General features: G+C 36.1%; 3 protein-coding genes and 1 long non-coding RNA gene across 9 annotated transcripts; 2 read left to right on the top strand and 2 right to left on the bottom strand.

The window, feature by feature from the left end:
• The first annotated feature begins 3,298 nt into the window (after nt 1–3,298).
• TM9SF3 (transmembrane 9 superfamily protein member 3) lies at nt 3,299–9,533 on the top strand. The gene is made up of 8 exons (XM_067789584.1): nt 3,299–3,688; nt 3,787–3,982; nt 4,061–4,422; nt 7,469–7,600; nt 7,675–7,841; nt 7,913–8,347; nt 8,509–8,739; nt 8,814–9,533. The coding sequence occupies exons 1-8, from the start codon at nt 3,605–3,607 to the stop codon at nt 8,956–8,958; spliced, it is 1,752 nt and encodes a 583-aa protein (XP_067645685.1). The 5' UTR covers nt 3,299–3,604; the 3' UTR covers nt 8,959–9,533.
• Nucleotides 9,534–34,630: 25,097 nt separating this feature from the next.
• LOC137253141 (uncharacterized) lies at nt 34,631–41,974 on the bottom strand. 6 transcript variants are annotated; one of them, XR_010953740.1, is made up of 5 exons: nt 41,647–41,974; nt 41,078–41,488; nt 40,775–41,005; nt 35,524–35,704; nt 34,631–35,453 (listed from the first exon to the last, which is right to left on the bottom strand). It is a non-coding gene; the product is annotated as an uncharacterized lncRNA (long non-coding RNA). The 6 variants fall into 6 exon arrangements; XR_010953744.1 differs by having other exon boundaries at nt 41,078–41,247; nt 41,647–41,970; XR_010953741.1 differs by having other exon boundaries at nt 41,078–41,251; nt 41,647–41,969.
• A 2,126-nt stretch (nt 41,975–44,100) lies between these two features.
• LOC137234007 (WD repeat domain phosphoinositide-interacting protein 1-like) lies at nt 44,101–45,179 on the bottom strand. Its single transcript, XM_067757640.1, has 3 exons — nt 44,952–45,179; nt 44,414–44,817; nt 44,101–44,354 (listed from the first exon to the last, which is right to left on the bottom strand). The coding sequence occupies exons 2-3, from the start codon at nt 44,676–44,678 to the stop codon at nt 44,188–44,190; spliced, it is 432 nt and encodes a 143-aa protein (XP_067613741.1). The 5' UTR covers nt 44,679–44,817; nt 44,952–45,179; the 3' UTR covers nt 44,101–44,187.
• Nucleotides 45,180–48,916: 3,737 nt separating this feature from the next.
• Nucleotides 48,917–60,175, top strand: l(3)psg2 (lethal (3) persistent salivary gland 2). Its single transcript, XM_067789582.1, has 4 exons — nt 48,917–49,584; nt 52,421–52,883; nt 52,958–56,656; nt 58,660–60,175. Exons 1-4 carry the CDS (start codon nt 49,200–49,202, stop codon nt 59,972–59,974), a joined length of 5,862 nt encoding a protein of 1,953 aa, XP_067645683.1. The 5' UTR covers nt 48,917–49,199; the 3' UTR covers nt 59,975–60,175.
• The last annotated feature ends 11,914 nt before the right edge of the window (nt 60,176–72,089 follow it).

Below are 72,089 nucleotides of genomic sequence, written 5' to 3'. Positions count from 1 at the left end.
AATTATATTTAAAAAATTCGACGAATTTTCATAAAAAATTTTAATTTTTTTCTGAATTTTTAGAATTTTTTAGAGTATTGAGATGTGTATTCCATTCAATTTAAGTACAATAAAGTATTATTCTTAAGTCCTTTAAATTTTTTTGGATCTATGTCACTTATTCACATGAGTTACTGTATATGAAATAAGCAAATGTATGCATATGAAGTAAAATTTTGGAAAAAAATAAAAAAAGAACATATGGCTGAAAAAAATGACGTAGTTGTAATAAATGACTGCATATGAAACGGAAAATCTCATAAAATAATTTTGTTCAGCTAGCTTGTTCTACACGAAACACTGTGCGTCGATGGCACTACGCTACCGACTGTCCTACACCCCAAAATCTTGGGTGTGACGTTTGATCAGGATCTACATTTTGGCGAGCGCGCAGCCGCAATTGTTCCGAGAATTCAGAGCCGTAACAAAATCCTCAAATCCCTCGCTGGCAGTACCTGGGGAAAAGATAAAGAAACTCTCATGACTACATACAAAGCAAGTAGCCAGCCGATTACGTGCTACGCGTCACCCATATGGTCGCCAAGCCTAAAAATTACCCACTGGAAGAAGCTGCAGGCCTGCCAAAATACTGCTCTCAGAATTGCCACGGGCTGTCTTCTTATGTCCCCAGAACACCATCTGCATAATGAGGCGAGAATACTCCCCATCAGGGAAATAAATGAGATGCTGACCAAACAGTTCCTGTTGAATACCCATAAACTTGAGCATTCCAACAGACATCTGATTGATGAACCAGCACCGCCTAGGGGCTTAAGGAGTCATCTCCGTAAGCATTTTGAGGCAATACAGCACCTGAGAACCCAGCCGTATGAAGCGAAAAAACACAAGCAGGTCCTTGGTGAACTCCGTAAACAGGCGTCGGACCTTTATGCCGGGAATTGCCCGGTGAATCCAGTACTCAAAGAAAAGTATCCAAAACTCGCGGAAGAGGAACGCATACTCCCCAGGGAAACGCGTGTCACTCTTGCTCAACTTCGTTCTGGATACTGTAACAGGTTAAACTCTTACCTATCCAGAATCAACCACGACATACAAAATGTCCATTAACACATGTTCCACTAGAAAACAAAGACGCCGAACCTCTAACACCAAATCATATTTTGCTAGGGTGCGCAAATGAAATACAAACTCCTGCACTCTCATACGAAAAATGTATGCGCAAACAATGGCATATAGCGCAGCAACTAAAGCAAACCTTCTGGAAGAGGTGGATACTTGAGTATCTTCCCACTTTGACACGTCGTACTAAATGGTATAAGAGAGTAAAGCCGATAGCGGTAGGTGACGTTGTTATAATCTGCGACGACAACGAAAGCCGAGGGCACTGGAAAAGGGGCATCGTCACAGAGGCAAAGCCAGCTCCAGATGGTCAAGTCAGATCCGTTTTAGTTAAGACATCAACCGGAGTCATACGAAGGCCAGCATCCAAAATTGCAATACTTGACGTTGGTAGTGATTCTCTTACCAGTGACGTGAATCACGGGGGGGAGGATGTTACAGTTTAAACCATAGAATGCTCGGAAATATTCCTTAAGAACGTTACAGTATTTTAAATCTTATTTAAATGAAACTGCTTGTCAATCACTTCGAAACTGAATTTGAATTATCTTATTATTTATACAAAAAATTGCAACTTATCTGTATTGATACTCAAAAATGCAACCGTGCCAAAAATGTAAGCGCGTTTGAATTAACCGAAACGTTCCTTCGAGGAGTTTAGTTTGCTACGAGAATTCAGACGCGTACGAGGCACGAAAAGATATAAAAACCAAACGAAACCAAACAAAACCGCCACTAAGCTGAGCTGTGTTGAAACGATTTACCAATTTAACTAATTTAAACAATTTCTTTATAACTATTAGTAAAGCGCAAAAGTGCGCCATATATTGCATTTAACTATTCATTTTAAACTAAACAATATTCACACGTTACAAATAATAAAAGCGAATTCTGTAAAACTCAGTAAAGCCTGTTCTTTATACTTTCGAAAGCCTCGTAAATTAAGCCAAAAGTTGTTTAGTCGCAACAGGGCAGGAGTGGCCGTAAAATGCATTGATTAATTTGCAAAATTCTTGTTGAATATTAAGATTCATATTTCTTTTAAGTGAACACTTTTACATAATTTTTTTGGTGGATTCTAAGCTCGAAGGTAAGTAAAATTTTTTAATAGTAATTCTTTCACAATTAGAGTATTTTCAATATATTTAACATTCCGTTATTAAGAAGAAAAGGTATTTTTCCCCTATATTTTTAACTTTAGGGACAAAAAAGTTACATACATCCGCGGACATCCGGGTTTAATTTTACATATGTTATAGTCGCAAGTATTCTCTAATAGTCGAAAGAAAAAACCATTGCGAATTCTTTGCACATCTATTTTTAAACAACATACAAAATGTATGCCCCGCTTGCAATGTGTCCCCACATGACACCAACCATCTCTTTAATTGTAATGTGGAACCATCGCCTCAAACACCCCTTTCCTTATGGTCCACCCCTGTTGAAACAGCAAGTTTCCTTGGACTGCCGTTAGAGGATATTGATGACAATTTATGATCGGTCGCGGCTGTTAGGTGGCGAGAAGCATTGCTACAACAACAACAACATTCGAAGTTGGATCAAAAGAGATTGGAACACAGAATACCAAAATTGCCAAATCGAAAAAATTCCAATCCAAGTCGAAATCATGGTTCAATTATGTACAGGTTGGCTCATCTCATCAGCTGATTTTATTTATGTCATTGCATGGTCGAAGGGATTGTCAAAAGGAGATGGCAAACTTAAAATGAAACCAACACATTGGCAACATTTTACTTACACATACAAAAACTGCTAAGTTTTATGTTTCCATTCCATACCATTCGCACCAACACCAATACACAGATTTTGACAATTTGAGCAGACATATTTTGTTGCTTTACAGATGAGCCAACCTGTATATAGTTGAACCATGGTCGAAATGCAGAATATGGCTGTTTTATTTATGTTTGTAGGTATGTCACCATGCTGCCACCTTGTATAGTTCCGCCATGGGTTTTCACGCAGCAAATTCAATTTCGGTTGCTCTCATACAAGTTGTATGTGCATAAGACATTTTTGACAGAAAATGACTTGCGTGCGTTTATATTAGGTTGACTTCTAATGACTTGAAATTTTGGTGGCCGTTGTTTGTTGGGTAGTAGATATTTTTAAAAGCCCTGACAACTCTGTTCGATTATTTTATTATCTTTCCTCTGGCCGGACGATAGGAAAAAAGATAAATATCGGTTAGTTGTATTTGCGTTGATTTTTCAATACGTGTATTGTGGTATATATGTTACGAAAAAATTAAGTTTATTATTAATAATTAGTACGTAGCAATTTGAAATGCATGCTATTTAAATATTACAAAGGAAGGGAAGTGCTGCTAAACAAATGCTACGTATATGGGTTCGTAATAAATCCAGTACTTGAGTTGTTGACACATTGAAAGTTGGTGCATGCAAAGTTTCTGAAATATTGAAAAATTTATAATTCGCTACGTTATAGCAACAAATAAATTAACATGTGGCAAAAACAAATGACCACATTTTGTTTAATTTTCTTATTAAATTATTGCTGCATATTTGCAGATGAGCATAATCATAAGGTAAGCAAAAATAAATATATAATGCATACGTATAAATGTGTACTCATGTTTGTGTAAATTTGTATTTGGTTTTATATTAATCTATTATATCTTCTCAGTATAATGACCGTGAAGAAGTTGTGCTTTGGATGAATACAGTTGGACCATACCACAACCGACAAGAGACCTATGCCTATTTTTCATTACCATTTTGTAGTGGTGCCAAACAAAGTATTTCCCATTATCATGAGACACTCAGTGAGGCGCTTCAAGGTGTCGAATTGGAATTTAGTGGATACGAAATTGAATTCAAAGGTATATACATAATAATAACAATATTTTCATTCTGAATGTTAAGTAACTTTGAACTAATGACTTTTTTAATTACTACAGTGGACGTGTCGCCGACAGTTATATGCATGATTGATTTAACTATTGATAAAGTTAAAGCATTCACTTATGCTGTGAAAAACCAATATTGGTTTCAAATGTATATAGATGGTTTACCTATATGGGGGGAAGTTGGGAAGAAAGATGAACATGAAGACAAGTATTATATTTATACTCATAAACGATTTGAGATCGGTTATAACGGACAACAAATTGTCGATGTAACCTTGCACAATGAAAAAAAGGAGTTATTAACACCAGGCGGCAAAATAAAGTTTTCTTATGAAGTTAACTGGAAACCCAATCCGATAGCATTTAAAAATCGTTTCGACAAATATTTGGATCCTAAATTCTTCCAACATAGAGTGAGTAGGAATTATAGCGTTTATATACTGTGGGTTTAACGTAATCTTATTAATTCCACGCTACAAAAATCGAGATTATCCGTATTTACTGGCCCTTACAAACCGTATAAAGGCTCAAGAAGTACTTCTGACGAAGGACAGTTAAGCTTAAGTCGAGAGTATGATTTTCCCTAACCAAAACTAGGTGGGTGAAGTCATGTCCTCACATGACACCAACCATCTCTTTATTTGCAATGAGGAACTAATGCTTCTAACACCCTTCTCCCTCTGGTCCGCCCCTGTTGAAACTGCAAGTTTCTTTGAGCACCCGTTAGATGATATTGATGACAATTTGTGAGTGGTCGCACCTATTGGATGGGCCAAGACACTACAACAACAACATGTTGTCACCTCGGTCTTGTTGACCACTTAACAGCTCCATTAGAAGATGTTGTATCTGAGAATAATTTGGGACAGAGCTTGAAGCCATTACTTGAGCTAATTAAATCTGAATTTCAGTCCTTAAGAATGTTCGGCTGTGTGGTTATATTCTTTCATTCAGATATCAACAAAACATACCAGAATAAAACAACAAATTTGTATAGTGATAACCGTTATTTAAAGCGCGTATACGTAAATTTCCGCTGCTGTTTTCTTCTTGTTTATCTATCTGTTAAACCCCTTGTCAACTTTATGCTCTCTTTCCTAAATGAATTTAACACATTACAGTGCTATAACAACACTTATTCTCCAATATCTGCCCTTAACCCTCGTCCATGCGTTTATCCGCAATCCAACTCCAAAATAATCAAATAAATCCGAGACTTAACCATACAGAACCATACACGAATTCATGAAACATGAAACTCCCGATAATGCCTCCAGATTAGCATTCATCCAACCGAACTCTATGGGTTATAGCTAAGACAAGAACTACTTGCAAGCGACTATAGAACGACAACTTCTAGCAAAAGGGAAACAGAATTGGCTTTTGTATACACATTTGTCAATAGAAACCTCACGGCCACACGACATCCTAACACCTCTTGAAAGGCGAAGGGCAATCCACATGCCAGCTTTGTGGTGACATCCTATATTTTTAAAACATCGTTTCTTAAACTGCTCTTCTTTGGAATAAGTCACCAACCAAATACCAACCGGATCAATCTCTTCAAGAAACTGAAGCGACATTTTTTAACCTTCAAATAAGTGCAAACGATTGTCTTACTGTCTTACTCCCTAAAATACTGGGTATGACGTTTGATCAGGATCTACATTTTGGCGAGCATGCAACCGCACTTGTACCTAAAATCCAGAGCCGTAATAAAATAATCAAATCTCTTGCCGGCAGGACTTGGGATGAAGAAAAAAAGAAAGAAAAGAAATGATATGCTGAACAGTTTCTGTTGAATACCAATTTGGGCATCCCAACAGACATCTAATTGAAGAAGTCACACCTCCCAGGGGCTTAATAAGTCATCCCCGCAAGCATTATGAGGAAATACGGCACCTAAGGACACAACCGTATAAAGTAGAAAAACACAATCAAGGCCTCAGTGTTATCCACAAACAGACCTTGGTGAGTGTTATCGATGTTGATGGTTCTTTGCAGGATACAGATCCGGTACGTTCCGGTAACAAGCAACATTAAAGGACTAGTCCGACCATCTCGGGAACGATTTGGTATGACCACATGAAACCTTCTAGGCCATCCCGCCCTTCCATCCCCTAGATACATGAGGGATTCGGGGTCACCAGAGCCTCGGCTGATAAAGAAATAGGATTCGCAAAGGGTAGGTGAGGTTGACAATTGGGTTGGAGAAGCTATATAGTGCGCTGGAAACCCCTTGAAAGGGTCGAATCAATTAGTCGCCTCTTACGAAAGGCATACCTGCCGCGGGTATATTGTAAGCCCTCTAGCCTGCTGGGAACACACCAACCATCTCTTTAATTATAATGTGGAACCAAAGCCTCTTAACACCCCTCCCACCCTGGTCCACCCCTTTTGAAACTGCAAGTTTCCTTGGACTCCCGTTAGACGATATTTGTAGGGATTTACTACACGTTGTTATGAAATACTTGTTATTGTTAAAAACTTAAATTTTTCTTTAAAAATCGAGTTTCAAGTTTTTATATTTCATGTTATTTTTTGATGTGAAAAATATATATATGGTTTTTGAATTGATTATTGAACGAATATAATTATTAAAAATATATCGTGATTTTTTAATTATAAAAACTTATTGAACAAATATAGATGAATTGAATATCCATAATATATTCATAAAATTTGGCGATCCTACCAGGAGCCGAAGAGCGTAATCCTGCTGAAATTTTACTCAGCGGAAATTTTACTCAAAGCGGAATATCAGATATATACAACAAACGGCCAGCAATTCATACAATCAATATTTCTAAACGTAATCCTTGCGCATTTAAGCTGAAATTTTTACTCAAAACGGAATATTAGATATATACAACAAACGGCCAGCAATCCATACAATCAATATTTCTAGAAGGCTTCTCGGTGTTACTTTATCTTCAGACCAATCACATGAAATCGTAAAGTTTTGGCAGAAACCAAAGTATTCGAGCAGCACAACAAACATTTTACCGACTGCGCCAATGCATCTTCACTCTCTTCAGCTGCTTGATATTAACAAATTGCTAGTGTAGGGATTTACTACACGTTGTTATGAAATACTTGTTATTGTTAAAAACTTTAATTTTTCTTTAAAAATCGAGTTTCAAGTTTTTATATTTCATGTTATTTTTGATGTGAAAATTTGTATATTGGTTTTTGAATTTATATTGAACAAATATAATTGAATTGAAATATATGAATAGTGCGTGTTCATTATATCTGGAATTTCATAAAATTTGGCGATCCTGTGATCGGGCGCTCCAATTGGATGGGGCGAACCACTGCTAAAAAACGACAGCAACAACCAGGAAAAATCTATGTTAGTGGTACTGTTAAGGGCTATTTACTGAAAGCGGTCATATTAAAAAACAACTTGTCTTTCCATTTTTCAAATTTAATAAAATAGTATTTTATTTTATACAGATTCATTGGTTCAGCATATTTAACAGTTTTATGATGGTGATATTTTTAGTGGGACTAGTTTCAATGATTCTTATGCGTACTTTGCGTAAAGATTATGCACGATACAGCAAAGATGAAGAAATGGATGATATGGTAAGTTTGATGATAATTCAAATAATTGTAAACTAAGTTGACATTGTGTGGTCTTATTATGTATTTGTACTTAGGAACGTGACTTGGGTGATGAATATGGCTGGAAACAGGTGCATGGAGACGTGTTTCGCACACCTACACATGCTCTTTTATTTTCTAGTATGATAGGAGCTGGTTGTCAATTAATATCTGTTGTGCTATGTGTCATCTTATTTGCCATTGTTGGGGAATTATATACGGAGTAAGTGTAAACAATTTCTTTGATAAATTCTCATTGTCTCATGGAACGTTTTCATCTTCCTTACTTTATAGACGTGGCTCAATGCTCTCCACAGCCATATTTGTTTATGCGGCAACATCACCCGTTAACGGCTATTTCGGTGGTTCTCTATATGCTCGACTTGGCGGTCGAATGTGGATTCGACAAATGCTAGTGTCTGCATTTATGATCCCAGTTTTTGTGTGTGGTACAGCTTTTCTTATTAATTTCATTGCTATTGGTTATCATGCATCGCGCGCTATACCCTTTGGTACAATGATTGCCGTTACCTGTATTTGTATATTTGTGGTACTGCCGTTGACGCTGGCAGGAACTGTGGTTGGACGCAATTTAGATGGTCAACCGGATCATCCATGTCGCGTAAATGCTGTACCCCGTCCCATACCTGAAAAGAAGTGGTTTATGGAACCAGCGATTATAATACTACTTGGCGGTGTATTACCATTTGGCTCAATATTTATTGAAATGTAAGTATTATCTATTGTTTCTTGTAATGTCACATCACGCAATGATTCGTACCCGGAAAGTAAAGAAATCTTACTGTCGCCGATTTGTTACCCAATACAACCAACTAATCGTGTAATATTGATTTTTTTTTTAAATATTCTTTGTCGTTTTAATTTTTCAGGTACTTTATTTTTACATCATTTTGGGCTTATAAAATATATTACGTCTACGGTTTTATGCTGTTAGTATTTACCATACTAATGATTGTAACTGTTTGTGTAACAATTGTGTGCACCTATTTCCTATTGAATGCAGAGGATTACCGATGGCAGTGGACAAGTTTTATGTCAGCTGCTTCAACTTCCATTTACGTTTACACATATTCATTTTACTATTTCTTCTTTAAAACAAAGTAAGTTAGATTTGCATAATTAAAAAAATTCTTCACATATATTATGAAAATGCATTTCATTTTTTGTTTTCCAGAATGTACGGCCTTTTCCAAACTGCATTCTATTTTGGCTATATGGCATTGTTTAGCGGTGCCCTAGGAATTATATGTGGAACAATTGGCTATTTGGGTACAAGCTTATTTGTTCGAAAAATCTATTCGAATGTTAAAATAGACTAGATTAAAAATATATTTGAATCTTCATCAACTCTCAGATTCTCTACAGTAGTTCTTAAAGTCTTAACACTGTTTTTGATTAAAAAGAATTACTTGTAAATTTGTTATTTCTTAAGTACCAAACCTAAAATGATTGACTAAAATTTAACAACAGTAGATCTGATGTCACGATATGAAGTTAGAAAGCAGCATTTACGGGCGTTATTATTAAGAAAATTCTTATATTATTTTCTTGTGATTTATATATGATCTTAAGATATTCAACTCTAACACGATTATCGATCCTTCATTCAAGTTACTGTCTTCAACCTTTGTAGACTACACCTTAAACAGTCGTTTTGTGCACTAGCAGCTCAAATGCCTTCATGGCAGCATTAGCGAGCTTGACATTCACCCAAGTGAACAATTGGTGGTCATGGTTCAATTACTGATTGACTCATGATTGATGGTGAGCTATCGTTAAACCTCTTCATGACTTGATATTAGCTATAATTTCAGCGAATTATTTAAATTATTTATTGTAAATTTTCAGTAAGATATGATAATAAAGAAGATTTCGAAAATATACATAAAATAAATTTTTTGTGCTAAATACATACATAAATATCTATATAAATTAACATTATTGTTCATCGACTTTCAAGTGATGAGTAGTGGGAAATACATTTTTGTTTTTTTTTTTATTTAAAAAGAAACCGAGCTAAGATCCCTTACCGATAGATTTTGTTCTCGGAAGCTCTCCAGCACGTTAGAATTTTTGTTATATCAGATGTAATTAGCAATACAAACAAATTTTTGCCAACCCCAACGTTGGGTAAGGCAATTTTTTTTTGATTTCGTGGCTTGGTTGGCTGTATTGCCGCATAGGGGGACGGCGAGAGGTCGATGACGAAGAACTGCCAACCTAAAAACGGGCTTTCGAAACTGTTAATAGATTGAAACTGTTGGACGTTATGTTTAAAATTGGCATCAGGGGCAAGGCCCTGGAATACTTCCGAAGTTATTTGAGTGAAAGAAAGCAGAGGACAATAATCGGAAAAGCAGTTTCATCTGTTGTGGACGTAAATATTGGATTGCCACAAGGTTCGGTACTTGCACCGATATTATTTACATTATATATGATATTAAAGGATGTTTAAAATATTGTAAAATACGCTTGTTTGCAGATGATGCTTTGATCATCATCAGCGATAAGTATGTGGAAAATACAAGTAGATCTTGACTCCTTATACAAATGGTTGTGCCTTAGAAAATTCAAGTTAAATGTAGATAAGACCAAGTTCATGATATTTAGCAAAAATCGGAACATCATACGCCACAACGATTTAAACAATATAACTTTGAAGGCAAAAAGCAGTGAAATTCAAAGAGTAAAAGAAATGAAGTATTTAGGAGTTTTGATTGACGATAACTTAAATTTTGGCGAACATATAAACTATATTGAAAGAAAAATTGCTCAGAAAATAGGATTCATGTACAGAACATGCAAACATATTAGCCAACGTCACAAAATTTCGGTGTATTGTTCAATTATTGAACCACATTTTATCTATTGCCCTACAATTCTTCTGTTAGCGACCGAAACGCAAATTAAAAAACTGCAAATACAACAAAACAAAGCAAGGCGATTAATTCTACGATGCGCTCCTAGAACAACAAAAATTATAATGCTGAATAGGCTAAATTGGCTCAGTATAAAACAGTCAATTACTTATTTTACATTGAAGTTTATACACCATGCAAGATTGGGAATGTTACCGAGCTACCTTAGTAATAAAATAAAATACAATCACGAAATCCATAACTATGGAACTAGGCACTGCAAACATATAACACTGCCTAGAGTAAGAACTGAGTTCGCAAAAAAGGCCCTAGAATACATAGGGTATAAAATGTACAATGAATTACCTACTATAAAAGATTGTGAAAATATTAACAAGTTTAAAGAAAAATTATTTATATACATATTGTAAAACACTTAGCATGTAATGAAACAAATTTTTATTAATTCTAAACTAGGTCTTAAAGACCGTAATAAACAAACAAAAAAAAAAAACGGGCAGGGTAATTTTTTATAAGCGCGGCCGAAGGCCCCCACGCCAAGAGATATTCTGCGCAAAAATACTATGGATCCCACCCTCCGTTCGTGAGGGACCCGTGGTAATTTTTAGGTTTTTCGTTAATATTTTTTTAACGAGTTAAAATTTTGATGTATGTATATTGGAACGATTTTCCGTCATACCTTGTCAAATTTGGTTTCGATACAAACCGGTTTCGGCGTTGTGCCATTATCAGTTCGATTTTCGAAAATCGATGGCACAACGCCGAAACCGGTTTGTCTCGAAACCAAATTTGACAAAGGATGACGTAAAATCGTTCCAATATACATCATTTATCCACCCTGTCGGAAAATCAACAAAAAAAAAAAAAAATAAGTTAAAATTTTTATTTCCGCCCTCGGATTATTGTTGTCGAGGTCAATACGTTTTTTGACAGCTGTCGATATTTTTGAACGCGTAATAGCAGTCGACCCCTGTTCTAGACTTTTACCCAATATTATTATTAAATCTTTTTATATTTGCGAAAAGCTTTTGTTTCATGTATTGGTCGTATACTGCATCACCATTGTAAAAGTCGACTTTTATTTAAAAGTCCAAAGTAGATGTGCAGAATATCTGCATGCAGTGCCGCTAGTTCTAGTCATAGTTTAGGTTTACCTTTACAATGAGTTCTAGTAGCCGAGCCACACTGTTTTTTTATTTAAATGCTTTCATCGCAATTATATGCATGCCATTAACATCGCCAGAATCACACAAGAAGCAGCCCATTCTAAACATTCCCGCGGAAAAATTCCTCCAATTCTTTTCTCCAAGGGAGAACAATAATTGGCGAATAGGAATTTCGAATTTTCGAAGTCAGCTGTTTTGTCAATTGAAATTTCGTTACGTATTTCTTATTTTGTTTAAAAAATTGAAAAGTTCATTTCATGTGGTATTCACTGAAATGAGTAATGAATTGGTGCCACAGCAACATCAACAAAGGAGCATAAGACGAAGAAGACTGCGCGATAACACAAATCCGCTTGAGTTGTCTGCTCCATTCAGCAAAACAATATTCTAGCGGCTAAGCCGAGTTGAATTCGTCTGTCGTCATATGCCAAAATCTATTTTGGCCTTCCTGAAAAATCCTTGCGCAATTTCTTAATGGCTGCATCAAATATACCAAGAGCTCTTCCGTTGCTTATGATATACTTTTCGACTTAAAATAAAGAATATTGTGAAAGAATGTACATATTTTAGCACAAATTTGTACAAATAAGTGTTCTTTCTTAAAAGAACCAATTTCCTTAAACTATTTTGATGTATTCCCTTCAATTTAACAAGTGGAAAAACTCATAAGAAATGGCAGAGAAATCTCCCTCGCACTCACATTCATAATACTTACTTTTCTCCCATAACCGGTGATTTGATTTCTGTGGTAGGGATTCTAAGATCCTCATAAACCAGGTTATATTCCGAAAATATTAAGGTAATTGATTGTTGAGTTTTCAACAGCTGTGATTATGATTATACACGCCAACGACATGTGTGATGTTGCCATTGTTTTCTTTTTGTTGTTAAACGAGTCCAAATTCAATTGGATACCAATTTTGTCATTTTTGTATGAGTTTTTAAAAGCATTTGATGTGGTCATTTGTTAAAAGTCAAACCAAGCAAATTGGTTTTATGTATTGAGAGTTTTTTATTTTCCTTTTTTCTCCATTGCAGTTGGATATTATTGTTTAAAAATACTACGTAGCAGCAACGTAATTTGATTTTGCAAATATGAGTGGATTGCATAGGCTTGGGCTTAGTGGTTTAGGTTTGATACACATAACATAAAAATTTGATACGTTGACAATAAAATATTTTTATGATTTTTTTTTTCCCCCATTAAAATTTCACGTTGGCGTTTTGTAGAAAATTAGATAGTTGAGTAATTTTGGCTATATTATTATCTTTGAAAATTTCTTCAAAGGTATTGTGATTTAGAAACAAAGAGAAATTGTTGGGAGTATTTATGAGCCCTCTACAGTGAAAGGTTTGATGCACATAATCATCAATTTGACCGCACATACAGCGGTTTGTATTATAAGCTTTTATTTTGTAAAGATACGCTTTATCATACTATGCCCAGTTAAAATCCTATTTAATCTTTTAATATTAGCAGGTGGCAGTGGGGGTTTTTTGAACCAGGTGTTATTTCTACGGTATGGAAATATTAAGGCATATAAGTTGGGATGATTATTAGAATAGATACGAAATTCATTATACCATTTGTCATTAATGTAATTTTTAATTTGTCGGACGGCTTCATTGAGAGTGAGTTTGCAGCTCATGCTGATGGAATTTACAGTACCTTTTTTAGCAATTTCATCAGCTTTTTCATTACTGGGAACACCTTTATGGCTAGGAGTCCAAATTATGTCAACAACAATGTTCCTATTAACCACCTATTTCCTGATTCTGTTTACAATGCTATTGGTTGTGCCATTTTTTTTTTAAAAGGTTGCAGGCTCCTAGGCTGTCAGTAAAAATTGCTACTTTTCTATAGTCCTTAGTTGTTGCAATTTCAATTGCTTCCTCAATGGCAAGGAGTTCAGCAAAAACAGAGGAAGATTTGAAAGGAATGCGGAATGAGTGTTCAGTTTTATCGGATAAATTGTAAATGCCACATCCAGTATTTTGGTCAGAAGTGAAGTATCTGTGTACAAACTATGAAAGTAGTCCCAGAGATAATTTTCCAGAAGAGCTGCATAATGACTTTTCACAGCTTCCTGCGCTATTGACTCTTTGTTCCCAGGTGTAGTTTTTCCAATGACTTTTATGCTGGTAGTGTTGGGAAAATGGTCAATCGTATCAAGACAGTCAAAAATTTCCTGGAATTGTCTGTATATTTTTGGGTAGTTTGAATTTTCATTTGTATTTGAAGTTATAGATGCAGTAAAGGGATCGTTGTTAGCAAACATTTTGATAAGCTCTTTGGCAGTGAGCCATATGGCTCGCTCTTGTGGGGGTAATTCGTTTGCAAGGGCATACATAGTTGGAATAGGCGTAGAGGGGGTCAAGCCAAGACATCTTCTGAGAATTTTATTTTGTAATACCGAAACTTTATTGAATGTAGTTTTAGATGTGTTTGCAGTAATGGTATAGGCATATTCAATTTTAGATCTAACTAGAGATTTGTAAATATTTAGAGCCTTATGAGGCTGAAAACCTGCTTTAATATTAGTAAGGTATTTAAAAAAATTCAAATTTGAGGAAGTATTTTGGATCGTATAATTATAGTGATCTTTGCTATTTAGTTTACTATTTAGGATTAATCCAAGAACTTTCATTCCTGAAACTTGATTTAATTTGATATTATTTATGAAAATATCAACAGTTTTCCTTGTACCATTTTTAATGTGCATTATTTGAGTTTTGGTGGGATTGAAGTTTAAGTTAAGTTGGTTGCATTTCGAAATAAAGAGATTAAGTTTGGATTGCATATTGGAGGTTGCCTCCTCAAGATTGCATCCAGCAGAAAGAAATAGAAAGTCGTCAGCAAACTGGTAAATATATGTATTGAGATCACTCAATTCATGAAGTTTGGAAGTGTAAATGTTAACCCTTTCAATACGACTTTTGGCCAGTGAAGATATTTCTGTATAATTGAACTAAATGGGCTGTAAATAAGTAAAGGAACATATTTACATAATTTCAGATTTTTAGAAAATATAGTTTTTGAAAAAAATGTCTTGGGACACATATATCCCAGCAGTAGTTTAGTTATGGGATAAATATATCCCAGCAGTAAATAATCAGAACACAAATTTAGGTATTCAAGAGTAAAAAATATTTATTTTTATCGAAACTGTTACATTATGTATGGAATGGTGTAAAACAATCAATACATAAAGCTACTTGACATTGTTGGCAAATGATTTTAGTCCGTTTTTCAATTTTCCTAGAGTGGCATCTCACTCATCTTCTTCGGCCGCCTTTTTCAACTGGAAGATGATCTCCAACATTTTCGAAAACTTTGACATTCTTTGAAATCCTACCCTGTCTTCTGGTTCGTTTGTACAAAGGTTCTGATCGTCCTTGACTAATCAACTGTTCAGCTAAATTTACTATGAAATCGATAAATGGAATTTTTTTGCGAGTGACTTCTTGATACAAAATATACTGTAACGAATTTGTTTGTAAATCCTCTTATTTACAATCCTCTGCTAAGTTCGAATCACTAAACTGTTGAATAAATAACTCCAATTTGTAATAATGCAAAATGGCCTTTATTAAAGTACTTCACAATAACAAACTGTGCAACGAATAGCTTAATAACCAAACTGATATCTTAAAGGAAACTGACTTTCAAAATAATAGTGCTATTGCTCGCTAGATATCGTCTTACTCGTAACTGCTTGACAATTCAAATCAAACTGAATTACTTCTTACTCGCCTGCATCGCTTTTATAGTTTACGCTGCATACTTCTAGGCTCTTCGATTTCCAGAAGTTACTAGTTGTTTCGGCTACAAAATCGCCAGCCACAACTACGTGCACAAATTATTGCTCTCTCTTGTGACAACTCAGATAAGGTATAAGCATGTGTTTGTAGTTTACAGTCTCCCGCACACACATAAGCGTATAAGTAAATTCATCGGTGTGTGACATCTCATCTCTCGCTGCCTTGTATGTAAATGTTGCTCGTCGGAATGTGTACATATGTGTAGACGCAATTATTGATTCGTTTATGTAGATACATAATGATTGAATTATTGATGTGCATTCACGTCACTGCTTAGATCGGCTTAGAGCTGGCAGCACTCCTTAGTTTTGCTAATATTCGTAACACTGCCCTCCACCTAAGTCTGATCGTCCCGATCAGACAAATCTCTCGATCTAAACGCTGCTAATCTCTCCAAATGAACCACTTTCATTTTGGTTCGTGGTTTGGTAGTGGTTTGTATGCGGTACACTACATCGTTGATCCGTTTTACAACTTTGTATGGGCCTTCCCAGTTACACTGCAATTTCGGGGACAAACCTTTTTTTCGTTGTGGGTTGTATAGCAGCACCAAATCTCCTTCCTGAAACCCTTCCGAATTAATTGCTTTATCGTACCTCGCTTTCATCTTGTCACTCATAATCTTTGCTCGTTGCCTTACCAGATCGTGTATCTCTCTCAGCTCTTCTTCTAAGACATCAGTGGATTTCTTGACATTCCTCTCTGCATCGGCATCTATCCCATACTTCAAATCAGCTGGCAGTCGAAGGTCATTGCCAAAAATTACCTTTGCGGGAGTTTGGCCCGTTGTGTCATGTACTGCCGATCGGTAGGCCATCAAGAATAATGATATGTGTGTATCCCAGTCCTTATGGTACTTGTCGACTACTTTCCTTAAATGCTCCTCCAATGTTCTATTGAAACGTTCCACCATACCATCGGACTGAGGATGCAATGCAGTTGTCCGTGTTTTCCGAATGCCCAGCTTCTTGCACATTTCTTGGAACACAGCTGATTCAAAATTCCTGCCTTGGTCAGAATGTAACTCCATTGGTACACCATACCTTGCAACCCATTCGTTTTTAACCACTTCTGCTACTGTTTCTGCTTCTTGGTTTGGGATTGGGTATACCTCTGGCCATTTACTGAAATAATCCATAACCACCAGTACGTATTTGTTTCCGCGGTTGCTAGTAGGAAATGGACCTGCGACATCCATGGCGATCCTTTCAAATGGCGCACCTGAGTTATATTGCTTCATCTGGCCATGACTTCGTGTTCTGGGCCCTTTCGCTCTGCTGCAAACCTCGCAGTTCGCAATCCACTCAGTGACCGACTGACGGCAACCAACCCAATAGAATCTCTGTTTAATCTTCTCGAGCGTCTTCGTGATTCCAAGATGACCTCCGCTTGGAACATTATGCAGCTCGCTGAGCACGTCAGGAATCCTCTTTCTGGGAACAACTATCAGTTTATTCTTGTATTTACCATCCTCACTCTCCCATACTCGATGAAGGCAACCGGATATCAATTCTAAACTGTTCCACTGTGCCCAATATGACTTCGCAATAGGACTCTCTGCTGACATCTCTTCTCTGTTTGGTCTTTCATTTCGTTCGAGCCCTTGCATAACACGTGACAGATCTGCATCTTCTAGCTGGCACTTCCTTAGCTGTTCCTTGTCCCATTCATCTGTACATGTTATATTCATTAGCCGGACATCTATAATGTCTTCTTTAGCCTCGGCTTTTGAACAGTGCTTGCATTCCAAACTACATGGTCTTCGTGACATTGCATCAGCATTTCCATGGGTACTACCTTTTCGATGCTCAATGGAAAAGTCGTAGCTTTGTAGTCGCTCGATCCACCGTGCCAATTGTCCTTCCGGATTACGGAACTGCAGAAGCCATTTCAACGCTGCGTGATCTGTCCTGACACGGAATCGCTGGCCGTAGAGGTATTTGTGAAAATGTTTAATGCAGTCTACCAATGCCAACAGCTCTCTCCGCGTAACACAGTAGTTCCTCTCTGGTTTTCCAATCGAACGGCTGTAATATGCAACTACCTTCTCCTGTCCATTGACCAGTTGTGATAAAACGCCTCCTATAGCATATCCACTCGCATCTGTATCCAGAATAAATGTTGCTCCTGGAATCGGATATGCTAACATTGGGGCAGTGCACAAACGCTCCTTCAATGTTTGGAAAGCCACTTCTTGCTCCTTCTTCCATTCAAAAGCTTTGTTTTTTCTTGTAAGCTCATGGAGGCTATGGGCTACGCTGGAAAAATTTGGTACAAATCGGCGGTAATATGTGCACAGCCCAAGAAAACTTCTCAATTCATGTAGGTTCTGTGGTCTTGGCCAATCCTTTACAGCCTCTATTTTTTCGTTCGCAGTGCAGATGCCCTCTGTCGTTACCTTGTGACCCAAATAATTGACTTCCTTTTTAAACAGCGCACACTTTTTGGGACTTAACTTCAGACCAGCGCCAGCTATTCTCTGGAAAACTTCCTCCAAGTTCTTAAGATGTTCATCAAAGTTCTTGCCCAATACGATGATGTCGTCCAGGTACACCAAGCATGTTTTCCAATGTAGTCCTTTCAGTACCTGGTCCATGAGTCTCTCAAAAGTAGCTGGTGCATTACAAAGTCCAAAAGGCATCACTGTAAATTGCCAAAGACCATCACCGACACTGAAGGCTGTTTTCTCTTTATCTTCCTCCTTCACCTCCACTTGCCAGTAGCCGCTTTTCAAGTCCAGCGTGGAAAACCATTTCGTACCAGATAGCGAGTCCAGAGCGTCGTCAATTCTTGGCAATGGGTAGCTATCCTTTTTCGTTACGTCATTCAACTTCCGGTAGTCCACGCAAAACCTCATTTTTCCATCCTTCTTTTTTACAAGTACTACCGGTGAGCTCCATGGACTAGCTGATGGTTCGATGACGCCGCTGTCGCTCATTTCTTGAATGATTTGACTCACAACTTCCCGCTTCGCCAGTGGAACACTACGTGGAGCTTGACGGATCGGCCTCGCATCTCCAGTGTCAATTTGATGTTTCACAACGTTGGTGCGGCCTGGTTTAGAATCATCCTGGTCAAATATGTTCGCGTACTTTAGGAGCAGTTGTTTTGCCTGACTCTGATATGCTTCCTCTAGCCCCTGCATCCATGCCGTGATGTCATTTGAAAGATCAGTATTACTAGCCGAAACGTGTTCCTGGAGTTGTTCACAGTTAATAACTACTTCAGCCTCTTGGCATCTTCCCAAAATAGCTCCTTTAGTCAGTTTGAGTGGTGACTTGAACTCATTGAGTACTCTTACCAGAATACGTCCATCTTGTTTTGTCATAGCCAGGGTTTTTCCTACAAGTATGTTTAGTGCTGATTTGTTTGCTGCTTCGACAACCCACAATTTGTTTGTCCCACAATCTCCATCAACCTTTGCCCAGATGACTGCTTCGGATTTTGGTGGTATTTGCTGACTCTCTTCCACCAGCACTCGTTTACTGCTGTAGCTTCTCTCGTAGCCGAAATTAAGTGGTACATCCATGTTTTTATATCGCATCGTCTTGCTTTGCATGTCGATCTTGATGCCCTGGTCGATTAAGAAGTCCACTCCAATTATGATTTCATCAACAATTTCTGCCACTATAAAATTGTGTACTACCGTGACGTTCCCAATTGCGACTTCACATTCTACTTCTCCAAATACCTGGGTGTCCTCTCCCGTGGCTGTACGTAATCTTGCTCCAAGCAGTGGTCTTATCTTTTTGTTGACTAAATCCGCTCGAATGATGGAATGAGATGCACCCGTATCTACAGTCAGTAACCGTTCCTTTCCGTCCACATGTCCTCCAACAGTAAGATTGCTCGATCTTCTTCCAATCTGCGAGATAGAGATTATGGGGCATTCAATTGCGGGAGCCAGCTGTCGCCCCTTGCTGCTGACTCGCTTTAGTTTAACGATTGATTTGTCTTGGAGATTTGCTCATCTCCTTCTGCTCTGCGTTTACGACCACCCACATTGTTGGAACTGTTAGGGTAGGTGTTGCAATAATGCGCAATATGCCCTGGCTTTCCACACTTAAAGCATTTGACTGCATCATTATTCTTCTGCTGCGTACCCTTCAATGCTTCCAAAATTGCGTCTACCCAGTCTGGCTTTTCCACTTCCACGCGATGAGCTTTGTACGCTGGCTTACTCAAAAGTGAGGCTGTTTCCTGAGTCAGTGCATGCGATACCGTTTCAGCAAACGTTAGTTTTGGATTCGCATATGTAGCCCGCTTCGTTTCCACATCTCGTATGCTATTTATGAAGCTCTGGATTTTTACCCTTTCAGTGTATTCCACGGGTGCGTCTGCATTTGCAAGATGAGCCAATCTTTCAATATCTGAAGTAAACTCCTGCAATGTCTCATTTGCTTTTTGGTAGCGGTTTTGCAACTCAATTTGGAATATCTGTTTCCTATGCTCGCTTCCATAACGTCTCTCTAAAGCGCTCATCAATGTTTCGTAGTGGTTCCGCTCGTACTCTGGGATGGTCTGTAAGATTTCCGCGGCAGGCCCTTTCAGTGCCACGAACAGAGCTGCAACTTTATCTTCAGCATTCCATTGGTTCACTGCTGTGGTCTTCTCAAACTGTAGCTTAAAGACCTGAAAAGGAACAGAACCGTCAAAGGATGGTGTCTTTACCTTTGGATTACTCGCTGAAACAGCTGGGCGGTTTAGTTGTAACTGATCCATACGACCTTTTAACGCTTCTATTTCGGCATCAATTTTGTCCTCGAGTTGTAAAATTTTTGCATCCTGTTCTTCCAGTTTCACAAAGAGCTGTGATGATACCTGTTCCGAAATTTGTGCCGACATTTCAGATATACGTGCCTCTTGCGCTTCCAGTTGAGATGCCAAATGTGTCTTCTGTTCTTGCAATTGTGATGTTATACGGGTTTCCTGCGATTCCAGTTGGGATACCAGACACGTCTTCTGTTCTTCTAGTTGAGATGACATATACTTTTTCTGTTCTTCTAGTTGAGATGCCAGTTGCGACGACATTGATGCTACTGTCGATGTTTGTGCAGATATTGCAGCCAATATCATGTTCAAGTCTGTGCTCGTAACTGTCTGCGATGTTTCGTTTTTCTCTTCAATTTTTGTTGTTGTTTCGTCCCCATCAGGATAAAAGACAAACTCGTCCACATCAATTCCTTGCGACTCCATTACCTCTCGTAGCCGTGCTTGAAGTTCGATCTTATTGCCGGTTGTATTTAATCCACGGTTCTCCAACTCCTTTTTCAGTTGCTGGATCTTCAATTCACTGAACTTTGCCATGTCCAAGTTGTATTCCCAATCTTCGGAATTTATTCAACAATTCCTCTTCTGACACCAATTGTAACGAATTTGCTTGTAAATCCTCTTATTTTCAATCCTCTGCTAAGTTCGAATCACTAAACTGTTGAATAAATAACTCCAATTTGTAATAATGCAAAATGGCCTTTATTAAAGTACTTCACAATAACAAACTGTGCAACGAATAGCTTAATAACCAAACTGATATCTTAAAGGAAACTGACTTTCAAAATAATAGTGCTATTGCTCGCTAGATATCGTCTTACTCGTAACTGCTTGACAATTCAAATCAAACTGAATTACTTCTTACTCGCCTGCATTGCTTTTATAGTTTACGCTGCATACTTCTAGGCTCTTCGATTTCCAGAAGTTACTAGTTGTTTCGGCTACAAAATCGCCAGCCACAATTACGTGCACAAATTATTGCTCTCTCTTGTGACAACTCAGATAAGGTATAAGCATGTGTTTGTAGTTTACAGTCTCCCGCACACACATAAGCGTATAAGTAAATTCATCGGTGTGTGACATCTCATCTCTCGCTGCCTTGTATGTAAATGTTGCTCGTCGGAATGTGTACATATGTGTAGACGCAATTATTGATTCGTTTATGTAGATACATAATGATTGAATTATTGATGTGCATTCACGTCACTGCTTAGATCGGCTTAGAGCTGGCAGCACTCCTTAGTTTTGCTAATATTCGTAACAATACGAATTATAAACACTGGTCACTAGCAATCTAAAAAATACTTTCTTCCACCATTTCGCACTTATTCTATCTAAATCGTATAAAGTAATCATTTGATCTGCATGATCTACGCCACCCATATATTTTTTGTAGAAAATCATAGCTTCATAGCATATTCCTTCATCACATACTGCTATTTCACATTCACCTCTTTCTTTTAGTTTTGTTTGAAACTTAGGTGTATTTTTACGGTTTGATATAAACGTTCCTACAGCAGGAAATTTTATAGTATCAAGTAGACGTGTTGAAGTGAAAAAACGGCCGAAACACAAAGCAACGTTTGAACTCGTAATGGTTTCTGCCAATTTTAGAACCACACGCTCTCCCAAGGTTCCATCAGTAACTTCATTTTCCCGTCCACTATATATGTTTACGTCATAAACATACCCGGTTTCTGCATTGCATCTTGTCCAAAGTTTGTTTCCTCTTTTGACAGGTTTTAGAGGGAGATACTGTTTCATACTGGACCTCCCTTTGAATTTCGTCATTGACTCATCAATGGATTGAAATGTGCTATCAGTTCTCGCTTTCAAAAATGTATATTTCAAGCAGGATAAAACTTCTTCAATGTAATACGTTTTTGATGCATCTGGAGGTTTTTCGGGGTCACAGAAATACAATTTTGATAGCAGTAGCATAAAACGATCTCGGGAAATGTATTCTGATATTGCTGCGTTCCGGAGGGATTTGTTTCGGGACCAATACTGATGTATTCGTGGTACGCGATTATATGACATTATCAATGAACAGCCCAGAATAATTTTTATTTCTCCTGGTGATGTCATCTTTGCATTATTGAGCTTCTGTAGGCGCATATTTGTATAATGACTTATCTGCATTATGAGACTCTTTGGAAAAAGTTTATAAAAACAATCAAGATTGGTGGAACCTCTGGTCGGGTTAACCATCATAATTGGCCTGTCCTCTTGCGGCAGTGACATTTTTGGGGAAAAATTATAAATACCGCCGTGCCAAATAAACTTACTATTGCTTGTTGATTGTACAGGAGATGTATCAGTTAAATTTGCACCTTCAGAGTTGTTATCACTATCTTCATTTACCGTTTGTACATTTTCAAGCATCTGGATATCTTCATCATCTGAGGAATCCATGCTATCTACTTCAGAAGATATGGAGGCATCAGAGACTTTATAATCTGTGTCACGGCTATCGTCACTGTCGTGGAAAGGATCCACCTCCATATCAGTCAGTGGTCGATTCATCCTAAAATTATTTCAATAACAAAAACTAAATTCGTTTCATAGAAAACTGATGGGGCAATTACATACCGCACTGTAGGGATGTATATGTCCCAACGCAGCAAAACAAGGTATATATGCATACAGATCAATTTATTCTTATATGTAAATGTGACATGCAATTTACGTTTTACTTTTGTAATGATAAACAGAAAAATTTTTCACTAAAACACTTAGAAAAAACTTAAAATATTGCTTACACGTGTATGCACCAAGAACACTTGTTACGGTCTGCTGCTACGGTCTACGGCTACGTTCCACTTGGGAGCGTATTCGCGCGAACACACCTAGTGATGGGGCGAAAGTGGCGATAAAAAGTATCGAAAAATAAGAAAAAAAAAAAACAGACGGGCTATCACTGGCGAAAATTGCCATGAGTTTCCGGCAAAAAGAAAAAGAGAAAAGGTGAAAAATTGCGAGAGCGATTTTTTGCGACCCTACAATTATACAAACGGGATATATAACATCTAGGGGCATAACTTCAGCAGCAAAGGCGTCAAGTTCCGCTAATATACTGCTTTAGTAACCTTATTGCTCACTTCGCATCCCCAACGATACTCAACTATACTGCTTTGGTAACCTTATTGCTCACTGCGCATCCCCAACGATACTCAACTAATCACAAAACATCCTCTCCGGATGTGCGCGTAAACAGGTGATTGTCCCGAAACTAGGAAAGAGTCGATAGCGCAAAGCACCGAAACCGTTCTTTCCGACAAATCTCGTTTCTACGCGTCTATTTTGAGTGGTAATAAACCTTGCACCGGTTGTGTTGCGTGGACACAAGATCCAGTTGAAGTAGGTCGGCGTTCGCAGTCACACCTAGTGAGATAAACCCCTTCCTCTACGTTTACGAAGAACCCTACCATCTGCGGAAAAGCGTCCGACACCACCTCTGCCTCCAGGGCCAGCAGTACGCTGCCGCGTAATACAATCAACGTCAAGAGCCAAGTCATCCGGCTCGTAAAGGGTAGCACGAAGCTTTATCGCCATCCGGTTACCTCGACCCAAAGCGCCAACCACCACCAACGGCACCTACTATTATCACGGGCACCACCGACAACAGTACTAGCCGCAACCTTATCAGCTACGACCATAACGGCTACAGCAATACTAGCCGGATCCTTATCAGCTACGACTATACCGGCTATAACAATGCTAGCGCAACCGTATCAGCTACGACCGCACGGACTACAACAATACCAGCTACAATAACAACCACAGGGCAGCGAACACAGGCCTGCGGCCATCCCAATTGCGACAACGAATATCAGCGGTTGAAGCGGTGAGTTCGTTCCAATACTGAACTAAATATACGTATTTGTAGTCTCAACCTTGTTCTTAAATTTTTTTTTTGACTCTGCAACATATATTGTTAATATACAGACATATTCAAATTTAAGGCTATCACCCTAGTATAGAATCTTAACACGTAAATTATTTCATTTAATCTGTTTTTTATGCAAGTGTTAATGATTTTAAGTATGACCGAAATCAATGAAATCGGCCGAAAATTTTGATAAAGATTTAAGTCTTTGTCCTTTTTGGGGATCGGAATGATTTTAATTATTCTCCAGTGTTGAGGAATTTGGTTGGTTAGAAAAACATCATTGATGGCCGTTTTAAAAGAGTTCAAAGTTTGATCTGAAAGAGCTTTAATCATACTGTAGGTTTTGCCATGATACAAAAAATGGAGGTAGTTCCATTTAGTGTGACGTTAGCCACTTGACTTTTGCGGGGACAATGACAATTTCACAAAAACAAGCTACCAGATTGAAAAATGTTACGAATTTTTTTAATTTTGATGAATTTCATATTAACGAATACGACTATATTACTTTCATAGTTATTTTAAATAAAAAAGAAAAAAAAAATTAGCCCAAGGTCTTGGAAATATTTTATTACGAAATATCGGACTAGAAAGAAGGTTTTTAATAAGTTTTTCGAGCTCCCGAAAATAGTTTTGGTGGAAAAAACATGGATCGAAGTATGCAAAGCAAGGGAATATAGCCTTCTTAAGTGTCCATACGTTTGCTCAGAACATTTTGACAAAACATATACGTTTGCCAATTGATTGCTCAAAGGAGGTCCGTATAAACCGGCACCGCTAATTTTTTTATTTATTGTATAATTCAAGCGTTGCGCTTTAGGAGGGAATTGTCAAACCATTTTTTAGGGAGAACATTACCCTGGTAGGTCTGCAGGTTAGCCACTTGTTATGAGTGTTTTTGCCCGTTGTACCAGGGGCCACCTTGGGGCAGCCCCGCCTATACATATTCTGTGCCCTTTTAACATTGACATAGATGTGCATACTTTGGAGGTACACTTTTTCTCAACGTGGCCTTGAGAAATATCCACTGTAGCGGCATGATAATAGGACCATGCTAGAACAACATGATTTTTCGTGTATTTTTTTTTTTTTTCTGTCTCAAGCTGCCATGAAGATATGAGTAATTAACCAATGTATGAGTTCTTATCCACTATTTTTCAATAAAATTACGTATTTTACTGTATTCTCAATCGATATATATGCACATAAATCGTGCTAAAGCATATTATTATTATCTCAGATGACCATTACGTTTTCATCCTAAAGGAAATTTCCATCTCGAAAAACCACAATTTCGGCTTAAGCAGTAACGGCATGGCAACGCTTCTGGCAAAGCAACAAACATTATGAAACTTCAAAAATCCCCAAATACGTCAAAAAAATTTTAGTGGAACTACCTTCTTTTTTGTAGCATGGGTTATGCCATCAGCATGACCGAAATCAATGAAATCGGCTGAAAATTTTGATAAAGATTTAAGTCTTTGTCCTTTTTGGGGATCGGAATGATTTTAATTATTCTCCAGTGTTGAGGAATTTGGTTGGTTAGAAAAACATCATTGATGGCCGTTTTAAAAGAGTTCAAAGTTTGATCTGAAAGAGCTTTAATCATACTATAGGTTATGCCATCAGCACCAGCAGCACTGTCTTTTTTTTTTCCTTAAAACTTCTTGTATTTCCTCATATGATATTGCAAGATTATTGTTTGGTTCAGTAGATACATTAGTTTCATAATTTATGGGTTGCGCAGAAACCTGCTCCTTGAGCATGTTTATGTATAAATTATTGTTATCTTCATTCCAAAAATTTGCATGGTCCTGACTGTGATCACCCCTCAACGCCTTAACGAACTTCCATGATCTTTTACCCAAACCTTGATTCACTTCACCAATTTTATTATTAAAATTGACTTGCCAATTGCCAGTTTAACTGCACTTTTCCATTGTTTTTGTTGTAGGATAACGTTGTCAAAATTAGCAGTATTTGGATATTGTCTTGCCTTTTTGTGAGCGATTGGAAGGAATCTATAAGCTTTGGAGAGGTCATCGTTCCACCATGATTTTGGAATTCTATTATTTTTTATGATGTATGAAGAGCTAATTATTTCTTCTTGTATTTTGTTCTCAATTGCGTGTAAGTTTGGTTCACATTCTATTTCCTTTAAGGAACTGAGAAGTTTTTTCTTGGAAGTGATGTTTACAGTTATTGAGTTGGTTTCAATGGTTATGGGGAAGTGATGACTGCCTCCAATTCTAGTGAAATCAACAGAAAAGTTGCAATTTATAGGCGAATTCGTAAAGGCAAGGTCTAAGACCGATCCATTAGCAGATCTCAAATCCTTTTTATACGTGACGCTGCCATCATTGATACAATGAAAAGCTGGGTTTTGAATGATATTAAACAAATGCTTGCCACGGTTCGAGTCTATGCTGTCACCCCACGCAAGAGCCCTAGCATTGAAATTACCAACAAGAAACACATTATTGAAGAGATCTAAAAAGTTTAGAAGCCTCGTTACTTCAGAATAGAAATCGCTTATAGAGATATTTGGTGGAAAGTAAGTATTGCAGATAATGATGTTGTGACTCAAATTTTTAGTTTCTATGATTAAAATGCCCCGATTCTAGTGTGGTAACAAAATTCTTCACCACGGTAACGAAATCATGTGGCAACTTTTACACCCTTTTGGTATTCTATCTGCGAAAGTAGCTGGATAGTTTTTTTACCTACAAAAGTAGGTGGTTACATCGAAATAACCACACAACAGCTGTTGTTCAGAAAAGGGCAAAACAGAAAAATAAAGAATTGTAAGCTCAAATAAGTAAAGATAATAGTAAAAAAGTGTTGCCTCTTGCTATACATATTTGTTTATATTATGTACTTTCACAGAATAAATTACAATATACCTATGTAGAAACCTAGCATGCATAATATGCATATACACATCGTCCCGTTTATTCGTTAACCTCGTATCTACAAGTTAGACATTTTCGGTAAAGCGAACACGGTTGCCACACCATGTTTTCATTTGGGATCAAAATTCATCGAAAAAAAGAACCAAATTTTTGTTTTATTTTATTAGTATAAAATACAAAATTTTAGGATGTTTCTATATAAAATTTGACTAAACATAGTGAAGACTTTCCTTTAATTCAAGCTGAACAAACAAATATATGGGTATGCAACCCAAAATGATACTATATTTTGACATAGGATAAGCCTATGTCTTCCACAAACCAAACGTTGTGAACCTAGTTTTGGTGACAAAGCTCTTGGTTCCAGCATTATGTTGTTGATTGCAATGAAATAAAATGTATGGTGCAGTTAGGTTTTAGTAAGAAACGGTTCAAAATTTGCGTTCTGGTGTTGCCGAACTATGTATGTGGAAAACTCAGTAAATCATAAATGAAACTAGGCAATTTTGTTAGTGCTATTTATATAGATGCTTACCTTTTCTCTTAGCGTTTAGACTTAATATCAGAGCCTAGATTCAGCAAGTGTGAGTTTTGATCCCAGGACTCAGGGATTCTGCTAGCACCTACGGGAATAATTTTATACAAAACATTTCTTCTGAAATCAAATCTCTTTTGCATTTGCTTCCTTCTGTCTTCGAGTTAAAATATTTCTTATGCGAAGATACTTAGTTTTCAATTACCTTGCGTGGCTTAACACCACAATAGTCCTGGAATTCCTTGAACTCATTGAGCTGTGTGAGAAAGATTTAAATATCAAATTTCCAAACGAGAAGTAATGCATCGAATTTCTTTGTATAAGCTTTGAAAGGGTTAGGCTCACGACAGAGTGCTCGCTATAAGCTATGCTAGGCGAGAAGAAATGTTTATTTTCATATATATTACATAGTGTTGTATAACCGATCGATATATCTAGCCGTTATTAACATTATTAAAAAACAAGCGTTTTTTTTTATTAGTCGGTTATTTCATCAACAATTAACGACAATGTGTTTGCCAACACTTTTCTTTTTAATGCCTGGCTTAATTATATCCTAGGTGATATGTTATTGTTCTGGTACATTTTACTGACTGAGCAATTTTTTATGGTGAGAGTTCCATTGAAGTAAATTCAAAATTATATGGGGGCTAACGAAAGTGTGGCGAATTTTTGGGCAATATTGTGAATTTTTACCTGAGTGAAAAAGAAAGAAAAGTACCAATCGTGGCTACTGCCTAAAAAGGACCAAAATTGAAGAAACGGGAACAGACCAAATGGGGTTGGAAGGGACCATTTTTGGTCCAAATGTTCCAAACTGGCAACCGTGAAAGCAAAGAAAACTACCTTTCAAATTTCTCCACAGACACTGGTGAGTTTCTTGGTGATGACAGCGTTACCACTTGGGCCAGAATACGCGTTATTCGCAATAAAAGAACTGGTAACGATATTCGGTTACATAATGTTCTGGGAACTATTTTACCGGTAACGCTCAGAATCGAGGCATTAGTGGCAAATTGAATTTTTTTAAAAGTAATGTGTTTTTTGATGGCGATAGCAACACCGCCATAGCCATCAGAGCGATATTTTTTTACTAGATTGAAATTAATAAGTTTCCTGTGAGGAGTACGACTAGTTAAGTAGATTTCGCTAAAACATGCTATATTAAAATTGTATTTGTGTAAGTAAAATTCTATTGTATCTAGATTAGCACGCAAGGATTGGCAATTATATATCATCATCATCATATTAGAAAGTTCGTTTTGAAGATCCCGAGATCTCCAATTCATCTCTATGGTTTGTGATGATTTCAAATTGGTTTTTGAGGAGTTGTATTTTATTGAAAAGTTGGTTATCATTTGTTTGAAGTGAAACTTTTTGAGTGACTTTGATCATTTCAGTAAAAAGTCGCTCAAATTGACTTACCAGACCCTTCTGGTATTCAGGAGAGTTGAAGACTGGTGTGATGTGTTTGTTTTTTGGTGATTTTTGTCTAACTTGAATATTTAAAGAAGGTGAAGCTGAAATAGCTTGACCCCTTTTAGCTATTACGTTGGATGATTTTTTGATAAAACTTCTATTAATATTTTCATCTCTATTGATTATTTCTGTTTTTTTGTGATGGTAGTGATGGGAAAGATTCATCATCTTCCAAATTGCTGAATTTATTTTGCCTAGGAAAGTATTGATCTAAAACTTCGTTTCTGATACGATTCATCATAATTTCTTTTTCCCATTTTGGGCAAACTTCCTTATTTTTGGAGGTGTGACCTTTGTTGCCACAAAAAATGCACGAATTTGCATTGCAAGATGATTCTTTACATTCAGGCTTCCCACATAACAGGCATCTCTCCTTGCTTTTACATGCCATCTTGGTGTGTCCAAAACGGCCACAGTATGACACTGTCTAATAGGTGGTATATAGAATTCAACGTTAAGTCTTGTGTAGTTGTATATTATGAATTTGGCGAGATCATTACCCTCAAAGCCAATTTTTAAGGAAGTGGTTGGGACATATTCATTAGAAGTAATGTCTTTTCTGTTGAAGCGCATAACAGAGTTGATTGGAATTGTAGATATTGTTTCAATTTTTATATCTTGTTCCTTGCAAAAGGTCGGTATTCCTCGCACAACACCATAAACTTCTAAGGCCGATTTGGGAATGAAGGCTCTGAGGCCTCTTTTGGTTAAACGTTTGTCAAGTGCAAAGTTATTTGCAAAAAAAGTATTTTTAAAAGTTATTTTGTAAAGTGATTTTCCAATAGCATTGATTAGTTCAATGTCTTTTGGCTTTAAGTCTTTTATTTGGGAGTATAAATTTAAACCTGAAGTGTTTTTTCATTAAGCATATTTGTATTGGCTGATGAGTCAACCAGTACAAATTTTATTCCATTAAAATTATGTGGGTATAATACTGGAGGCTCGACATTTCCATTGTCGCTAACTTCAGACGCATTTTTTAGGTTGACTGTACTGGCACCGTTACCACTACCGCTAAGTGCAGTGCTGGTTGCAGCACCGCCATCTTGTTCAATGGCGTGAGCACAATCACTACCCTCCCCTACATTCAAGGTATAATTCTCAGAGCCGTTATTTCGGTTGCAGGTATACATACCATCATTGCCGTTATCCTCAATTTTCGGTAGCTGAGAGCTATTGTCACTTGCGCAAACACTTCCACTGCCACCTGTTAATTCCGAATCTATTTGCATATTCACATTTTCACCCTTTTCTTTGATTTTAATTAAACCCCCACTCGACGAGAGCTCATAAAAATTGCTAACGTCTTTATTACTAATTATTTTGGGTTCTTTAGCACTGGATTGGTGACGCTCATCCATATTTGACGCCACCGACCACGGAGTCGGCGACGCCATTTTAAAGCTCTTCACCTCTTGCGCCGTTTGACGCACTTCAGACTTCCTTTTTTTTGTCAATTTTGTAAAAGAATTGTCACAATACACGAAAAATACGTCTTTTATACAAGGTAGCCAATACATTCCTCAATATAAAATTTTATGAGATTTGTACAGTTTTAACGCACGAACAAATATTAGCCAACTAAAGAAAAAGAACGGTAAACTGAAACTAATAAGAGGCGCGCCAGAGGTCTGCTTTAAGTACTAATAAAATTAGTGCACTTAGTCATGAGCCAAAAAATTGACGAGTGCCCCGCAACACATATGTCCCATACATATATGACATTGTTGAGTATAAACTGAAATCATAGTCGCTTTAACTCAGTAGCATGTTGGTTTCGTAGGTAATACACTGTATACTTCGTTTATTATCGGTTTTTCTTTAGCGCTGTTTTCAGTTTAGTTTCATGTACATCGTTGTGTTGCTAGCGTCAGAAGACTGATATGACTATATTCATTTTATTGTACTGTTAGTCATATTGATTCAAATTAGTGTTTTCGTATAACACAGTTGACTTTCTTTCTCAATAAGACAATTGAGTACTGAACTGCTTCGTGCCTTATGAGCGGTTATTCATTTTACGAAGCATGACTATGTAAATGCGTTTTAGTGGATATGAGAGCTTGATATTCTTTGTTTGTGTTCGCACTAATACTAATTTTTTGGTTAGTCCACTAATAATCTTAAAACATGAATAATTGCAGCTCACTGACGCGCACTAACCACACACGCCCGCTGCCAAAATCCGAAATGTTGGAGTACTCCATGGTTCAACTATATACAGGTTGGCTCATCTGTAAAGCAATAAAATATGTCTGTTCAAATTGTCAAAATCTGTGTATTGGTGTTGGTGCGAATGGTATGGAATGGAAACATAAAACTTAGCAGTTTTTGTATGTGTAAGTAAAATGTTGCCAATGTGTTGGTTTCATTTTGAGTTTGCCATCTCCTTTTGACAATCCCTTCGACCATGCCATGGTTCAACTATATACAGGTTGGCTCATATGTAAAGCAACAAAATATGTCTGTTCAAATTGTCAAAATCTGTGTATTGGTGTTGGTGCGAATGGTATGGAATGGAAACATAAAACTTAGCAGTTTTTGTATGTGTAAGTAAAATGTTGCCAATGTGTTGGTTTCATTTTGAGTTTGCCATCTCCTTTTGACAATCCCTTCGACCATGCAATGACATAAATAAAATCAGCTGATGAGATGAGCCAACCTGTACATAATTGAACCATGGACCATGCTATGATATAAATAAAATCAGCTGATGAGATGAGCCAACCTGTACACAATTGAACCATGCAGTACTCTAACAATACTCCTTTGCATTGCGTTTGCGGACCACCATCATCCGATCTTTGCTCGTGTTGTAACGACTGTGATCACGACACGATGACGATCGAACAGAGTTGCCAAAAGTAAAATATTGCATACAAACAACTGATAATAAAATTTTACTATGGCAACTCTGATAAAAAGCAACCGCGCACTGGTTTTATGTATACCCCTACAAGAATACTGACTATCATATGACTATCATCTGATTGTCAGCAATGTCAACCTAACGATCAGCGCCTCATACAAACTTTCTATCACAAACTTAAGGGGACTTGCGCAAATGTGATGTAAACAACTGTGTACGTGTGAGTTTTTGTCTCCTTCTTATACACCAACATCGCCTACTGATTAAGTATATAGCCGTACTGCTCACTCTCAATCCTTTTCCTGGATCAGTGCTGACACTCTAACTATCAAAAAGTGTCATAAATGATAGTTTACTGTAGATATCAGGTTTGACTGTTATACTATCATAAATGACATTTGTTATATTCCGCCAAAAATGAAACAATGCTTTTTGCTTTTTATTTACTTTATTTCATTACGTTTTTAATTTTGTACGTGATAAAAGCATACGCGTTTCTTATTTGTTTAAAATAAATAGTTTTATAAGAATTCGACTTCAGAATGTTCAATTTAAATTCAGAAAATAACAAAACAATAGAATAGCGCTTTCCTTATGCGGAAACACATTTAAAAATGAATCACCACTAACTACTATTATTTTTCGCGTATCAATTTTTTGAGTGCGTCCCATACATTCCGACAGCTTTTGGTATTTTTTAATATTATTTTCAATTTTTTTTCTTTTAGCATGGAGCTTTGAAATGCTCTCTTTTTCACTTTTCAAACTTATTTTTTATATGGTTTTCGTCGGTTGAAAATGGCGGAATTTAAAAAATAACAAAACAACCGTGATAATCATTTGATTGTCATATGACAGTCAGTAGTGACAACATGATTAAATCGGGTAAACTGTTCTCGCATGCATAAAATTCCGTTGAGAATTATGTATCTGTCTCACATGCATAATGGTATCTGCTGTATGTTCTTTTGTTCTGTACCAGGTGTCCGAAGCTTTCCCCGTTTGAGTCCTTTTTCATGATTATAGGCTTTCGTTGGGAACATGCGGACATGCGTGAGCGATTAAAGGAACATACATAAATTTGAGTATCAATGTTTACGTCATCGCAGGATCAGCATCATTGTAAATTTTACCAAGTAGCGCAACTAACAGCTGATCGGTGAAAATTCGCACATTCACACGCACAGTTCTCGACTCAGTTTCAAAACAAAACTTTAGATTATTTAATTCAAATTTTAAGGTGGGACAATCCTTACAAATTTATGCATACAGAATATATATGGCGTTTTTGTTGTTATTAAAACAATAGTTTTATTTATATTAAAGCTTTTATCATTTTTTTTTTAACTTTGAAAAAACTCCGAACACCATTCCTTCACTATATGACATTCGACTGCCTAGTCCACTGCCTTCCACTCTATTCGCAACATAACCTCTACTTAAGCTGCCAAACTATATAGTAAACAATGATCAGCATTGTCAATTACCCTACAAGACAGGTACCCGTTCCCTAATCGATTACTTAATCGTCATCAATAACTTGTTCACCAATTATCGTCTTAATGACTTTTACATTGCTGTCGTGAAAAAGGTAACGCATGTGCTCTCTCAAAATAGTGTACGTGTGACTCTCTTTCTCGCTCTTACCTATTGTGTTTTCGACATTCCTTCTCGCCGATGTTATTTACATTTTTAAGTTACTTCATCAGTTATGTTTTCGTTATCGCTAACCAAAACATATGCAACAACAACAATACGGGTAACTGGTCTATCGGTTACCCGTATCGGTTACCTTCTGTCAAATCGCTTTTTCTATGAATGAAACGCGTCCTTTATGTTCAGATAATATTTAATTATAAATTATTCATATATACAATGTTTTTTTAGAATTTAAATTATTGCCTTATTACTCTAGCGAACTTTACATATGTGAATTTTTCTATTTATAAACTATATAAATACATTAACGTCTATTCATAGTCGTGCCCTTTCCGAAACCTTGTTTTGAAGTTCTTATTTTTCCTGCGCTGGTAGTGTTGCTCATCAGTTTGCAGTCATATTAGTTTGGTAGGTATAGTAACATCAGACGTAGGGAAATTAGGAAGCATGTCAGGAGTATCACCAGAATCCAAAGAAGCATGGTGATTCGTCACCTCCGTTTTCTTCCATATCCGGATTCATTCCATACTAGTAATTATAAATATCTTGTAGATGCCACATAGGTGTAACCATACCCTCAAGATATTTCCGTTCAAATCTTGTGGTGTACACGTAAACTTGTATTTGTTATAAATTATTCACCACATTCTAAACATAGAAAAGATGTATTAAGTGTTTGCGTAAATACCATTGTGATTACAATATGGACAAACATTCAATTCTAAACTTTTCGTTGTTACATCAATTGTTTCAGCGTGTTGTACACGTAAATAAAAATTCATACTTGAATGTATTTTCGTCTTCCAATCGCATAATTTACATTTTAAATAATGACTATTAGGCATATGAGAAATCTCATGGTCCAATAATTTGTTGAAGCTTGGTGTAGCTGCTTGAATAACACAAAATTTACATTTTGCACCACGTTCGTTATATTTAAATTGTAAATGTTCTGGTTTCTCTACACGATGCATAAAGTTTAGATGCTTTTTCCAACAATGTGCTGAATTTATTTGAAATACATACATTGGGCATTGTCTCATGATAAATTTTCCATAAATATACTGAGCCTCTTTATGTAGGCTCTTTTCTTAACATCTAATTCTGGCCGTACAGGATATGACAGTTTTGCTTCAGGTTATAATCCACACTCATACTATTTTCAGATTCTGTTTCATAATTTTCATCATTTTCAACATTGGACTTTGCATCAACATCATTATCATCATCGTCATTTTTTGATAACTCTGTTTCAAGCTTCATATTTATCAAAGGTTCATCTTCCTTAGTATTAGAATTAGAAACATTGTCATCTTCGGTTAAGTTTTTATCAAGTTTAGCTTTTTTCCTAGGTTTAAATTCTTTACTATCCGTACTAGAATTAATACCATCATCAACATTTTTCGTGGTCTGTTTGAGTTTTTAAATTTGCCAATGGTTCGCCTTTATCAGTATTAGAATCAGAATGGCCTTGGCCATCTTCACCGTGTTGCAAAGTAGGCGACACATGTTGGTGTTGATGTTTGCGCATATTGCGGATATGTTGGTGGTTCACTAGTCATTAATTGTTTAGAAGTTTCAACTTGTTGCGTTTGTTGTTGTTGTTGCTGGCTGATGATGTGGTGTTAACGTTTGTTGTACAATTTATTCGGCTGATTGCACATATTGTTGGTGTGTTATAGTGCTGGAAATCCTTCCGATATTGAAAGTCCTTGATTAGTGTAATCCCCACGTAGTGAACTACTCCTGTGACCGCGTCCGCGGTAACTATTACATCTGAAGGCGCTTAAGTTACAGGCATAGCTGACATCGCTTATATAACAGGTTGACTCTAAAGTAAAAACCAAAACAAAATATTAGAATCAGTGTTTATGAATAACATATTTAAAATAAGCTCTTACAACAACGTGATCGGTGGCTACATCCCCGTGAAAGTAGTGTGGTGTTCCTCCTTGTATAAACGTAGATACTGGATGTGCTCAACCGTGCAGTTTTCTTCTAATTTGAGCAAATGTATGTTCTTACAGCCACAGCTGGAATATTTGGGATATTTCTATCCTCACATCGTCAAAATCAAATTACCTAGAATGAAAAAGAAACTCATATCAGTAAGAATAGATTAAAAGTTTTTAATATAAGCCGAAAAGTGTTCCATAAATAGGGCTCCACACATAGCTCTTTTCCAAAGGCACAAGAGAAATTTCAGATAACTAGAATCAGGACCTGGTAAAGTAACTTCAAAGGCGATTTAGTCGCCACTACTTCGTATGCGCATTTCTCTACGCTCCCTTTCGGCATGCATCATCAATTTCGTCATTACTATAAAAGCCCTCTTGCTCACAGCAATCCAACAATCTATTTGTCCGCAAATTCGTGGAACTAAATTCCTAATGGAAGGTTCCTCTCCAAAAACTCTGTTTACAGACAGTCTTTCGCTGTGAAAACGAGGGCAGTGAAATATTACATGTTCTGCGCCTTCCAATTCGGACGGACAGCTTGGACAGAAAGGATCCTCCTCTATCCCACGCTTATGTAGATATTCCTTCAAGCCACCGTGCCCGCTCAATATCTGTGTGAGATGGTAATTTAGTTTGCCGTGTTTTCGCTCGTACCATTCCGCTATATTCCGGACTAGCATGAAGGTTCAGCGCTCTTTTCTCGAATCTTCCCGCCGTTCTTGCCACCTAACTATTGTTCGTGACCTTGCGGTTTTCTTAGCATCTTCAGATGGTCGGCTGAATCCAATGCCATACAGATCGGCCATTTCACCTGAGAGTAGATCTACTGGGATTTTCCTGGATAAAACATGGATCGCGTCGTCGGAACAGCACATGCTATTCGTATAGCAGTAATGCGGTAGGCTGCTAGTATATCTTTTTGGTGGACCATTTTAGATCTGTGCCATACTGGTGCTGCATATAATATTATAGAGCTGGTTACGTTGGATAATCGCTGACGGGTAGCTTCGCTTGGGCCGCCGATGTTGGGCATTATTCGCGTTAGGGTTCCACTAACTCTAGAAACTTTGTCCCCCACCGCCCTGAAGTGCTCCCTAAAAGTTAGTTTTGAGTCAATGATTACTCCTAGATATTTCAAGGAGGGCTTTGAATTTATTTGAAAATCTCCTATGGTTAGGACCAACTCATCCACAGTCCGCTTTGAGCTCATCAGAACCACTTCTGTCTTATTGCTAGCCATCTCCAGCCCCGTGTTCGTCAACCATTCCTCTATTCTTCCCATGGCGTCATTACATAATGCTTGGAGCAGATCAAGTTTCTTGGCCACTGCTACTACGACAATATCATCTGCATAGCCGACAATTTCCGTGCCTCCGGGAAGGTGGTTTTGTAGCACCCCGCCATACACCGCATTTCAAAGAGTTGGACCTAGAACAGATCCCTATCTAATCTATCTATCTATCAAATTATTCGGAGCAGGTACGGAACTTGTCTTGGGACACCCAAAGTGCACCCACGCTTCTCATGGCTCCAGCGGGTTAGCGGCTTCCTAGAACTTAAGCCACTTGCTGCTTCTAGATCTGACATCTGTCAGCTGGAGTCTTAGCCCGGCAAGCGCAGGGCACGAGCACAGAATGAAATCGATCGCTTCCTCCTCCAACTCGCACTTCCTACATCTGCTATCACTGACCAAGCCTAATTTAAAGGCATGTGACGCCAGAAGGCAGTATCCAGTAAGAATACCCGTCATGAGTCTAGTCTACAGTTTAATGATAACAAAAATATAAGAATCAGTGTTTATGAATAACATATTTTAATTAATCTCTTACAACAACCTGATCGGTGGCTACATCGCCATGTAGGTAGTGTGGTGTTCCACCTTGTATAAACGTAGGTACTGTATGTGCTCAACCGTGCAAATTGACATTAGCAGTAACATTATTTACATAAACATAGCTTGGTATTTGTGAAGGCCTCAATATAGCATACATTGGTCCAGTTCGGTGTGCACCAGCCACTGGTACAAACACTTTTGAATGCATAGCTTTCATATAGGATGGATGTCCAGCAGTGCTCCGGTTGTGCCAATATGTAATGGGCTGCTCCGTCTCTTGGTACGGCTGTATAGGTATAGGCGGGTGCAATGTATTACTAGGCTCAAGATCGGAAGGTACATAGATGGCTCGAAGACGCCAGAGGGGATTGGAGCCAGAGTTTTCGGACCCAGAACCAAAATATCAGTAACTCTAAAAGCACATCCGAGCATTTTCGAGCGGAAGTATTCGCCATAAGTTAGTGCGCTAAGCTGAACCTTTAGCGCTGATACCCCAAAGAAACAATTGCCATACTCAGTCAGGCAGTCAGGTTCCACTAAAGGCACTTGCGGCGTTCGAAATAAAGTCAGCACTTGTCCTTCAGTGCGTAGAAAAGCTGAATCAATTAGGAGCACACAACGTAGTACTGTTGGCCTGGGTCCTAGGCCACAGGGGAGTGGAGGGCAATGAGCAGGCGGACTCCATGTTTAATTTGTTGCGTCTCTCCCACAAATTGTCAACCCCCCAGCAGATCCTTGCAGCGGGTCTGCGCCATACTCTCCTCTTCCGGGAAGGTATCGACCCCAATCCGGGTCCTTCTCCTGACCCCAGTACTGAGAAATGGGTTTGCTGCGTTTGCCGGAAAAGAATCTTTTTAGGACGGTCATATATATAAGGGCCTGAAATATTTCAATGAACTTCCTAATCACATAAAAAGTAGTAATAACTTCAATACTTTTAAAAAAAGTTTATTGGAGCATTGTAAAACCCTTCCAATAAGATAGTTTTTTTTTTCTTTTATTTTTTTACATGATATACCGATACTGGAGCGCGAAAAGGGAATGGTAATAATGGTAGCAGCAAAATACAATGCATCCGGCCCTAAGGAAAAGAAAATCGGTCGCCACCTGTAACTCCAGACAGTTCCAACAACTAATTTCGCTGGAATTCGGTATTTCCAGCTGGTATTTACTGTTGCTGATCGGAATCATTCGCATTCCGACAGCATAAATATAACAATAAAATTATATAATGTGTAACAAAAATAACGAGGGGGATTGGAAACACGTCCTTTTCAACCTCCCATTATATGTTGAGCTGTGCTAATCGGAATCTTCATGCATTCCGACAGCGTCTTTACTAAACAAAGTTGAGGGGTGATTGGATACACTTATTTTCAATTTCCAACATCCAAAGACATGTTTAGCTTCATTGATCGGAGACTAATACATTCCGAAAGCTTAAAATACACATATAATTGAAAAATATAAGTTCCAAATTTTGTTGCCTTAAGCTGGGAGCACTGGAGGATTGGAAACGCGTCCTTTCCAACCTTCCTTTAATGAGTGGCTCCCAGACTCGTCCCTCTGTCACGCTAGTAAATATGCTGATCGGAATCACATGGCATTCCAACAGCATATTCAATAGAAATAAGTCATTATAACAATGAATTGTACTTAGTAGTTTAAGTTTTGGGCCTAAACAGCCGTAATAATAAATAAATTAAATTAAAAAAATAAATACTCTTGTCAGTGTTTCACGTGCAAGGGATGGTTGCATCGGACAGGTTGCTCTGGGCTAGATTCCAAAATCCAGCGTCCTCGTAACTTTTATAAATCTTTTGTGGCTCTTGTTGTTCACGGCCTCATTACATTATGAGGAAATACGGCACCTGAGAACACAGCCGTTTGAAGCTAAAAAACACAAGCATGTCTTCAGTGAACTCCACAAACAGCGTCGCACCTCTATGCCGGTGATTCCTGTACTCAAAGAACAAAACTAGCAGAGGAGGAACGCACTCTCCCTAGGGAAACGAGAGTAGTCACTCTAGCCCAACTTCGAGCTGGATAACGTAACAGGTTAAACTCTTACCTATCCACAATCAACCCCGACATACAAAACATTGTCCTGCTTGTAATGTGTCCCCACATGTCACCAACCATCTCTTTAACTGTATTGTGCAACCAACGCCTCTAACACTCCTCTCATTATGGCCCACCCCTGTTGAAACAGAAAGTTTCTTTGGACTCCCGTTAGAGGACATTGATGACAATTTGTGATCGGTCGCACCTATTGGATGGGGCGAAGCACTGCTACTACAACAACAACAGGCGGACAACACGGTAAGAGAGGCAGCAACTGCATGACCCATCGATCCCGAGCCGTTCCTGCCAGTTGGCCCACAGGGGCATCTATTAGTAGAAGAAAGGGAAATAGGGAAGAACACTGGCGCAATATGCCAGGCCTGAGTCAATCTAAGTTACTGTTAGGGGGTTACAGGACAACTCGATATAGGGCATTAATAGGCCTCTCAAAAAGATAACCTAAGAACCCCAACGGCAATTCTTACAATACACTGTAGACTGAACAGTCACATGCAAAAGCTGTGTATAGTATCGAACAACACATACCGATTTTGTGATGGATCAGCAGACGGTGGACCATATCCTTCTAGATTGCGGCGCAATTTCAAGACGTAGGGCTAAGTTTATGGGCTCACCATGGCCAGAGCATTCCCACATTTAATCCCTCAAGCAAAGAACACTGCTGGGGTTCATCAAGGAAGTCGGCTAGGATGAGGTGCTGTGAAGATGTGCAAGTCACTGTGCAATCCTCAATAAATGATCTATCTACGTTCGGGTAACAAGCACCATTGTGGTACTAGCCCCACCATCTCGGGAACTATTGATATGACTACATTAAACCTTCTAGGGATTGAATATTAATAATGCCGGCAATGCGAAAGTCTGCTAAAATGCACCATTCTCCATGGAATGCTCGATATATAACTTTCCACGTTTTGAAACAGTGATGAAAAGAGCAAAATTTACAATAATTTTAACTGGCTGTGGGTAGTAAGGTGTTGATGTCCTCTCTTAACGCAATGTAATGACAACTGCGATGCAGGGGAAATGACAAAAATCTTGCAAATCTACTGATAATAATTCATTTTTCCTCCCCTTCTATGCAGTTCTATGCATACATACATATGTATTTTTCTCTCCAAATGCTAATTAAAAAAATTAATTGGTTTTCACATGAACTTCGAACTCTGTCGTATTTGCATTCTTCAGTTGATTATCAACAAAAGCATGACAAATTATCACTAAAAAATTCATACATGTTGCTTATATATTTAATATGGTAGCCAATTTACTTACCCTTTCTGGTGCGATGATTCCTGGACAATCGGGCCTGACTAGACGCGATTTTTTTTGCCTTAAGAGAGCGTGCTTAACGCGAACCCTATCATGTTATGGCACAACTTTGGTGATGCAAAAAATCAAAGACATTTCTGCTTCTAATGCTTCTAGGATAGCAGCAGCAGCTCCCGGTGGCACCACATAAATAACAGTTGCAGGCCGATCAGTTGCCTTTTTTGCTCCGGCTACCTATTCAATTTTAATTCACATTACATTATCTACTATTGCAATTTTTAATCACTACAAATCAATATAAATTACCGAAGCAAATACTGGCAAACCAAGATGCGTAGTTCCAGCCTTTTTTAGGGAAATACATCCAACCAGTTTGGTACCGTATTCCAAAGCATGTTGCTTGTAAAGTACCTTGTTTTTGTAGATTTCCTTTGATTTTGGCATATTCTGAGCTGAATCGCAACCCGGCGGAGATGCTATCTATTAGAATAATATAACATTTTTTTTATTATTTAAAAATGCACATACGTATGAATGAAAATCAGAAAGTAAATAATGTTGTTGTTGTTGTAGCGATAAGGACACTCCCCGTTATGGACTTTGGTGGTCCTTTGCCGGATGCAGATCGGGTACGTTCCGGGAACCATTAAGGTACTAGCCCGACCATATCGGGAGCGATTTAGTTGACATAAAACCTTGTAGGCCATCCCGTCGATTCTATACAACTTAATATGGTAACGATTTAAAAGACGGTGCACCACCCAATTTTTATCAAAAATTATCAAACGTGGAATCAAAAGACGCGCTTCGAGCTCCGTTTTTATTATTATTTGATATTTTTAAATTAGGTGGTGTACCGTCTTGTAAAACTTTACCCTTAATATTATTTTGGGCGAAGGCCGCCAACGCAAAAAGATGGTCTCTGCAACAATATTCTTAATTTCCGTCACATGTCACAACTCAAATTAACTTAATGTTATTTTGGGCGAAGGTCGCCAACGCAAAAAGGTGTTCTCTGCAACAAAATTTTTAATTTCCGTCACATGTCACAACTAAAAGCACAAGATATTTTTCGTTGTAAACAATTTATATTTTTTTTGCGTTTCAATTTTTCCGGAATAATTAATGAACTGTCATTTCGATGACAGCATGAAACGTCGATGTGTTAGTGGAGAGCGAAAAAAGCTTTGAATGTGTGGGTGAACTGGTTACCTCCGTCTTGTAGGGTACAAGTGTGAGTGATTAGTAAAACTATCAGCGTTTCTTGTTGGAACATACCCTGCAAAAACGCTCCACGTCATCTGACTAGCCATTTTACCGTCATTGTGCGGTCACGCCCCTTGTTAAATTTTAGTCACGTTTGTATTAGCGAGAGTAGATTTTTTACACTTTTTTCCCATTTCGTACCTATTTATGTGATTGTGCATTCTGCTCCCACTTATAGGATGTGAGCATAGCACTGTTCTGCTCACACACGTCACAATGCGCGTCAATTTTTCGGTCATTTCACCATTTATATAACCGCCATATAACTTGAATTTTACCTCCCGATTTACGTTCCCTGGAGCAGCCACATGAATAAAATATCAACCAAAAAAGTTGAATTTTTAATATTTATTTTTAATTATAATAACCAAACATAACATATAATATAAACATTTATTTAAAACATATCATTAGATTTAGTAATTTTTTCCAAATAAAGATTATATATGAGGCGCCTAGATGCAAAACCAGACATTTTAAAATAATATTTAAATTGCGACAATATTGCATCGCCTGGCAACATTCTAAAAACCCGTATTAAAAATGCATAACAATTTTCATTCATAACAAATTTAAAAATTTTTTGTGCTTTTTCTAAGTTTTACATATTATGGATTCATCTGGTTTTGCACCTTGGAGCCTCATATATACATGAAATTGCAACTTAAATTAATACATTTAATATAAAAAAGAAGTAAATACTTTAATAATAACATAAAAATATATTAATTGCCTTGAGCTATATTGCTGCAGCAGCTAACTTTATATTTGGAAAATTCAGAAGTGTGTTATATTCATGTAAAATTTGAGTTGTTTCCATAGTTTCGAATAAAAAATTTGATTATTTGAATCAATTTAAGTCTACAACTTAAAGCTAAGTAGAAATTTTGATAAGATTTACTCTTTTTTCAGATCAAGAATATTAAAAGGTGTCGTGGAATCCGATTGCTGTCGTAATTGAATTTGAAAGTAATAAAATAAAGTAAAATATGAACTAATCATTCAAGTAATAATTCTACAACCCTTAGCAGGAGTATTGATTGGTTCCAAGTCTAATTCCAACAGCAATCGTACCACGACATACTTTATTATATATGTACATGACATTGTAACTTAAATTAATACAGTTCATATAAAAAAGAAGTAAGTACTTTAATAATAACATAAACTCGCTTAATTGGTTTTCGTTTTCCAATTGAAATCTTTTCCAAGCGAACAGAAAAAAATTTTAAGCTTTAGAAAAAACTCCAATTATTTGAATCAATTTAAATCTACAACTTAAAGCTAATTAGAAATTCAGATTAGATCTACTCTTTTTTTTTCAGATCAAGAATATTCAAAGGTGTCGTGGAATCCGATTGCTGTCGTAATTGAATTTGAAAGTAATAAAGTAAAGTAAAATATGAATTAAAAAATGTAGGACTAGTAATTGAGTCACACTTATTATTGTTCTAAATATAATCATTCCAGCAATAATTTTGCAACCCTTAGCAGAAGTATTGATTGGTTTCAAATCTAATTCCAACAACAATCGTACCATGACATACTTTATTATATATTTACATGAAATTGTAACTTAAATTAATACAGTTCATATAAAAAAGAAGTAAGTACTTTAATAATAATATAAACTCGCTTAATTGGTTTTGTTTTCCAATTGAAATCTTTTCCAAGCGAACAGAAAATAATTTTAAGCTTTAAAAAAAAACTCTAATTATTTGTATCAATTCAAATCTAAAACTTAAAGCTAATTATTCAAGAATATTCAAAGTTGTCGTGGAATCCGATTGCTGTCGTAATTGAATTTGAAAGTAATAAAGTAAAGTAAAATATGAATTTAAAAATGTAGGACTGGTAATTGAGTCAGATTCATTATTGTTCTAAATCTAATCATTCCAGCAATAATTCTGCAACCCTTAGCAGAAGTATTGATTGGTTTCAAATCTAATTCCAACAGCAATCGTACCACGACATACTTTATTATAAATTTACATGAAATTGTAACTTAAATTAATACAGTTCATATAAAAAAGAAGTAAATACCCATTGGTGGGAATAGACATTCATCATAAAGTAGCGAAGGCACGGTCCTGCGTAAGCACATCGCTGACCTGTGTTGGCAAAAGACATGATGATACTGTCTTCGATAGTTAGTCGGAACAGCCGCTACTCGGCGAAGTAGAGATGACCGTTGTGTCGGTGGCAGCAGTTACAACAACAGTTTCTGACTTTGCATCATCCGTACAGTGTGATGAATGCTTCTCTGCCTTTTCCAATTGCCTGACGGCATCAATTTTTGCTACTTGTAAATCTAAAGCTGTAATGCAAATAAATAGATGGGTTAAAATGGTTTTCGTATGTTATTCAATAACTCACCGTCTAATGCCATCATCACAGCCTTCTTATCGATTTTGAATATGTGTACTCTTTTAGTATTCAGACCCAGTTCGTTTGGTGCAATATTTTGGATTTGATGTAACATTTTCAAGTATCGTATATCATGAATATTTAAACTATCCGTTAGGCGCGTTCGATTCATTCGTATACTGTGTATATTTGAGCCGTAGAAGCAACGGCAGATATTTTGATTCTTTTTGAAGTGTAACATTTGTAAACAGTTGGGTTTCTCTGCTGTCACCATCACCACTAGAGAGCTATTGAAGAAACGCTCGACCAAGATAATATGTTGCGATTTACGGGCATAGATATCTTCCACGTTGTCACAGTTATTGATGGAGAAAATGCGAAAGTCATCTTTACCATCCAATACGGAAACTGAACTGTAGAGGAAGAAACAATTTACAAAATTTAATAAAATCAAAAATAATAGTTGTGCTAAAAAGGGGTAAAGTATTGTATGTTAAAGTATAGCAAAGTCTCAGCGGCTTGGTCCTGGTGAGTGAATGATAAATACCATAGATTGTTGCAGCAGATAACTTTAAATTTGGATTAGCGATAGACACCTCATTGGTTTTGTGATGGCTGATGCGGTTTTCGCAGTTCTGTGTGTTTTACGTTTTACTATTTTTTTTTTTTTTGTAGGTAACGCCTCTGTTTACATCTATTGTGACTTTGGACTACGTATTTTCGGAGGTCGTCCTCAAACTTTATCAAGCGTTATTGCGAATTTCGATAAATTAAAAAGTTCACAATAGCACATTTCCAATAATCTGTCAAATAAAATAAATAAACAAAAGCAGAACTAGTTATTAAATGCAAATATTAAAAACAAAAGTATGACTACAACGGAATTGTGGTTTGATGATTCGTCAGATGAAGAGGAAAGCTTACTGGAGCTAGCCAGAAGTAGAAGACGGGTGAGATGCTTCAAATCCTTTGGAAATTAATTCCACCACGTAAGTGTAGCTTTCTAAATAAGTTGTTAAATTGTTGAAATTATAAGTTTTGTTTATAGATTTATTCAAAATTTCAGACTGTCCAAAGAAGCGTTCATGGATTTGTTGTCCAGTACATATGAACTGCTGCAGCAATGCACAAGAGCCAAATCTATTCCTAATATTTTTTAATTTTGGCAACAGTTTTCCGATTTTGTGCTCGGGGATCCTACCAACTGAGCATTGGAAACGAAAATGCACTCGGACTTGCCCAGCCGACTTTGTCTGTGGTACTATCAGAGGTGTTGATTGTTTTTGAAATATTATTTGAGAAAGATGGATAAAATTGAATTACGAGGAGGCTGAGCTGCATTAAGCAAAGTTGCATTTCTATAATGTGCAAGTTCCTTTGCTATATGGGGATTTGGTTCCATAATTGAAACCAGTCTTTCAAGCTGTTGTTTTGTTCTCACGACCTTGGACCTATATAAAATTAATTCAAATAGTTTAAAATTACTACTAGGCAGTAAAAAAGTAGAACATAAATACAAAAAACTTACATTTTAAACAATTATTTTTCTATTCGATACAGCATCGACAACAAAATTTCTATTCGCTTGAAACTTTTTTTGCGTCTTCTTCATTTTTATGAAATTTTCACGATTTTTGGGTTAAGGCACCATTAATTGGAGATGGTTATGGATATGGGTATGGTTACGACTATGGCGTTAGGGTTAAGGAAGTTTAATTCACCCTTTAAGGCACCAATAATTAATGCAAATTGATATGGGAAAGTAAAAATATGGTTATGACTATGGCGGTTTGGCTATGTCAACTTTGCCAGACCCTTAAGATTGAGTTAAACGCATCTATATGGGAAATTGTTTACGTGACGAGGTTTTAATTTTTTAACGGCATGGTGGAATCAGTACCAGGTGACTGCTGGAAATCACCTGATTGGTACTTTTTCAATATGATTTGACACTTCAACTTCCGGCGCAGTGTGATTTTGACATTAGTCCATTGATTTACAAAAACATATACATGGAACTTTTGTTTATGTTTGTAGATAGATATGTCACTGTGACGCCACATTGTATGGTTCTGCAATGTTAGACGGTAAAAAAATATAATTTCCGCTTTTGGATTTTAAACCTTGGCGAAAATTCGCGTCTTTGAGTACGCTTGTCGACATGTGCTACCCGAATTTTAGGCGCGGGACTTTAGTTGCAACATTACTAAATTTTGAAATTTAAAAGCTTATTTTTTATAAACTAAGACCACGGATACCCATGCCTTAATCTACAATAAGTCGTCAAAAGATAATCTACGCCTTTACATATGTCCCATCCATAGGAACTAGATTATTTTCTGTAAAATTTTCATGTTTCTCCTTTATTTTGTGTTTCCAATTATACCTATGAGTGTTATAAAAGTATTATAACGGCGGCCACCGTGGTGTGATGGTAGCGTGCTCCGCCTTCCACACCGTATGCCCTGGGTTCACACCCCGGGCAAAGCAACATCAAAATTTTAGAAATAAGGCTTTTCGATTAGGAGAAAATTTTTCTAAGCTGGTTCGCCCCTCAGCAGTGTTTGGAAATCGCTCCGAGTGTATTTCTGCCATGAAAAGCTCTCAGTGAAAACTCATCTGCTTTGCAGATGCCGTTCGGAGTCGGCATAAAACATGTAGGTCCCGTCCGTCCAATTTGTAGGGAAAATCAAGAGGAGCACGACGCAAATTGGAAGAGAAGCTCGGCCTTAGATCTCTACGGAGGTTATCGCGCCTTACATTTATTTATTTGTTTTTATTTATTAATGTAAGTATTATTAGCACACTATTTAAAACATTAAAATTTGACACTTATGGTGGTGTATACGAACGTCTGGAATTTCTCTAATGAGGGTTAGATAAAATTATGTCTACCAGTAATGCGGTTCATGATTATAATATTTTATTTAAAAGTTTAGCCACCAACAACGAAAGATGTTGAAATAAACCCAAAACATTAATTTATTAATCCTTTCTTATGTTTACTTGGTTTGCCCTTCGGCAGTGTTTTGTCATAAAAAGCTTCTCTGCGAAAAGGCCTTGCAGATTTGCGTTCGGAAAAGTTTTGCATTTTAAATTTATCATGAACCCTGGGGCTGGATTTTCTTACTGTGAGTTTTTAAGTGTACACTTGACGTTGTGTAAATTTTAAAATTCTTATTCTGTAAAGCTAACTGTAAACAAGAAAACTCACTTATGAAAACTTCGTGAGTTCTCTTGACAGCCAGTGTACCCTATTGTGACACGCACTGATACAGAATGACTTTTTGATTTTCATGGCATTTGATATATATTTTCGCACTGACATATGACTTTTACATTTAGACAAAACAGTGTGCCTAATACCTTGCAGAAGCGTATGAAAATTTACAGTGTAAAGCGCCAAATACACGACACGAACATTTCCGCGAACATTCCGCAATCTTGGTCGCAGCTTTGGCCATACACCATACGAACTTTTGGCCGAACATTAGTTCACTTTCAGACAGCGATGAATACGGACAACAATTGTGCTGCAGCAATATTGCTCGCTGTGGCAATTAAGCGTAAAAAAAAGAGAGAAGATCGCAAAAAAAGAATTTGGTGCAAAGAATGGTTTAAAAAAAAAGGTTCTTCTTGATCTTTCAAAAAGCATAGCAAATCATAGCACCAAAGAGTAGGAACATATTCATCCTCAGCACCAGCACCAGACTTCAAACTATCCCTCTTTTTTTTTGATTCACGCCGGTATTGCGCCCGCAAACAACTTATTTTTTTTATAACTGTATCCTTTGTGGCATCAGGATCTACTTATTTTAATTTTTCGATTAAAGTCGCATAATCATTATTCTTTTTAATTCTATTACAATAATCTTTGCTTTTTACTTGCCACAATGATGGCAGAGATTTATACATTTCAATAAATTCACTCAGAAATTTTTTATTGTCCATTTTACTTTTCCGCGCACGTCTGTTCCGTTCAGAAATTACTACGATTATGAGCTATTTCGCCATACACACACGAACTTCGCGCAAATGTTCACCAAAAATTAAAATATTTTGATTTTTGGCGAACATTTGCGCGAACTGGCAAACACCACCATACACGACAGAAAAGGTCGCAGAAACATGACATAACGGGAATGTTCGCGGAAATGTTCGTGTCGTGTATTTGGCGCTTAAAGAAGCTTTCAATCAGTGTACATTTTTCAGTTTTTCACAGTTAAGCTCGGTTTTTCAATGTAAGTTTAAACTCCAGTTAAAGTTGACTAGTTCAACCCTGCCACTTCGGTCGCTTAAGCTGAGATGAGCAGCAAGATTTAAAATTTTCGAATAAAGTGGAAAGGTTAAACTCTAGTCAACTTAAACTATAGTTTAAACTTTCACTGAAAAACTGGGCATTAGAGAATTCCACTCCTGAAAACTATTGAGATTTCAACGAATTTGTACGTGTAGCCCCTACATAACCGATTTGGGTACTTGTAATCGATAACCATTACACATTACCAAATACTTACATTTTGCTGCGCTCATGTACAAGGCTTAAATTAATTTTCGTTCCAAATTAAGGAAAGAAAAAATGTGGAGTAAAACGTTATTCAGTTGAACTTAATATGTACTTTTAACAATTAAAGTGTGTAGAGTAATTAAATGATCGTTAGAAACGAGCAATTTAATTTTGAACAAGTTTTATAGAACTTTGAAGAATTTATTGGAAACAGCGCTGTATATATAGTTACATATATATATATATATATATATGTATATATAGAAAAAAATTGTGGTAGTACAGGGCATGTCTGTAATCAATTTTAAAGAAGATTGCGTCAAGACTACTAATATAACAATGGAAGAGGGGGATAGTAGTTTAGAGCCAGGTGAAGTGAAAACACCGCCACATGGTAATGAGCCTAATAATACCAAACAAAAAGCCGCAGATGAAGTGATCAATATAATAAAATGCAATAAGCCACAAAATGTTTCCCATGCTAAATCAGCCTCTAAACAAGAGACGGATAAATGTGCGGAGAAAGTGCGTGCGATACTTGAATTGGATGCAATTAAGCGGAAGGAAGAAAGGGAACGCAAAAAAGAACAAAAGTCTGAGACTTTATTACACAAGCGTAAGACTAAGAAAAAAGATCATAAAAAACATAAAACTTCCAAACATTCTAAAAGAGGTAAGTTTAATTTAGTTTTCTGAAATTACAAAGTACAAAAAAAATATAACTTTTCCTGTAAGCATGGTACTTTTCATAAAGCGACTTCGTACATATAATTTTCATGGAACATACTATTAATAAAACACATCTTATTTATTTATACTCGGTGCTTTGCACACAGTATATTAACTTTGATTGGATAACGGTTAGTTGTACAGGTATAAAGGAACCGAGATAGATATAGACTTTCATATATCAAAATCATCAGTATCGAAAAAAAATTGATTTAGCCATATCCGTCCGTCTGTCCGTTAACACCATAACTTGAGTAAATATTGAGATATCTTCACCAAATTTGGTACACGAGCTTATCTGGACTCAGAATAGATTGGTATTGAAAATCGGATCATAACCACGCCCATTTCTTAAATATATAACATTTTGGAAAACACCGAAAACCTCATTATTTAGTAAATAATACACCTAGAATGTTGAAATTTGTCGTGTAGATTGATGTTGAAACTCTTGATAAAAATTTGAAAAATTTTTTAAAAATGGGCGTGGCACCGCCCACTTGTAAAATCAATTTAACAAATATTATTATGATAAATAAAAAATCGTCAAACCTATAGTTACAAAATTCGGCAGAGAGGTTGCCTTTACTATAAGGAATGCTTTGAAGAAAATTAACGAAATCGGTTAAGGACGACGCCGACTTTTATATAAAAGATTTTTAAAAGGGACGTGGCCGAATAAAATAAGATATATCTTGGCAAAAAAGAACTTTATATCAAAGTTATTTCAGTTCCCAAGTGGATTTATAACAACAAATAGTAAAAAATTCAAATTTAAAAAAATGGGCGTGGCACCGCACCTTTTATGACTAAGCAATTTTCTATGCTTCGGGAGCCATAACTCGAAGAAAAATTAACTGATCTTAATAAAATTGGGTACACAAATTTTCCCTATAGCATAAAATATTTCTAGTAAAAATGGACGAGATCGGTTAAAGACCCCGCCCACTTTTATACAAACGATTTTTAAAAGGTTTAAAAGGGCCGTAGACTAGAATAATAACCTTTAACTTAGCAAAAAATAGTTTTGAATCAATGATATTTCATTTATCAAGTTTTATTGTAAGAGGAAATGGGGGGCGGTGCCACGTGTTATGTAGAAAAGTAATTTATCTGAAATGAAATGTACAATTGAAGCTCACGCTGAGTATATAATGTTCGGTTACACCCATTTTTTTTTTGTTCCTACGACAACTTCGAGATACTACGTTCTCTTTCATTTACCCATTAAATTTTGTCATTTTGGCGCTTGCGCTGTAATGAATTGTACAACTGTATTATTTTTAAGTATTCGGTTACTGCTATCCTTAATTGTTCAAATACTCCCGCCTATGTATGTTGAATCGAATAGTTAAAGTTTTCAAGTTCCAATGCCCATCTTGCTATACCTGCGCTTATTAGCTTTTTCAATTTTCTCTTAGACGACATTCAGCTCGGATTCCTCACGCACCTAATGTTCAAAAATTATATTTTGGTTGTATTAAAAGATTTATTGTAATAATTTATTCCAACGACTTTAATGTACAATATCCATTTTTTTTCTAATTAATTTTTCACATATCAAAATTGAGAAAAGAAAAACAAAATGATATACATATGTATGATTTCCTGAAAATTACAAAGGTTTTTCTTTTACAAGTATATAATGCTGTTTACAAATGAAAATTATAGCCATATATGTAATACTCCTATCTAATAGAAAATGCTCGCAATGTGTTTTGAATTCGAAATCAAAACAAGACAGCCTAAAAAATGTTTGTAATTGTAGCAGCATAAGTGTCACAAGAAAAAATTTAAATTTAGGTACATTCGATTATTGAATACAAAAACAAAAACGTTTAAACAACAAAATATCGTCACTCTGATGTTAGGGAATGTACCTAGCCTTTTTTAGCAATATAAGGAGTATTACATATATAATTATAGTGTAAAAACTTAATTCTCTGTATTTGTTCGTATGTCTTCGGCGTGTTTGTTCGGAAAACGTACGAAATTGAATTCTTTAATCTAAATTTTCTCATCTGCTATATATGTATACAGGAAAACAAATGCCGTGGTTACCTAAAGCATTGTTAAAGCATGTAAATTTATTCCCATTTGCGCAATATATAAATATGATGTTTAAATATTACTGAGACAGGCTTAGTCTATTCCCAGAAATGATCATTTTCGTTTTTAAGCTATTTATTATTTAGGAACAAAAAAGGGAATAGGCAATTCTTCAATTTTTTATCGTCGCTGTTATGCGGGGAATACGCGTTTTGATAAATGTATGAAAATATTTTTAAAGCTCTTTTTGAACTTTTATTTTATCAAATAACTTGGGTAGTATTCAAACTACGCTACAACAGGGCAGACAAGGCGACAGCTGTTTCGATTATGCTTTGTAAATCTCTTCAAAACCTCCCGGTGGTTAGATTTGAACCCGAACTCCTGCGTTGAACAATCTGTTGACAAACAATCTTGGAGAAGTTGCTAACAACAAAGACATGACGTCGATCGACACGATATGTCAGCAGATCGACATCACAGAATCCAGATTCAAATCTAACTTCCGGGAGAAAAGGCTTTGAAGAGATTTACAAGGTATACATACAGGGGCGTCATGGAATACGATTGTTGTCGCAATCGGATTTGAAACCAATGCATATTTCAGCAAAAACTATTTTTGTGATTAAACATTTCTGAAAAATACCATGGGCAAAATTGTATTTATACTCATTAACTCATTATACTTTTATAATAATTTATTTTTAACATTTCCAAAAAAATTTTTTAAGAATCGAGGAAAAGGAAGCATACAGAAAATGATAGTGGAAAAGAACATGGAATTATTAAGAAAAAAACAAAAAATAAAAAAAGGAAACATGATGAACATAAAAGCATTTCATCACACACCCCTGCTGAGTCATATGAGCCAATGCGTCACATTAGTAGTGCAGCATTACCGCCATTGGAATATACATCACCTATGATTAATACCACGCCAACAAATTTCTCAAATGGGTTTTCAGGTTATAATAATACTAGGCCTTATCGTTCATATAGTAATCCATTTATGAGAAACTATCGTACCGACTTTCGCCACAGAGACAGTGATTTCACGCCGCATAATCGTGGACGCTTTCACAGATACCGGTCTCAGTATAATACCGGATTCTTTCATGCAAATGCTGTCGAAGAGACAAAAATTCATCATTCACCACCACCGCCCGACAAAAGCGGATTTACTTCCGAATTAATGTAAGTAGACCAAGAGAAAATGTATATTTTTAGGAAATTATAATTATATTTTTCCCCATCCCAAATCTATTTAGGTGGACGAAGACAAAACCATCTATATCTTTTACTTATAATATAATCGATCGCCATAAATTGAATAAAACGAATAAAAAAGAAAGAAAAATTTCAGAGCACAGTGGTGGAAAAAAGAAAAAGCACAAAAAATCAAAATCACGTGAACAAAGCAGCAAATCAAGCCCTAAGTTAAGTCATAAATCGAGTAAGAGAAAAAAAATCAAACAGATACGTAAAACCTTGCAGACACATTCAAAAAAACAACGTACATTTTCGTCATCGTACGAGTCAGTCGCATTGACCGGTGAGGATGATGGGCATACACCTGCAAGAGACAATAACACGCCAGATATCGTTAAAAATGCAACAGAAGGGTCGCCTTATAGTGCAATCGACTATCTTAATAAGCCAATTAAAATTGAAAAAGATGTTTATGAAGAAATAGCAGAGAATAAATCCAAGGTTGGTGCAAAAACCGCAGATTCAAGCAAATCTCAAGTATTAGACATGTTTGCGAGTTTAACGCCACCACAACAAAATTCACCATCAACACCAACAACTGATTCCAAGAGCACTACAAATATTTCATCTAATTTTAAAATAACAAATAAACTGCAAGAGATCCAATGTCGTGTTGACAAGTTATTAGAAGATGATGATTTAAAACTAGAGAGCATACAAGCAACTAAAGATAAATTGTTACAAAAATCACGTGAACATACAGATAACATGCATACAAACAAAAGTACAAAACAAGGTCCAAAAGGTTATGGCAGTGTTTCTACGTCGAAGCGTGACGCCGCTAAACTGAAAGAAAAAAACACGCTAGCAGATACTTACGACGATAAAAAGATTAAAAAAAGTAACAAAAATAAGTCTTATGCTAAAGAAATGAAAGCATCAACTCCACCATTATCCTTACATTCCAAAAGTACCGCAAACTATAAAAATAGTACGCCTAATCTAAAACTTAAAGAGGAAAAAAATTTTACACCACCAAGAGAAAATAATTCAAGAAAAGATAAACACACAGTGGTAATAATAAAAACTGAAAAAATGTCGCCACCATTGGAAGATTCTCCCAGTGGTAATCTAAAAAAGTCCGCAATTTATACTAACGATAGCAGTCCAAATACTGACGACTATTCAGATAATTGGGAGAATGATGACGAAGAATTGCTTATGACTTCTGCTGCATTTCTTAAATTAAATCAAATCGAACAAATATCAAAAAATCGTACATCATCTGGACGTTTTATTAATTCTAGTCATTCACCAAGTCTTGCTGATAGTGCAGACTCTGAATCGAATTCAAAAATACAAAGTACTACGCCCAAAAATTCGCCTCCACCACAAACACGTTTATCACCACTACCAGGAAAAAAAAATAATACAATGCCTAAAGCAAAATCACCAAAAGTGGACAGCAACAATGACACCAGCGAATTAAGCGAAATGCAACTTTTGTATAATCAATTTATTAAAAGTGTTGAGAGTGCTGATTTAAAATTAACTAATGAATCGGTTGTTGCGGGAAATGATGAAACAACAAGTGTTCTTGAAACAAATAAGCAACATGAAAATGAACATTTATCTACATCATCTACTTCTTATTCCTCTTCATCATCTTCATCATCCGATACCTCAGCATCGTCTTCAGCTTCATCTAGCACTACAAGCTCCAGTGATTCTGCCTCGGAAGATAGTAATGATGCAGACACATTATGTAAAGATGCAACAACTACCACCACAATTAATAATGAAAATAATACAAAAACAAATGTTCATTCTGCATCGCTAACAAGTAGCGAAGACACAACCCCACAATTATTTAACATGAAAAATGAATCGAATGAAGGGAATGTTGCTAAAGAAATGAAAAAATTAGAAAATCTTGAAGCAAACTTACTGCGTATACAAATGATGCGTGCTAATTATGATTCGGCTGATGAAATAAGCGATGAATTGCTCAAAATGGAGAAACTTTTTTTACATGAAAAAAACTTAATTTTAAATAAATTTATGGAAACATCGTCCTCAGCGGGTAATTTAACAAAAAGTGATAGAGAAGCAGATTGTGACAAATTTGGTTTGTCCTTGCAAACAACTGAGGAATCTTTACAGTTACGTGGACAATTTGTGCAATCTATGCAAAAATTACAAAACGAAGACGACCAACCGCAAATTACAAATATATTTGATATAAAACGTGATGTTATTAAATTAACTATATCGCCAGTAAAGTTACCAAAAACTTCTGCTATATTTGATGCAGACAACGAATTAGATAATTCTAAACAAGATATAGAAGCTGCTGAAAACAGTAACGCAACAGTAAAACAAGCAAAGCCAACCAAAGAAGTTGCAATTGTAAAACCAATAATGGAATCTAAGGAATCTTCATCAAATCATCATCAAAAACGTCGTCGATCACCATTACCATCACATCATACTAATAATACTGGGCAAGCAAGATCTCGTTCGCGCCGTGGACGTGTACGTTCATTGTCTGTCAGTCCAACTAGAAATAGTAATAATGGACGTGGTATTACTCCTCCACGACGCGGGGGCGGCTTTTCAAAGCAATCGCGTAATCGCAATTTCGACAGACGTAGCCGCAGTCGTAGTCCAAGTGGTGCAAATCGTCAATATAATCGACGGTTGGGTGATATAAGTCCTATATCACGTAAACGTAGACCGTTTGCAAATGTTGAAGATCGTTTTCGTAAACACTCACCCAGACGTGGTTCGCGTTCACGCACCCGGTCACGATCTCGCTCCCCACGACATCGTTTCGGTCGTTACTCTCGTTCACCTTTACCATTTAAACCACCTTCACCGCCCACAGATCCTAATTTATCACCAAATAATAATATACGTCGTAGTAGTCTATCACCTGACAGACATTTACGTTCAATTTCCCGTTCACCACACAGAAAGAGAACACTTTCGCCATCGTCTAACAAATCTTACGATAACAACCGACATCTTTCGTTATCACCAAGGCAAGAATTCTATACACAACAACAACATTCGCCTACGCCAGGCAATAACTCATACTATTTTAATAACGAACCCAATCGCATATCGTTAGATGCTCGTATAAATATTGTGCTGAATGGGTCAAATTCTAGCCATAATGAAAATACGCAACAACACAACATCGCTGGATACGATGATTATAGCCATTATGGTCAGTATGGGCCGGCAGCATATATGTCATTACCAAATGATCCAAATGCATTTTACGCAAATCAGTATGTATCAATGGCAAATGCAGGCGTTCCTCCAATTCATGGATCACATCATACAATTCAACACGGATATACCAATTTAACAATTATGGGTAATGATGATACCAATATGTATACTGCAATGCAACAACATGCAACCGCTAATGCATCTAATTATTATTATACTCGTTTTGGTACTCAATCATTTGGGTTAAATCAACCATCACCATTGCTAAAGGAATTGCCCAAAGCATCTGCTGTAGCAGTACAAAAGGGAAATGTACTTGAAATTGTACCATGCAATGATATAATTGCTGGTAGCGCCATGGCAGAACAAAAACAAAATGAAAATAAAAACGTTACTACTACCAGCGAACAACAGTACATGGCAGAAGAAACCACCACTTCCAATAATGACAAAAGCAATAGAAGTATTTTGAAACCGTTGGATGGTGAAACGAATACTGTTCGAACCGCATCAGTGGGGTAAGTAAATAAATTTGCATTTATAACCATTGATAGTGGCAGAAATCATGACAGAGGAATAAAAATATAAATTTTTGGCCGAGCTGCTCCTCCAATGTGCATCGTGCTCCTTCTTAATTTCTTCTACAAACTGTCGAGGCGGAATCTACATATTTTATGCCGACACCGAACGGCCTCTACAAGCAGATGAATTTTCACTGAGAAGCCTTTCTTGGCAGAAATTCACGGTTAGAAATTATTTTTTCTTATTTTCTTAACTTTGGTATTACTTTTCCCGTGAAGTCCGAGAAGGGTTTCCTCAACGCTTATTTGGTAGGAGCTGCTACTTGCGCTACACAAAATCAAAAATTTCATTAAGCGTGATTCATAAATTACATGACGGGCTTAGCGACCGTTCCCATAATTATCCAGAAACAGTCCCAAAATAGTATCGGAATTATTCCGTTCCGTAAACTATCGAAATAGTCCTGAAAGGATTCCGAGATTATATCGGGACAGTCCCGAAATACAAAACAGAAATAAATTCTTGAAATTCGGACGTAGTCCCGAAAACTATCCCAAATCATTCCGATTGATAAACACCCTTTTCCCAAATTGCTTAAAACTCGTTTTATGTGGTCAATTGCGTGTAGTCTTTCCATCAATGCGACTTTGGTTTTTCCAAACAAGTCGCATATGGAACTCATACAAATTGAGATTTAACTTTAACCTCGAATAAACCGATAAATTTCCTTTTAGAATGTGTATAGTTAGTAATTGAAGTACTAAGGGTTAGAGCTCTGGTGATGTGACTTGGCTTGGACTTGAATCTGAACTGAGATTGGAGTGTTAATACCAGGAAAATGATACTTGGCAGGCAATTCCCAAATATCGATATTATATCAGAGGGGAAAACTGTAAAGAACCTGAACCGATTAAGTCACATTACTCAAACTTGACATAGCTGCCAATATTATTGCCGTAGTTTTAAAGAAAATTGGAGAATGTTGGAAAAGGGGCGTGGCACTTCCCATACAAACTCAAATTTCCCTATCACACAGAACTCTAATATGATATCTATCTATATATAAATACGCCACAACCTTTGTTGGACGCACCGTTTGACCGATTTGGATGAAACACAATTGTTCAGTTGATAGAGGGTAATTTTGGTATGTAGAGGGTGTGGCATCTGATATATAGATATATGTAAACATATGTAAACTTAAATATCTCTGAGGGTAGTCATACAAGGGCAATGGTACTTGGCAGGCAGATGCCCAATATCAATCTTATATCACTGGAGGAAAGTGGGAAGAATGGGGAAAGAAGGTGTGGTACCTCCCATACACAATTTTTTTCCCCATATCACACATATATCTCCTGAACCGCATAAGTTACATTACTGAAACTTGGCGCAGCTGCCAACATTGTCAATGCGAAAGATAATTGGGGTTCATTGGAAGCAGGGGCGTGAAACCTTCCATTCAAAATCAAATTTCCGTAAGCAAATACCCGTTACCACTGAATCTACATCATTGGTATTCGCTGAATATTGCTAATGAGGGAAGTTTTGCAAAAGCAAGTGTGCACTCTAAGCGTACGTTATACCAACGATATTTTAACCTCATTTCAGTTCAGAACATTCCCATGGTTAAGCCTATTTTATTAAGTTATTCGCCGATTTTAAGAAAATTGCATCATCGGTGGAAATTTTGTACAAAAAGCTGAAATACCCAAAGCGGAAATTTGGTTTGAACCTATCATCCATAAACACTGTGTTGTACAGAGTAGAAATTATACAGGCTTTAATTTTCATATCCCTTATCTAAAAAATTAAATTTATCAATTTTCGACTCCGGGCGATACTAGTATAACATAAATGGTTTTGAGGTATACCATTGCAAATTTTATACAAAAAATAAAATTGTTGATAGTTTCACGTATGAAGAATAGTGGATAATAGCTTTTACTTAATAAGATATAAATATTAATTTATTTTCATTGGTTTCTTAACTATACAGGCCAGCAAAAAAGAAAAAAGTGAATTTCGAGGATGGCGTATATCCCAATCACAATAGTGATGAAGAAGATCGGAAAGTAATTGAAGCTAAAATACGTGTGAAGATGCGACGATTGAGAAAAAAACTCGGTATAACACCTCAATGTCACAGCTTATTAGTAGACAAAATACGCAAGAGTAAACAAAAAGAAAATTCAAATAAGATTGCACCACCACCGCCACCGCCAGGAGTTATTGCACCACCAAATTTAGAGCAGCCAGTTTATTTAAGGACCCACACACCAACACCCTTATTATATTTTCATTTTGATGGAGTTGTACATTCAATGTATGTATCACAAATGGAAAGACCCATACCACCACGCCTACTCAATCCGAAATGTTTATCAACAACAACAACAAACACAACAGCTACTTCACATCCTACTGATTCTCAATCACCTTTATATATGCAATCGCCAGTTAATGCGGCTGGTTTACATAACACAAATAAAAAAGATCCTATTACAGCATTTACTAAACCGACTCGCACCGAAAATTTATCGCCTAAAGTCATTACTACAACAACGGCATTGCACCAACAACCCGCTGGCACTAGCAGTCCTAAGATAAATTTTAAATTATATTCACCAATTGATTCAACAAGTAGCACAGAAATTGCGAGCTCATCACCTAACAACATGAAGAGCAATATGACCATGTCATCAATGGCGGCAACATCAACAACGTTGGGGGCAAATCATTTCTTACCATCCAAACGTCAAGAATCACCCAAAGATGCAGCAATCAGTGGTACACGTACAAATATGACAATGGGCGGCTTACTACCTGTACCCATAGGCCATCCCACAATGCCGCCAAATACTGAAATTACACCACAGGCACGAATTCCTGTAATAGGCGTGCCACCCACAGCTATTCCAAAAGTGATGTCTTCAGCATCAGAACCCTTTATGAGCGCTGGATTTTCACCTACAGCGATGCAAACCGCACATCATCCCATGAATTCCATGAATATGCCTAATTCAAATTATCAAATGGGTATATCACCAATGGGAGCACATGCATATAATCCACATATGCAGATGCACAGTGGTCTACAACAACCATATTTTAATGCACCACCCATTCAGCGTATGCATCGCCCACTTCCAAATTATATGGTTCAACAGCAACAAGCTCAATTGAGTCCTAATGCAAATTTGCCTATGGGCGGTCATCATATGGTGGATAATTTAGGAACAACAAATACTGATTTGGACAAATTCGCTAGCCCGCAAAGTATGACAAATCCTTTTAGTTATAAAGGGCCATAAGTAAGCATAGGGGCGTATGGGTGGTTAATGGAATAACCTTTTAAAACTACATATACGAAAAAAATTAAATATGTAATGTAATATTTGTAAATTAGCGGGTTTAGCAGTAGTAAAATGATTTTTTTTAATAAGAATCACAAAAATGTACTATTATAGTTTTAATCGCTTCAAACTGAACAAATATATGAATATTATTTAATATTGGTTGCATTTTATTCAAAGATACATACAAAAGTGCATGAAAGAGTAAGAGCAATAGAAGCTGCAACAATAACAAACACAACTGTAATATTAAAGATGTGTTTGAAGTTATGAAAAATACATATATGTTTTGAAGTAAACTTAAAAGCCAATCATTATAGCGAACTGAATATATATTATTCATTTCTTCGAAATTAGCTTTCTCATTGAACAATTTAGAACTGGATTCGAATGGGATTTAACACTTTAAGGAATAAGGAAAAATGGTGAGTATAAAGAAAGTCACACAGATCTCAACACCTATGTGAACGTATTTCGACGTTGAAGAAATGATCAATCTGGCAGTCTATTAAGTAAACCTTGTAAGTAAACTAAGCGATTATTGGAATAATCGATTCGTAACAAAATAGCTGAGCGTCTGAGATTAGAAATTTAATAGTATTCAAATATTAAAAGGTTAATAAACATTTTTTTAAATTTAATTTCCAGTTCAGTACAAATAACTTAAGATAAAAATTGTGGAAATATTGTTTTTTTTTACTCAGCGTGCTTTGCACACAGAGTATATTAACTTTGATTGGATAACGGTTGGTTGTACAGGTATAAAGTAATCGAGATACATATAGACTTCCATATATCAAAATCATCAGTATCAAAAAAAAAAATTGATTGAGCCATGTCCGTCCGTCCGTCCGTCCGTTAACACGATAACTAACCAAATTTGGTACACGAGCTTATCTGGACCCAGAATAGATTGGTATTGAAAATGAGCGAAATCGGATGATAACCACGCCCACTTTATATATATATAATATTTTGGAAAACACAAAAAACCTGATTATTTAGTAAATAATACACCTAGAATGTTGAAATTTGACGTGTGGACTGATATTGAAACTCTTGATAAAAATTTGAAAACATTTTTTTAAATGGGCGTGGCACCACCTACTTATGATAAAGTCAATTTTACAAATATTATTAATCTAAATCAAAAATCGTTAAACTCATCGTAACAAAATCCGGCAGAGGGGTTGCCTTTACTATAAGGAATGCTTTGAAGAAAAATTAACGAAATCGGTTAAGGCCATGCCCACTTTTATATAAAAGATTTTTAAAACGGCCGTGGACGAATAAAATAAGCTATATCTTTGCAAAAAAAGAGCTTTATATCAATGGTATTTCATTTATAGAAAATTACTTAGTGATAAAAAGGGCGGTGCCACGCCAATTTTTTTAAATTTTAGTTTTTCCTATTTATTGTTATAAATCCACTTGGGGTTTCGGGAGCCATAACACGAAGAAAAATTAACGGATCGTAATAAAATTGGGTACACAGATTTTCCCTATAGCAGAAAATATTTCTAGTAAAAATGGACGGGATCGGTTAAAGACCACGGCAACAAGTTTAAAAGGGTCGTAGACTAGAATAATAAGATATAACTTAGCAAAAAATAGTTTTGAATCAATGATATATCACTTATCAAGTTTTATTGTAAGAGGAAATGGGGAGACATTTTTCTTTTAAACGGGCGGTGCCACGTGTTATGTAGAAAAGTAATTTATCTGAAATGAAATGTGCAATTGTAGCTCACGCTGAGTATATAATGTTCGGTTACACCCGAACTTAGACACCTTTACTTGTTTATTTTAAAATTAAAATACGTAACTGTTTTGTTAATTCTTAACTTTAGCTAACAACTGTTAAAACTGAGGAAAATTTCATATCTGTAGGAGATATTTGCAAAAGAAGTTGAAAATTGTCATGTGGTTGTTGTAATTTTGGGTCTACCTATATTTTTGGACGAGTTTTTGCAGTTGGCAGCTAAAGTAAATAATTAATTTTTTTAGTATTAAAGCGCAAACGTCCTGAAATAACTGAAGAAGTCCTTTCAGTTGGATTGTGAAATATCTGCAAAAAAATGTATTCCGCCTTTTTTCAAAAACCTACGCATGCGCCCGCATAGACGTATATTTCGTCCCGAATCTATTTACACTACGCACCCTTCGGATACCATATTTAGCGTGAATATATACTCATAATACGTTCCAACGCATGGATAAGAACAATTTCAATCATCTTTATTTTCGGAATAGGAAATCTTGAGTGGAATAGAAAGAATTAAAAGTTTTTAATTTTTTGTGTGATTTTGGAAAACACTTTATTCAACAACTCATTGAAAAACACTAAAGAAAAGAATGCTGTTCTAAAAAAATTATTTCGGTTTTTGCAAAGCTATGTATTGCCTATTTAAAATCGCTTACATTTACTGGACGCACCTGAAAAAAAATATTAATTTGCTTTTGTGCAATCACAATGTTGTTTTTTATTTAAAAATCATTACCATATCTTTTTCTATATGTGGAATTTGTTCGGCTGGTATGGAACGCAAAGGTTTCATGGATGCTTCACGGCAAAGTATATCCATATCCGCACCAGAGTAGCCAACAATTTCCTAACCAATCTCATGTATATTATTGTCATTCAAATCGTTGCTAACAGTTGCCAACAAGTTTTTAAGAATTTGCATTCGAGCTTCCATTTCAGGCTGGGGAATATATTGTAACGAATTTTGGGGGAATTCCGCTTATTCCAAACCTTCTGCTAACGTTCGAACCGCTAGACTGTTGAATAAATAACTCCAATATTCAATAATGCAAAATGGCTTTTCTTCTTTACTTCACAATAACACATATTCTTCACAACTATGGCGCATTCCGCTATGTTCACAACCATTAGCGTGCTTAAATCAGAACTGAGCACTCATTACTCAGCTTGCGCTGCTTTTATACTCTCCGTTGCTTCATTCGCATAGAAATATTTCTACTAAGGTCTAGTAATTTCTCGAACTTCATGCTTGGTTACCAGGCATATACATGTGTTCTTTTAGTTTGTAACCATATGCGTGTGTATATGTGAGTACTACTTCGGCTGATGAGTATATGTGTTTGTGCGTATCTCTCCGTTGCCTTGTATGTATGTGAGTAAATGATGATTGATTTGTTTACGTACAAAGGAGTGGCAGCTTGCTTTATTGTTGTTGTGCCTTTATTTAATAACCTCAGTGATGTGAGTATCACTTAGTGATGATAATATTCGTCACAATATAAACGACGCACATAGGTAGATTTTAGACATTTAGGCGGCCGTAATTGAATTTCTGAAAGTTGCCACAATTAGAAAAAAAAAGCACTCCCACAGCTTAAGAATAGACAGGGGAACAATAATTCTACCCCTTACCATCCATGGCATACCTGGCGTTAGCTGTCAAGTAATCGAAATTTAGCTATTTCTGAAACGCGTGTTATGGTTTTTTTATCCTATGTGAAATCGCATGTTTTCACGTGAATATTTTAAGTTTTAAGACAATTGAATTGAGTAATTGTGATGGATTCTGATATTTCAGGTAAATACTATTTTTATTAATGGTGTTTGTGATTTTTAAAAGTTATAAATTGATAAAAAAAAACCCTATTTTATTTAGGATGTTAAAAAAATGTTTTTTTTTTTATTTGATTTTTCGTGTTCAAAACCAGTTTTGTTATGTTTCCAAGTCCGTCCAAGTAAAAATTAGTTTTGAACATGGTACTTGGCACAATTAGCTTGCCAACTGCATTAAATTTAGCTGCAGATACTTGCAGATAGGGGGCTAGATAGTGGGTTTTATACACCCTTGTTGCTGTACAACATGAATAATAGCCTCAATGCGCAGGTATTTTTTAGTGTTACACAGTGTAATATCTATTCTAATATAACCGATTAGTTACACAAATTATTATAATTTTTCATAAAACCAATTAAAAATTTACCCTAGATAAATACAGAACAAAGTTATTACACTTCTTCCTGTACAACAAGAAAAATAGCCTCACTGCGCAGGTATTTTTTAGTGCTACACTGTGTAATATCTAACTACAACCGATTAATTACACAAATTATTATTATTTTTCATTTATTAAACAGAAACTTGAAAATCTACCTATGTGCGACGTTCAAATAGTCTCCTGGCAGCATCATCTAATTCCTGTGGTCTGTTTGTAGCCACAACAATAAGTACGCGATCCTCTTCACTAGTAGCAGCACCATCTAATTGCACTAAGAACTTATTCTAGAAAAGATGTATGATTTAAAAAGGTAGGTATTTTAGCAAAAGCATTTGAAGGAAAGAATCAGAGACGCGTTTACTCAAAACTATTTCAAACGAGCATCCTTTCAGTTGAAAGAATTTTGTGTGAATTAAAAATTTGTTTGTAACCACAAGCTTTTAGATTGTACAAAAAATACGAGCCTATAAAAATCTACCCATCACTGTGTAGTAATGATTACTTTAGGTATTCAATTACCATCAATTCCCCATTACATGTACTTGAGAGGAAAGGAATTGATTAATTTCAATTCCGAAAAAAAAATACCAAATACTTGATGATTTTGTTGCGGCTTTGTACTTTAGATACAACTTCGATGGCATACGCCTTGAAAGTGAGAGTGTCACCGAATGTACCCCTAAGATCTTTGGATGACTGACAGTCGGTAGCACAACACCATCGCCGTGAACGTCCATTATTCCACTACGAAAAACAGAGAGATCGTAGGTTTGGTCGGCTAGGTTCCAATAATTTGCAGCCCATCTTTTTATACAAAGGGAAAGGGCGAAACTTCTATTTTTGGAGAAGAGTGGTTGACTGTGCCAAAAGCTTTTGACAGCGCTGGTAAAGTTATGCATTTTGTGGAAACCATGCTGATGAGTGGCTAGGCGAAGATTTGCAGTAACCTGACGGAGCAGGAAGGTTGCCAATGTCTTCGCTCTGGCGAACGGAGTGATATCGGTCGTTATGAACAACCTTCGTTAGCCGGTTTCCCAAGCTTGAAAACGTGCGTCAGGTAGCTTACTCCCTCAGCGCCAAGGTGTTTTAGCATTGGCATGGCCTAGGTACAAGGACAAAGCACGAACTGTGAGGAGGTGGAAATGCAAATACCCCAACTTGAAAACAATGAGGCACAGAAGAACATCTGACCACTAAACTTTTCAAACAACGAGGCGAAATGATTCATCATTGCATCACGTAAACTTTTAAATATAAAAAAGCTTTTGGCATTGACAAATGTTTTTGCACCTGGTGCCACTATAAGTTAATTACACTTCACTTCATGAGGTTTTATACGGACGACTCTTTGTCATTGTTTGCTCCAATATTACACAGGCCGACAGCATCTCAGACCCAGAAACCGGACTATATATTTTCGAAGGATTTTTTTTAATGTACGTGGCAGCGCGCTGCCCTCAAGTGGCCCAATGAAACTAGGCTAATCCTGTTTACGCGATCGATTTATATATATATATATATAATATATATGTATATATAATATATATGTATATATATATGTATATGTTGTAACGAATTTACTTGCAAATCCTCTTATTTGCCCTTCTGCTAAGTTCGAATCACTAAACTGTTGAATAAATAACTCCAATATTGAATAATGGAAAAATGGCCTTCATTAAAGTACTTCACAATAACACTTATATTACTTTGCAACTAGCTTGCTTAACAACCACACTGATTGATAGCTCAAATGAAACTCACTCTTCGCCTATATTGTCACGCTGGTCACGCCTTTTATACTTTCTGATTTCTTATTGCATACTTCCAGGCTTTTCCATTCCAGAACTTACTAGTTAATTTCAGCTACAAAATCGCCAGCCACAACTACGTTTATAACTTCTCATTTGAGTTATACTTGCACAAATATTACCCTCTCTTGTGAGCAATTTAGATAATACATATGCATGTGTTTGTGCATTGCTTCTCCGCTGCTCGTATACGTACATATGTGTAGACGCAATTATTGATTCGTTTATGTAGTAGATACATAATGATTGATCTATGGATGTGAATGATATCACTGTTTAGCATCGGCTTAGAGTTGGCAGCACCCCTTAGTTTTGCCAAAGAGAGTAGATAATAAGAGGCGTCATATCGCTATTTCAGAAAACGACTGCGTTTTGTTGAAATTTGCCAATGTACCAATTCTTGGGCTCGGCCATTCCTCTTTGTGCCTGTCCGCGAAGATTTGGTAAAATGCAGTGAAGATTAAACTCAGTGAGTGAAAAGTAAATATTGTGTTTTTAGGTTAAAATAGTGCAAAAAGTGAATAAAAAAAAGTAAGTAAATAATGTAAAAAGTTAATGTAATTGTTTAAAAACATATAAAAAAGTGAAATATTGGCTTAAAATTAAGAAATCGTGCAAAAAGAATTGTATTTGAGCTTAAAGCATAAATTGAGTGAGAATTTGAAATGTCAGTGTAAATGAAAATGTAAACAAAGGCAAAGGATACAAAGTGAATAAATAAAAATACGTAAATATTGTGTGCAAATTAGTAAAAAAGTGATGAAAATTGCGTAAAAAGTTAATTATTGTGTAAAAACCAATAAAAAAGTGAAATGAAGTGAATTATACTAAATATTGCCAAAGAGAGTAGAGGCACCAGCTGTGAATGTCGGGCAGAATTTCAATTTGACAATGTACTTATTTCTTGGGCTCGGCTATTCCGTCACTTCCTATTTTTCGTAAATTGTGTCATATTTTTTGTTTCGCCTGACAAAAATTAAGTAGAGAAGAAGTAAAAATGAGTGACATTGAGCTATTTTCTGCATTTGAGCTTTTTGAAGTTTTGTTTAATTTTGTACAAATGCTTAGAAAATGCAATTTTCATGCAAAATGACATGCTAATCCTTTTGCACAAATACTACATAGAATATTTATGTACAATATTTATGGAATATTGAAAGGTTGTATGACCTTAAATAAATAAATTATATAATAGGTCAATTTAATTAATCAGAGGGAAGTGTTGCGTTCTGCCGAGGGCAAATCATAATAATTGCAACCAAAATTTACATGCTTTGGAAATGCAATTTTATGCAAAAGAGCATGCGCAATATTTATGCAACAAATATATAATAAATTATATAATTTGTAAACCACAATATACCTACACCTGAACATACATATGTCAACTTTCAAAAATAACTATGTAATTTATGTGAAATATGTTAATATACTTTTCTTTGATATTCAGTTTTCATAGATATGTATAAAAATATTGTGAATTGAAGATACTTCTGATTTATCAAACATCAAATTATAAAAATAAATAAATAAAAATAAAATAACATTTAAATAAAAATAAAATAACGTTTATAAACAAAGCTACATACATACATCTTCTAACAACCACTTCCCTTGCCAACGCTGTATATGTACATATGTATGCATGGTGTGGTTGAAATCAAAACAAACCCTATTCATACGCATGCCTGTTTGTTATTCAAAGTTCAAACCAGCTGATCTCTATACATAAACATAAATACATGCATATATACGTGCACGCGTAACCAAAACTTCGTCCAACAACCCCTTCTCATAGCTATGCTGACAAAATTCTAAACCGTCCTAAGACATACATATATACATGCATGCATATGTATGTATATACAAAAACACAGCCATGCTTAACCAACGAACCGATATCATTTCGTTATGATAATTAACGTTAATAAACGAAACAAAGTCATTTCGTTTCGTTTATTAACGTTAAGAACGTCAAATTAACGAAATGATTTTGTTTCGTTTTCTGCCATATCAAAACGAAATCAAATCGTTTATGTTGATTATTAATTTCAAACTATGCTGGCAAAGCTGATTGATGGCGGAGTCATTAAAGATGAAAGCATTAATCAAGCTGATTGCAACTTTTCTCATGAATTTTGACAGTGCGAACATTTCTCAGAGTATTTTTGACATTACCACCAACGAATTACACAAACAAATTACATGGAGTTTGTGTGTGTATGTCCGCTCGCTGTTACCACCTTACGGCTTCACTATGGCTATAGTATTGCCAGCACAATTCAAACATAAGGTATCACGTTTTTGTTAACGTTTTTAACTTTAACGAAAGTTTTTCGTTTCGGTTAAAAACGAGATGCAATTTATCTTGATAATTTCTTTATCGATAATATTTCGAAGTGTTTCAACGGAAACGGTGGAAATTTTTTGATAAACGATTAGCTTAACGTTGAGGTGCATCCCTGCAAAAACAAACCATTCTCTGCGCTGCAGAAGAAGACAATAGCTAATCAAAATCAATAATCTGAAAATATAAAACAATAACATACAAATGGACATATGTGTATTCTTCCATTTATAATTCCCTTTGCATATACCATCAGAAAAGTTTTCTTCTCAACTTTCAACAAAAATGCGAAAAATCAAGCAAATTTGTTGAAGTGAAAAGGGGCAACATAACTCCTTTTCTGAGACACCGAGCTGAAATGTGACAACACAGCTCTTTGAAGGAATCACAATTTTAAATTTTTACAATTTTTGGTCTCGAACAAAATTAGGGGTATTCACTCTATGCGCAAGTGTAACTTGCACATTTGGCTCTGTGAAAACAAATTTTTTTGTTTTGTAAATTTTTCTGCAATTAATTGATTTTGCCTTATAAAGACATCTACAAATATGCTCATTTTATACAACAGTCAAAAATTTATCGTCTAAATGTGAAAAATTGTGTATGAATCCCTCTCCTCTAGGTGAATTTCACAAATACAATGACCGTTTTTGTATATTTCTAAAGAACAATCAGGATTTTTTCTTACGGTATATATGGTTGAATTTATCAGACATTAAGACCAGTGGTCTCACCCTAAGGTATGTTATAGGTAAATACATTTTTTTCATCATACTTTTGAGAGAAAATTCAAAAACCAAAATTTGTTTAATGCTCAGTAATTCTACATATTTATATGATAGCAACGTCAAGAACGGAAACCCTAAAATCATTGTGCAATATAGCATAATATGTTTTGACATTTTCCATTAACAGTTTTACACTACATTCATCAATATGCAAAATTTCAAGTTGGCGCTTATTCATGAACACCCTTATGAGCTTCTACAACTTGCCATTTTTAGATGGGATTTGGCATTGTTTTTGTAAGGGACTTATTGGGCCCCTTTATTAATGCATATTATGCTTGTATTGATACTTTGCTATTAAAGTAATGAGTACTAAATTGAAAAGTAGGAGTGTGGGTAGGTAGGTTTAATTTGGGTATAAGATGTGACATTGTTGAATGGTAATTCACCACTTCACCTGTTTTAAGAATATTAAAAACCACTATCCTTTTGCATCCCACCATCCATCGCATTTATCCCTCTTTATGTATGATTTGCACTTTAATTTCCCTGGTTTGAAATTAACATATTTGCACCCTGCAAAAATTGTTGCATTACGTGTTCCATTTTCTTCATGTTGGAGTACTCTAATAATACTCCTTTGCAATGCGTTTGCGGACCACCATCAGCCAATCACTGCTCGTTTTTTAACGACCGTGATCACGACACGATGACGATCGAACAGAGTTGCCAAAAGTAAAATATTGCATACAAATAACTGATAATAAAATTTTACTATGGCAACTCTGATAAAATGCACACTGGTTTTATGTATACATACTATAGTATAGAGCAGCTACGGCCAAAACATATCCAATCACATATTGCGGTTCTGCTGGACAATGAGAGACTGAAGAGAACAAGTCGCTCACGCGTCTAAAAAATCAATGTTGCCAACGTATTGAAATCGAAAAAATTCATGGTTTAATTGTGGAAGGAAAAATGGACTTTTAAATATTAGTAGTAATTAGTAGTAGTAAAAATTTTTTTTGTTATTTTTAGCTTTGAGAATCAACAAAAAAACAACAACAAGTTAATAATAAAGAAATAAATATTTACCGAAGTTTAAAGATAGTTTCAAATATAAAAACTAAAAAAAATCACTTTTAGAGATTAAAAAAAATTAAATGTGAATTTTTCCTCAATATTTTTTTGTTTACTTTAAGGAACTAAATTCGTAATATTAATTTTTTGCAATTAAGGAAAATAAAAAATTAATTCTTATTTAAATATTTTTTAATTCGTTGCAAGTTCTTCAATATTTATATCATTTTCGTATCTATTAATTCTTAAGATATCTTCTAAGTGGTTATCCATTGAATTATGTCTATATTTAGACTTAACTATTTTTAAAAAAGAAAAAAGGACTTCGCAATTATACGTAGCACCAAACATTGAATATAGTTTTAGTATTTCAGACCTTATTTTTGAATAAGACACATCGCTTACTTTTTCCCAAAACTTTAGTCCTGTGCCAAAGGGCAGTGATGGATCGGCTTGCATAATTTTCAGCTCTTGTTGAATTTCTTGACTGCAATTTTCAATATTGCATGTTAATGGATTGTCGTGAAGATCTATTGCATTTTTGATAATATGGAAATCAATAAATTTTGCAGAAAATTTTTTAATCAAGGTATCAATAATTTCTACAAACTCTGTTAATTTATTTTGAATTGGAAGTTCCGCAAATACTTTTGATGTCCTTGGTAAAAATGTAAAACTTTTGTTAAGAATTTCATTTTTTAACAGTCTGAGCTTATGACCCAATTGATTTGTTGCAGAAAACAGATCAAAAATATGTTTGTTTTTACCTTGTAAAATGAGATTAAATTCATTCAACATGAGTGATATATCACTAAGAAAAGCTAAGTCATATATGAATTCGTAGTTTTTCAAGTGTGAAATCATTTCTGCGCAGTTTTCTGCTAGGCTTTGTTGCAAAAATTGAATAACTTCTTCCCGTAAATCAAAAAGTCGTTGCAAACTTCGTCCGCGACTTAGCCAGCGAACGTTAGTAAACAAAAGCAGATCTCCGTAATCTGCTTCAACCTCTGCTAAAAATTCTTTAAATTTTCTGTTCGTCAATGCGTTGTGTCCTCCCTTTATTCTATTAATTACTTTTATTGCAAAGTCCATTGCATTCATCATATTAAGATGCTTCGAAAATAAAGCGTGTTGATGTATTACGCAATGGAACACAGGAACATTAACATTATTTTTTCGTAAAAACTCAACAAACCCTTTATCCCTCCCGGTCATAACCTTAGCACCGTCAGTGCATACTGCACTCAATTTATTTTTATCCACGTTATTGAACACTTGGGTATTTACTGCTTCCAATAAGGTTTTACCATTCACGTGGCTGTGCATTGAAACGAGACATAGAAAATCCTCATGAATTTCAAAATTTTTATTTACTGTCTTCACATAAATTGCAAGTTGGCTTGTACTTGAAATGTTTTTCCGTTCTGCGAATCATACTTTGCTTCGAAAGTGAAATCTTATCAAATAATTTTCCAAACTCTTCTCCTTCTTTGCCAAATAATTGAAAAATATCCTTACAGAGGTCTTTAAAAAATATTCCCTCTGAATATGGGCGGCATTTTTTTGCTAAAGATATAGCGACCATATAAGATGCTGCCTTAATTTCCTTACTCCTGTTCCCTTCATTATTGGGACCAATTAGGTTCAACTTGCTCTTGAGCCTTAGAACAAAATTTTCCCTCTCCTTACTACTGAGCTCATAAAATTCATTAGCATGGCATGTATGATAATGGCGTTTGACAAAAAATTTTGTTGCACGCGCAATTTCTTTATGGCACACCATGCATTTTGCTCCTCTCTTTCTATTATCAACAACTAAAAAATCTACTTCCCAGTTCATATTAAACATTTTTAATGCGACTTACCACGACTTGTCTGCTCGAAAGTTGCGCATTGAATGAGGAGAAAAACCGTTCCGCGATCACAGCGAGACAGTAAGTATTGGCAACACTGCTTCATACTGATTGGTAATATGTGTGTGAAAGCAGCGCAGTTATCGTACTATACGTGTGAAAGCAGAAGAGAATAATTTGGCACGCGTGCCTATGAAATGGAACACACTAGAGAGATATTAGTCTCTTTATTCACGCAAATGCTAAATAACATAAGAATATTCGTAGTAAAAA

Source organism: Eurosta solidaginis, chromosome 5, assembly GCF_040869045.1.
Source record: "Eurosta solidaginis isolate ZX-2024a chromosome 5, ASM4086904v1, whole genome shotgun sequence".
Classification (NCBI taxonomy): domain Eukaryota; kingdom Metazoa; phylum Arthropoda; class Insecta; order Diptera; family Tephritidae; genus Eurosta; species Eurosta solidaginis.
This window is presented reverse-complemented; position numbering and strand designations above follow the sequence as displayed.

Excerpts from the sequence above, each read along its gene's own strand:
- TM9SF3 (XM_067789584.1), top strand. The coding sequence starts at position 3,605 with ATGTGGCAAAAACAAATGACCACATTTTGTTTAATTTTCTTATTAAAT. Across the intron at positions 4,423-7,468 it reads CTAAATTCTTCCAACATAGA|ATTCATTGGTTCAGCATATT; the intron begins GTGAGTAGGAAT and ends TATTTTATACAG. Across the intron at positions 7,601-7,674 it reads ATGAAGAAATGGATGATATG|GAACGTGACTTGGGTGATGA; the intron begins GTAAGTTTGATG and ends ATTTGTACTTAG.
- LOC137234007 (XM_067757640.1), bottom strand. The coding sequence starts at position 44,678 with ATGGTGACAGCAGAGAAACCCAACTGTTTACAAATGTTACACTTCAAA. Across the intron at positions 44,355-44,413 it reads TGTGATGATGGCATTAGACG|CTTTAGATTTACAAGTAGCA; the intron begins GTGAGTTATTGA and ends TTTGCATTACAG.